At 40.6% G+C, this 72,089-nt stretch overlaps 1 protein-coding gene and 1 pseudogene across 1 annotated transcript; one reads left to right on the forward strand and one right to left on the reverse strand.

Annotated features, from left to right (window-relative positions):
- Positions 1-5,880: 5,880 nt before the first annotated feature.
- Positions 5,881-25,928, reverse strand: LOC149288604 (peroxisome proliferator-activated receptor gamma coactivator-related protein 1-like). Its single transcript, XM_089491341.1, has 13 exons — positions 25,782-25,928; positions 21,431-21,580; positions 21,012-21,164; positions 20,565-20,651; positions 16,979-20,180; positions 16,717-16,774; positions 16,315-16,382; positions 9,604-10,438; positions 7,498-7,653; positions 7,357-7,408; positions 6,515-6,636; positions 6,274-6,425; positions 5,881-5,984 (listed from the first exon to the last, which is right to left on the reverse strand). The coding sequence occupies exons 1-13, from the start codon at positions 25,926-25,928 to the stop codon at positions 5,881-5,883; spliced, it is 5,286 nt and encodes a 1,761-aa protein (XP_089347467.1).
- A 1,891-nt stretch (positions 25,929-27,819) lies between these two features.
- On the forward strand, positions 27,820-28,460 carry LOC149288605 (large ribosomal subunit protein uL1 pseudogene; annotated as a pseudogene).
- The last annotated feature ends 43,629 nt before the right edge of the window (positions 28,461-72,089 follow it).

Genomic DNA, 72,089 nt, shown 5'->3' on the forward strand with positions numbered 1-72,089 from the left:
GTGAAAAAACCACTGCGGCCAGATGTTAGCTGTTCTTCAATAGGAAATCGCAGAATGCCATATCCACTTGGCGTTTTTCTGTTCGGCGTTTTTTCAGTCCTCTGGCGTTTTTCTGCTTTTTTGGGCTCTGTGGCAGTTTTTCAAAATCGCAGCACTTGTTGACACTTGACGTTTTTTGCAAGGAAATCTTGGCGTTTTTCTCCAATAGAAGTCCAATAGAAGTCTATGAAAAAGCCATGTGGGTTTTGCCTTGGCGTTTTTTTCCACAGTTACAATGCAGAGGATGGACCCAGTATCTGTGTGTCCTACGAGAAATAGGCCAAAAAAGCAATTTCCACAGAAAGGCTAAAACGCCAGAAAAAACTCCAGAAAAAACGCCAAAACGCAGGTAAATGCAGTGGCAGTTTTCTTGGCGTTTTTCCTGGCGTTTTTCATCAAGAAAATAACGCAGGAGAAAAACCCAAGTGGAAACCTAGCCTAATAGTTCAGAAATTAGTAAAGGGTTATATTATTGAGAAAAAAAAACAATTTAATTTATTCTTTAATTATTACAAAAAAAAAGCAAAATATCATTTTAAATTGAAATTTTCCTTAATTCTATATCGCTTAATTTAATTAAAAACCAAAACTGAACTCGTGATTTTTATTAGTTAAATATTATACATAGTAGACTCGTAGGGTCTTAAAACCCCTGCTTTATATCTCTAAGTTTTTTCTGTGACAGTCCAGACATTTTGTGACATAAGTACTAAAATGGATTTTTTTAAATAATTTTATAGAAACATAGAATTTGTCGGCAGATGAGAACCATTCGGCCCGTCTGGCCTGCCCATATCATAGAATAATAGGAAAAATATTTATTCACGGGGGCCCTTGATGTCCTTCACTATGCTGGCAGTTTCTACAAATGAAATTAAGTTTGATGTAGCTTTGAGGGCGACAGCTCCCTTTTAGTTTCTGCTGCCAAATCCTGTTATTCCGATCTTTAAACCCCCGGTACTCACAACAGGCACATATTTTTTTTGTAATTACACAGAGCACTGGTTGATATATTGGTTCTACTGAGCAAACATGCTATTGTTTCTATGGAGAGCGTTAGAGCTATAACCCCAATCATCCAGCGCTCAAAAAGCGTGAACCGTCAAAATTTATTCTTGAACAACTCAGTTTCTTGGAAAGAGCCACATTAAATTATTTCCATGCCTTTTCTAGTATTAGAGAGGGTTCCGCAATAAAAATTTGCCAGCGGTCCATGCGGTGTTCTGCCTTCAGACTATTGGTGATAGGATTTTACCTGTAAATGGCTAAATCACAAATATTTTGCTTCTAGAATGTTAGGTAACTGGAGAACATGTCTCAAGAATGATTAAAAAATAAAACATGCGAACATAAAGATTGATTCACAGACAAAAAAACCGCAACTATTAGAAAAATATTCAATGGACCCATCTAGTGGTCACTGGAGGTAATTTATTTTTAAGAGACTTTAAAAATAAATACACCAGGCAGGACTCGTCTTTCTTCCGCTTTCTTACTTTCTTTGTTCTTGTTTCTACCTCTGGTCGGAAAACACGGAACTAGGAAGCAAATATGCCTCGCTGCGGAATGTTATCTGTCCAGCCAAAAGTCTATATTTTGTTGTGTACCAATAGAATTAAGTATTATAAACATAATACAGGAGGGTAGAGACAGGTGACATAGAGGAGTTGGCGTGGGAACGTTGAACTCTTGAAAGGGAGGAGCGCGAGGCGGATGAACGTGAATCCCAGCTGCCTCGGACGATAGATTATTCCACTTCACAATAATAGCACCTTCTGTAGGTCGGGGCAAATCTAGCAGGGCAGAAATTTCACAAACTGGCTTGTAGCCAAGGTGGCTCCATGTGCCGCGTTTAAAGTCGCAGAGATCTTGGGCACGACACGTTCTGCTGCCAATGTTTGTCTATGGAGATGGCCGCCTGTGTGATTGATTTTATACACCTGTTAGAAATGGGTGAAACTCTTAAACTGAATAATTGGGAGAGGCGTCCACATACTTTTGGTCATATAGCATATGTTTTATTCAGTTACTACTGCCACTTGATGTTATTGCATACAGAGCGATGCACAAAATGTGAAAGGTGTTTGCATGGCTCATGTACGTCGCCTCTCACCATTCAAACTAAAAGTTTCTTCTAATTTAGTTTTTATACTGCTATACAGCACATACATACATATACCCTCTGCTCCAACTAATTTCCCCCACACCACACTGAATCTGATATATGGTGCTACACGTTCACAGATATACCTATACATTGTACAGGGCCAGTTCTTCCTCAAGTGTAAACTCACCAGGACTGTTCCATCCCGACGCAGTCACTATTAACACATAAACAGCTGGTACCCGCATGCTTCTAGCCCATGACCCGAGATAATGTGGTGTAAGGAAGCACAGCGGCTCCAAACCCAAAGCAGAACGTTATCGAGATTCTCATCGCATCTTAAAAACAAGTTTGGCTTCTCTGACATTCCATAAAGAGGTTCTTACGAGAGCCTGCATCTCTCCCGAGCACGTTGTACGCCACAGGCTGTGGTGACAGAGTGACATTTGTGCTCTTATACGAGGTGTGTTGGGACCCAGGGTGTTACAGTTCCTGCCCTGTAAAGCGGAAATGTACAGCCCCATGGAGAGTATAGTATAGGCTTTATTCTGGGGTGGAGTATCTGGAAGATGCAGTCCATATTTTCCCAGTACTGGGACTTGCGTAGATAGATTGGGGCTACCTGTGGCCTATTACGGGCTATAAAGAGCCAGGAGGAATCATCTGTGAGCAGTGAATTAAAATATCTGCATTTATTTAAGCTGGTAAAAGACAAGCTGCCCAAGGGTAGTAAGCAAAACGCCGATGCAAAGCGACTGCCCAGAACAGCAAGGATTTGTTTGTTGTTTTGGTAGCCCTGCCAAGGAGCGTGTAAATAAAGCAGGCATCTGCTTATTAACCCAGACGTGGAGTCCTTCCTACCCTAGAAGACACCGTGGTTATATCAGAATCCCAGACCTCGGTCAAACTGTATACAGGCAGCTTTCTGCATAAGGTATTGTACGTATATAATTAACGTGGCTGCTTTAACGAGCTTCAACATTTAGCGGAGAAGGAATTATTCGGTGCTGCCAGATAGGACTGGAGGTCGATATTCCTAACAGAACCCACCCCGTGGATACACTCTAAATTAGCCATTTTATAATGATTTCAGTCCCCAAAGGACCGAACGGACTGCAGGCCACCCTGATGCAAGCAACAGAAGCATGTAAGAGGTCTTTATCTGCTAACCCATAAGAATAAAACTGACAGAACCAGGAGGAAGCAGGGACCTTACAATTCCTCTCTATACAAGACAAGGATTTTGGACAAGGGCAGAGGAGCTTTAACTTGCTTTCAAATGGTGTCACTACCAGAATATATGAAATGCTAGTGGTCTTCAGCATCACCTACAGTAGCGTATTTATATTCATGTGTATGTGCCCAGCTTTAAGAGGACAAGCAGTTGTGACTTTTTTCCTTTCTACCAACTTTTTAAACTTGTTTGAAAGTAACTAGGCGAGTCAACGCCACCAGACATAGAGGGGCGCAGTACAAACCTAAGGACAGGGCCCTCTGACCGCCCTGTGCTCCCCCTGCTGTGCCCTCACAATGGGGCCATCTGGGTTCCAAAGCATGCCAGGGTCCAGTGCCAGCTGGTGGGTGGTTAAAAGAACAACTTGGGCAAAGCTTAACCAAGACTCTTTCAATATCCTTTAACCTCACAAAGTCATTTTAGACAATTTTATTAATGTAATTTTATAAAGCCGCTGCCGTTTCTACACACATTATGGTGACTTTTGGAAATGTAGATACTCACACCCAGCAAACATCCTGAACTCCTACAAAAAAATATTTAAAGAGGCCATGGACTCTATATAATCTATATCATTAAACTGCTCCCCTAGGTTAAAAAGGTGTTAGAATGCCATTCTTTACAAAAATGCCCACCACAGAAATAGTAACGGGTGTACACGACACTCTTTTCTCTGTAGAACTTGCTGTGGCGGTGATCACTGATCTTGTTGACCTGCCCAAAATGAAGGGAGCGTGACATGTGTTCCTACAGACCTCTTTCAGTGCTCCCTCGCTGGTTGCGCTGGCATATGCCACCATATCCTACCACTCAGCACGAGGGAGCACTAAAACCTCACACGCTCCTTTAGTGATGTAAATTCAGTCTGCCTCTGGATGGTACCAGTAAAGTAACGGAAAACAAACTGTTTTCAAACACCTTGCTGACATCTGAATTAGGGCCCGAAGGAGGGACTGTCCTTTCTAAACAGGGATATTTGGGGGGTATGCAAGATGACAGTCTATAGCGGTGATGAATAAGAGTTTATATTGCTGCTGAATGACAGCTCATTCCTACCAGTAGAAGCCGAAGTGAACGTGCAGTGACGATAGGCAAGCAGAGTTCTGCCTGATGTTAAGGAACAGCAGGGGTATTACGCAGCAACACTTCCATCTAATGTGCGCTACGGGGACAGCTCTCCTGCGGTGGGGCTAGAGATAGAAAAAAAAAAAAAAAAAAAAAAAGAAAAATTGGGAAAAACTGTTTTCCCCTTTTTTCCCCAAAGCCATTTGTTCAAAATTGAATAAATGGTGTGGAATAGCTTTTACAATGTTAAATAATATGTTTATGACATGGCATATAAAGTATATTACATGAAGCCCTTTATGAAATATGCGCAAGTTACCTAACATTTTCATTTGCAATTGGTGCTAAGGTGCAGATCAGATTGGGTGATTGTGATCGACCCCCCCCCCCCCCTTGTCCAATCCAGGTGGGAGGATTAGAGGAGACCTTGTTTTTTTGTGTTCATGGTTTCTTCTTTTTTGTTGAATTTAAAGGAAAGATGGGGGTTACCTGTTCTCATGTATAGTTTACATGTTCTTAACATACACAGACCTTGTTCCACTTGCAACAAAAAACAAAGATAATTTAGTTTATTATTTACTGAATAAGCTGTACTTTTTTTTTTCCACTCGTGATACTTTTATATACACTATTTCATGTTCTCAGTGTTAAAATAATTTTACATTTGTAAAACTACTCCACTCTGCATTTTCGTTTACATTTTTCTTAAAATTTCCATTTTTTCTAGAGAAAAAAGAAACCCTGTTTTTTTCCATGGCCTCAAAATGTCTGGAAATTTTACATATCAAGGTGAGGCAGTTCTGCAATCCCTTTACCCGTCAGCGGTTCCTGATGAAGGGCAGCTGCTAGCTCCCTTCTCTGCTCCGATTGGCTACATGTGCCACAACTACCCTCATGACTTCATAATTTGTGATGAATACGATGACTTAACTCTTACTTTGAGTTCTCAGATTCACTTTGCTTGCTCAAAGTTTTACGTTACTACATTAGGCAAACTACGGAACACAATCTTGCATTAAGTTTTAGAGGGAAAAAAAATGTACACCAGACACGTTTCATTTAGTATTTTTTTTACTGATTTTCTGCATAGCACTTTTTCATCATATACTATTCCATACAATTTCAGAATCCATATTAAGCACTTGTTAAATAGGTTAGAAAAACAAATGACATTAAAAAAAATCTAGTTGTCTTTTAAACCTTTTTTATAATTTTTGTTTTATTAAAAAAAAAATAAAATCCATAATTTCCCCCATTAAGGGGAACTTCATGCTTTCGTTTAGTGAATGGCCATCTCCAGTGTTCTGAGGTAAATTTGGTTATATATATATATATATATATATATATATATATATATATATATATATATATATATATATATATATATATATAGATAGATATGATCTCCTGATTGCTTGCAAGGTTCTTGGGCGTAATGTTACCTCCGAATATTTTTCTGTGCCAATTTCAACAATGTATCGAAGTCAACAGCTTCTGATTTACCCTTGGTGGGCGCAGGATCAAAATTATCACAATTTGAATCTGAAAAATATTAAAAAGGTAAGATGTCATCTTCTCGACACACAAACTTGATTTGTTACTTATTAGTAAAGAGTGAATTTTTTTATACCAATTTTAATATTTTTTTAATTTTGTTAATTTATGACAAACCCTCCGTGAAATCTATACAGTTACTAGAGATCTTTAGGACTTTCAGATGATTATCCGTGGCACGTTTTCAGAACGGTGAACTCCACAATGCCCCCCTACTAGATCCTGCTTAACTACAAGAATAATAAGTCAAGAAAACCAAGCACCCCCAAAAACTCACCTAGATCAGCATAATTACTTTTACAGAACTGCCTTCTCCCCCCAAAGCAGAGGTCGAAGGGGAGCTCATCGGGTAGACGCAGCTTGTGGCCGTTCTCTATAGCATCAAACGCCTCTTTGGTGTGACGGTACGTTACAAAGCCGTAATTATCGCTGCCGGTGAAATAGCAAAACGAATTAAGCTTTCAAACGACGGAGGCGGTTATCGGGTCACACAATTTAAGACTTCTGTAAATCCTCACCCATGCTCCCTGAAGTGAATAGTACACTCCTCGATTACTCCAAACACAGAAAAGCGCTCTTTCAGCTCCGATCTGGTCATTCGGTTGTTGATTTTACCGATATACACGACTCTCCTCTCCTCCTGTAAATTCACAATTTGCCAGGGTTAAAAATCAGACAGATGCAAATATATCCATAGGGGGTCCTAAACAAGACAGGACTGCAAACAGATACACAGAACTCCAAGATAAGGTTCGGGCCCCTCTACACTGCCTATCTTTCCCGATTTAAATACAAATCAATGAAAGCATTCTGAATAAGCCAATCACAGAACAAAAAAAAAATACATAATGGAAAGAAATGTTAGAATGGGTTTGCAATGCTCGATTTCCAAAGACGATGACACGACTAAGTCATATAAGGAAGCATTATTTCCTTCCACAAAGCATTCTGCTACTGTATGTTTAGAAAGGAGACGGACGAGATTCTGTAAAGGAGATTAATGCCTAAAGTAACATACGCCATGTGTCTGAAGACGTCCGAGGTCCCGGAAGTGATTGAGAACGTATTGTGATTAACAGCATTGGAAAGGCACGTTTCACGCGGCTGCTAAACATTCTTAGTTTTTAACCAACTTCAGCGCAACGGCCACGACAGGCTCGCTTTAAACATACAGGTTTGAGAATAATCTCTAAACAAAATGTGATTGTGAGATCCAGAAGACCAGGACCTTCCCCTCCGGTACTTATAAGTCTTAACTTGTCTTCCCCATTGTAACCCGCTGGTGCTCTAATATATAGAACATATTCTGGCTGTTCTGTTTACATCGACTGTTCTTGGCATCGTGTTTCACGGTACTTACTATGGCGCGCTCCTTGTGAAGGATTCTCTGTCTGTTACCACTTTCCCGTGATCTGTTAAAGCAAAGAAACGATTAACACACGACTACATCAAATATGAAAGAGAACCCCAAAAAGGAAAGCGTAAATACGGGGGTTCTTACCTTATACTTCTGTACCTCTTCCGACATCGAGATCCAGACCTCGCCCGCGACCGAGACCGGCTGGAGCACGGAGAGCATGAACGGGACGAACAGGAAGAGGATCTAGAGGTGCTACTTGTACTAGAACTAGATCTTGAAGACGAACTTGATCTACTACTTCTAGAACTGTACCTGGGGGGGGGGAGAAAGTAAATTAAAAACTAGTAACGTTAAACGCAACTTTCATTAATGACATGGTGGGAAATAAACATTTCTTGAATGAATATTGATGAGAGAAATTAACAGCTTTATGGTGACCTAACAAAACCTCTGCTCACCTTTAGGCAGGTAGCCGACAGTGTCATAAAGCGGTGCTAATATCCAGGTACACCACATGGTGGCGCCAATGTTTCATGTAACTTATTCCAGCATCACATTTTATATTATATGTATATGGCAGAGAACATGCTTTATTTTATAATTGTGCACCCCCATTCACCACTTTTATAAAAAGGTGGGTTCCTACACATGGCACAATAAACAAAGCCAGACCAACAGGTAGAACACAGCGACCTTTACACAGAACCTTACACAGGGGATTTAAAATCCTAAGAACACGTTCTTCAACAGGAGCGGTAATGTAATACGCTAACAATCTATGGAAATCAGTACAGAGTTTAAAGTTCTCAAACTCCCACAATGTATTGATAGCGTCTCGCATGACATCGCAGGGGTGTCATCTAGGCCAAGTAACCTGGAGAACCAGACATTAGACCTGCTTTAGAATGCACCAAAAACTATAATCATCCAACGGTTACATTTTTTGCTGTTGTGTTTAACAAACGGCTTTAACTTGGAAACAATCCTTTCATCCAAAATAATAAAAAAAAAGTAGTTTGCGCACTGTGTTAAAAGCCAATACATCAGCGACAAGCAGCAATGTTTATACTGTAGAGAGCTGCAGCACACAATGCTGCTCTATAAATCAATAAATGATACTAAAAAGTAATCTGGGTTATCAAACAGTTAAAACCCCACATGGCAAAGAATCTGAAGGAAGACCACAAACCAAGGAATAACGCAGCCTGTCTCAACACCCAACCTGGACTCTTTGAAAACAGCTTTTGTGGTGGATCTCAGTAGAAACACGTTATTTCTTTGACATACCAAAACACATATGCTTAACCTATGTTTAAAAAGTCCTGCTGATTGGAGCATTCTATTGGTTGCTATGGGGCCTATAGCACAAGAGTCACTTTTTTTAATATAACAATTTAAAAACGTGGCCCAATTAGCAATAATGCCACTCGCTCATATCCCACAAAAATAAAATAAGTTGATGCTCGTAGATGAGCAGTAAGAAATACTAGAAACACAGAAAAATTGGGTCAGGAGAGCCATCAAAGCACAACACATGCCGGAATTAAGAATACTTTTGATACATGAGATTAAGAGCCCACTATGAATCAACTCTAAAAAGAACAGCACAAGTGTTGAGTACAGAAAGACCAGCGTTAGACCTTAGAATTCAGCAGACGCAGCAAACTTTCTCGTATTCCGCGCGGCCAGACAATAGTTTACAGAAACAGCCGGACATGGGCTCCCTTTCCAGAACCTGGACTCCGTTCATTAAACACCAATCTAGAGCCAACTGATGTTCCAACATGCCCCATATGGTACTCGAGTTATAATTGTCAGGGCACCTCTAAGGAACATAGGTAGACAGTCAAACCCGTAAAAGAGCTGAGAGTAAAATGGGATGGGGGGGGGATGGGTATTTGTTGATTTTTTTTCTGCTTTATTTCTTCATTCATTTCTGTTCAAACTTTGAAAGTTTATGGTCTATAAATAAGAGCATTTTAGTTCTAGATTTTGTATTTTTTGATGGAAGACAAAAAAAAAATAATAATTCAGTAAATGGATCAGCGCAAAATCAGGTGCAACAACTAAAATGTTCCAAGGAAGTCAAATTAATACCTTGAACATTTCATGTTTAAACATGTTGCAACCACAGATCAAGGAAGAATAACAGATTTGTTTAGGAGCGAGCAAAAAAGAAAAGAAAAAAAAAAAAACACAAGCCTTTATGTTCTCACGTTGGCAAGATCTGGATAACATCCTACTTACTTTCTTCTCCTCTTTGATGGAGGTGATCTTGAACGGGACCTGGAGGAAGACAATGATGATGATCTTGAGCTACATGAATGACTAACACTGGACTTCCTCCCTCTAGTCGTCTCTGGGCTTGGAGAACTCTTGTACTTCCTATAGCAGCGCAGGGACCTAAACGAAACAGAGGATTTCTCCTTCTGAACCTCAGCCGCTGTGTTCCCGCTTTCACTTTGACAAGGTGATGAGTCGGGAGACATTAACACTGAAACAGAGTGTCTTTCAGCCTCCAGCACATCATTAGTCCTATGATCTAGAGGACGCCCAAGATCATTTGTGACAGTAGTACATGGTAGAGTGGACCTGGCAGCACTGCAGTAGATGCTTTGGCTCGGTATATTTGACGGCTGTGTTGACCCTGGTGGCTTCTGGCACACTTTGTTGAGAGGCCTCTTGTTGAAGGCTACGATTGGCTTTATCAAAATATTTTGATGGTGTTTAACGTTCCAGCGAGAGCCTTCTTCACACCGAGAAGGTAGAACACAGGTTTCTGTTTTTGGCTGAGCCACGTTGGAACAGTTGTCAGGCTGCGACGCAGACAGAATGCAATAATCATGGTCACCAGAAGCCACGTGGACAGGCGGTGACTCATTGATGGGAGCAGCCACAACATTCTTGTTTCGCAGCTTGCTCTGTGGCAAAGGCTTTGCTTCAATAAGCTTTGTCGTCTTGATTGGGGAAGCACATGTTTTGTCCTGTGGGTTCCCATGCAGTGGTTTTGGTTTTCCACATAAAGGACCAGCATTAATTGGTTTCCATAGTTGGTGAGGTGGGGTTGCTGGTGGAGTCAGACCTGAAATAGAAGGCAAGGAATTTGTTACAGCCATAAAAGTGGTGGGATTGCTCATGTCTGCCTAAAGACAGGTTAAAACCCGTTAAAGACGCACATAAAAGCAAATGAACATCAGAAAGAAAAGAAAACCCCAACTAATAAAATATTTGACTCAATGTACCCATTTACCCTAGTATTTCACATGGCATGCACAAGGTTCTGTATAGGTATAGGGTATTAAAGAAAAAGACTGTTACAGAATGCAACGTTTAAGTCTGGCATCCTATACAGTGCCACTAATTAAAACATGATAAATGTATATTTAACGGAACGCTTACCACCATACGCCTTAAAATGTATACGATGCCTACACTATATGACCAAATGTATGTGGGACATTCCCAATTATTGACTTTAGATGTTTTAGCCACAACCATTCTAACAGGTGTATAAATCCAAACACAGAGGCCGCCATCTCCTTAGACATTGGTAGTATAATGAGTACCGCAGAGCACAGAGACTTTAACCCCTTCGTGACAAAGGCTGATTTTACTTTTTGTACCCTTCGTGACAATGGCATTTCTGCGCTGCTCGTGTTTAGCTGTAATTTTCTTTTTTCCCCGTTTACTGAACCCACACACATTAGATATTGTTTTTTTCAGGACAAGAAGGGCTTTCTTTAGATGACATTGTTTTGATTGTATCATATTATTTACTATTAAAAAAGTATAAAATATGGTGAAAAATTTTGAAAAAAATGACTGTTCCTAACTTTTAGTTGAAAAATCTTTTACTCATCTATAAAAGGTAATAAAAAAAACCTGCTAAATAGATTCTACTATTTGTCCTGAGTTTAGAAATACCCAATGTTTTTATGTTTTTTTGCTTTTTTCTGCACGTTATGGAGCAATAAGTACAGGTAGCGTTTTGCTATTTCAAAGCCATTTTTTCCAAATCTGGTAATTATTCCCCCCCATGTGCCATTTCGGGTATCTTTGAAGCCGGCCAATGCAATTTACCCCATCAAGTCATATATTTTTGAAAACTAGACAGCCCAAGGTATTCCAAATGCTGGTATTTTAACCCTTTCCAAGCACTTATTCTACCATCAGCCTTTGTCAAACTTTATGGTAGTAATTTTTTTGCATTTGTTTTTTCACACACATTTTACTTTAGGTATGAATAAACAGGTTCTGGTATATGTCAGTATCATAAAACACCCCAATATGTGTTAAGCAACATCTCCTGAGTACAGCGATACCTCACATGAATGATTTCGCCTGGCTGTTTGGGGGCAAAAAGGGCCACATTTGGGGCATGCACATTTTTCAATGTTGAACTTTGGCATTTGGGGATCCACTGCCCATGCCCTATTTGGTACATCTTTGAGCCGGGCCATTTCAGTGTGCCCAATAAAGCTATATATTTTTGAAAACTAGACACCCCAGGGTATTTCAAATGCTAGTATTTCAACTCTTCCCATGCACCATATCTACCACCAGTCTTTGTCAAACTTTGTGGTAGTCATTTTTTTGCATTTGTTTTGTCACACACATTTTACTTCAGGTATGAATTAAAAAGTTCTCGTATATTTTAAATGCTGGTATTTTAACTCTTTGCATGCACACATTTTACCACCAGCATTTTTTCAAAGTTTGCAGTAGTATTTTTGTGTGTGTATTTTTCCCACACACACCTATTTTATGTATGAATTTACAGCTCCTGGTATATGCCGCTGTCACACGACACCCCAATATGTGTTCAGCAACATCTCCTGAGTACAGTGATACCCCACATGCATGGGTTTGTCATTTTTGGGGGGAACTAAAAGGCCACATTTGGTATGTGTGCATTTTTCTAATTGGAAATTAGATGTGTGGCCATCCGTCCCCCCCCCCCCCCCGTGTTAATTGGGACCTTGTTGAACCCGGCCAATTCAATTAAAAAAAAAAAATGTATGATTTGATGGGGTAAAGTAGACACCCCATGGGCATTTAATATGCCAGTATTTTAACTCTTTCCATGCGAGAATTGTTTTAAGCTAATATGCTAATTTTAGGACTTGCTCACAAAAATATATTTTTTATATATATATTTTTTTTTTTGCCTTTTTTTAATTTTTTTAACATTTTTTTCAACTTGAAGGTTCCCCTGATAGTGACATCCGTGGGAAATTTTTACATTTTACTGTTTTTTTACTATTTTTTTTCTAATTATTAAATTTTATTTTTAATTTATGTTTTCTAATCACACTGATTAGAAAGCTGAGCTCCATTGACTTGCATAGTTGAATGCAGTACCTATATTCAACCTGCAAGTGGAGCCAGAGTTCTCTAGAGGGTCTGGAGACCGTCTAGCAAACTTTTTAGACTTTATTGGTTTTTTTTCCCGGGCCGCCGCCATCTTGCTGATGGCGAAGATCACCTCCTAAACGCTTTTAAAACGGGCGTCCGCCGCCATACAAAGTATGGCGGATGTTGACGCCCCGGGGAGGGGCCAGAGATGGCCCCTTTGTGCCGATAATGGCGTTGCTGAATGCCTCGAGGTCGAGGCATTACAGCAACGCCGTTTCGGTGCAGAAAGCGAAAATAGATCACTTTCTGCACCCGTTTAACCCCTTCAGGACCGGGATTTTGATACTAAGGTGTCGCTAAAGGACCGGAGCCGTTTTTGTGTTTTTGCCATGTCTTTCTTCAATTGTAATTTCTCTCTTATCTATTGGTGCACCCACACAAATCATATATTGTTTTTTTCAGCACAAGTAGGGCTTTCATTTGAAACCATAGTAAGCTGGGTAGTACATTGTTTTGTTTGAAAAAAACTGGAAAAAGTGGGGAAAAAATGAAAAAACGCATTTTTTTTTACAGTTTTGTATACATACAAATTGTACACACATTAAACCAATGGGAAAAAATTATCCCAAATATATTCATTAACTTGTCCTGATTTGGAAACCACCCAACATGGCCAGGATTTTTATCTATTTTGACCAGTATAGGGCAAATATTGCAAGGCATGCATCACGTTTTTGAAATGTAATTTTTTTCAAATTTGGCATGGCAGTCTAATAACTGCAATAGTTGTCACAGATACTGATTACCCCCCCAAAATTATATGTTTATGAACAGTAGATAAGTCAAGGTGTACAACTAGTGTCATTTTGACACTTTTCAAAGAGGGATTTTATCGCCAATTGCTGCCAAATTTTGAGGTATTTTTATATTTTTTGGGGTTTTTTTGCATATGTTGCAATGTTGCTTTAGATTTTATATTATATTTTGTATAGAATATGTGCAACTGCAGAACAAAACACCAAATTGTGTTCACCAACATCCCCCGGTTCCAACAAGGCCTCACATGCATGGTTCATGCATTTTTTGAGGAAGCTATGAGGGCAAAACTGGAACATGCGCATTTTCGTTTTCACATTTGGAATTTTCAGAAATTGGTTTCCTGGGCCCATATCCCATTTGGGACATTTTGGAAGCCCCCTGCTGTAAATTACCCCATAAAAGTATATATTTATGAACAGTAGACAAGTCAAGGTGTTCAACTAGGGTAGTTTTGACAGTTTTCAGCTAGCCTTTTCTTCACTGATGTCTGCCAAAGTTCACGGAAAATTTATTTTATTGCGTTTTTAACAAATACATTTCAATGTTAAAATTTATTTCTTGCACAGCATATGTGCAACAGTGGAAGAAAGCACCACATTTTGTTCACCAACACCCCCACTGGTTCCAACAAGGCCTCACATGCATGGTTCATGTTTTTTTGAGGAAGCTATGAGGGCAAAACTGGAACATGTGCATTTACATTTTTTTTTATATTTTTTTTCATCAGATTACTTGTAAGTGACAGGTTTAGGCCGCTGACATCAATCAGGGAGACCGATCAATAATCAGCGACTTAAAATGTCACCGACAAGTGATCAGGTAATAATTATGATTTTTTCATTTTATTAATAATTTGTGTTTTTTCATAATTACCCTAGATGACCCCTCTCTCTTTGTAGAGCAGGGTCATCCGTGGGCTGCCATAATGATCCGATCACTCCTATTGGCCAGGGGCGATCTGATCAGCCCAGCATTTGACCTGGAAGCACCCTGGACTTTCAGGTCAGTGCTGTTATTTTTTTTTTTTAATTATTATTATTTTATTAATTTTTTTTAATTTTTTTTTTTTTTTTAATTATTATTATTTTTTACATTATTTTTTTTTAACTCTTTCAATGCTGATGCGCCATTGAAGCACAGCATTGATTGATATTTAGTCCCCACAAGCTTGTGGGGACTAATATTAACCCCTGCAATGCTGCGATGGGGGTCATACACAATCGCAGCATTGAAGAGGTTAATTGAGGAAGAGGGGGGTAGGGGTTAACTGAGGAAGGGTGGGGGTGGGGGGGTCTGGTCTCCACACTCATGTGGAGACCAAAGAACCCTGTCTCCCTGTCCCTGAAGCTGCCTCTGGCAGCTGGGACACAATCTCCAATAGACTGGAGATTGTAGGGGAGGAGTCTCTCTGATCAGTCCTACAGGACTGATCAGAGGACTTCTGGGGGCTCGTTCTTGCTGTTGCTGGTCTGCCTGGGCTTCCAGGCAGACCACCAGCAGCAGAACCCCCTAAAAAACGGGAATTAACCCCTTCAATGCCGCGATCGCGGCATTGAAGGGGTTAACGCTGCACTGACGCTCTCATGGAGCGATCAGGCAGCAGGGGGGTGTTGGATCAGGTCCCCACACTTGTGTGGGGACCCATTCAATACCCCCCCCTTCCCTGAAGCTGCCTGTGGCAGCTGAAACAGCGATTGCAGATTTTTCGGCAATCGCTGTTTCTGCCTACAAAATCACTCCGTGGGAGTGATCGTGGGCTTGGGGGCGGGCTTAGACAGGCTGTGCTGTCTGCCCAGGAGTCCTGGGCAGACAGCAGCAGCAGCGCCCCCACGATCACCGCGATTGTGGTGATGTGGGGGCGTTTTTTGGAGGAGACGTACCTGGTACGTCCCGGTCTACCGGTGACTGTTAACCAGGAAGTACCAGGTACGTCCCGGTACTGAAGGGGTTAAAGACATGCCGGTCCTGGCACGTCATTTGTCGTTTTCGACTTGAATTTCCGTGACGTGCCCGGACCGGCAATTGTCATCAAGGAGTTAAACGTTACGGTGTCATGGGATGCCCCGCTAGCCCTAGTCCACTGTAAGGACTATTATTGTGAACTAGAAGTGTCAGTAGTAGATCACGCACACCCAGAGCGGGGCCAACTTGTGCTGAAGAGCCGCTGCAAACAAGTCAAAGATCAATATGTGCAACACTGAGTGTTGGCTGGAGTGGTGTAAAGCCACCACAACTGGACTCTGGAGCAGAAACGTGTTCTCTGGAGTGATTAATCACAAATCACTACCTGGAAGTCTGACGGATGAATCTGAGTTTGGCAGATGCCAGGAGGACCCTACCTAGCAGAACGTAAAGTGCCTACTGTAAGTTTTGGTGGAGGAGGGATAGTGGCCTGGGGATGTTTATCAAGGTTCCAGTGAAGGATAATGTTAAATACAAAAAAATACATTTTAAACAATGCTATGCTTCCAACTTTGTGTTCTAGCATGACTGTGAGCACAAAGCCAGGTACATAAAGACATGGTTGGATGAGTTTGGTGTGGAAGAACTTGATCAGCCGCACATAGCCCTGACCTCAACCCCAACGAACACCTTTGGGATGAACTAAAACGGAGAAGAGTAGAAGCTGTTATAGCCACAAAAGGTCATATGTTTGACAGCGGCCTACATACCTTTAGTCATATAGTGAGTGACTAAGGGTGCGAGATCCTACATACAAAATCATGCGTTATTTAAAAGGGAAAAAAAAACTTCTAGCTGGGGCACAACAGGCCCAACACTTACCAGCAGTATTAAGTAATTCAGGAGCCAGGAGCCGGTCATGGATTTTCTTCTCTGATGGCTTCTCAGAACTGTCAAAAAAAAATCCAACAAATTTAGGTTAAACCCACAGATACCAGATTTAATTGGGCATTATGCAGGGTCAGCCAATTACGTCTTCCAGAGGAAGCTCAGAGAGGTTGGCCCTTTATAAAGGCACAGCAAGTCTGAATTGAAACTGCAACTCTATTGCAAACTCGCAATCCAGGACAAACCCTAAGAGAATAAGTCCAAAAAGCTATATGCAAGAGAAACACGAAACCCATGGGGAAACCCCAGGGAAGGAAGACCCAGTTTGCAGCATTCATACACCAGGACCTACTGTGTGCATTGGTATATAGCTGTAGGTAACTCTCTCATACTTACCCAGAGTTTCCTACAGCCAACTTTAAGTTTGGATTTTGTGCCATACGTTCATCTTTAGCTGCAAAGAATTAAATACGTTAAACTACTGGAATGGTACAAGGCGTGATGCTGTAACAGCAAAGTGTACATTTCAGCACAGCTACTTCATACAAAAAAATCATTAATACAGTTCCGACAACAGTTGCACATCCAAAGAGTTTTTTTTTTTTTTTTTTTTTTATTCAGCCCTGTTCATACACAAAAGGATGATGCAGATCCTTACCCTCTGACTCTTCAAACTGCTCTAGCAGGCTGGTTAGGTCTGTTGCCTCAATCCCTATTCGGAAATTAAAGAAAACAATAAGAGACCCACAATGGAAACCATCATTACTATTAAACATGAAAAACCACTTGCCTTTGTCACAAGCAAAATCCTCCACGGTTCCTTTAGGGTATCCCTCTTCCACCGGAGTAAGCAGCATGCAGTCCTCTGCAATGCCTTGAGCAGCCGGCACAAGTATAGACATTTTTATTTGTTTCTCGTGCTCCGTGTGGAGGACCTGTGTCGTGGAAGGCTTCTCTACTGCCACCTGCGCTCTAGATTTTGATTCCGTGGCAGGAACTGGAGTAGCACGTAGGATTTCAGGAGCTGAAGGTTTAAGCTCCATGAGTGATGTTGCCGTTACCAACCGCCTAGATTTCTCGACAGGCGCAGGCTCCGGTGTCACAGAACTAATAGATTTTTGACATTGTGCAGGAGCATCTTGAGCAGATCCAGTAGAAGGCGACATCACCTGAACACCTCTTCTTTGCGCCTTCTTTAAAAGTTCCATTATTTTAAACACCACCTGATTGGCAGATGTTAAGTCCGGAACAGGCATTGTTTTCTTTGTAACTGTCGGTACTTTTGGCAAGTTGTTTTCTGTTTGTTTAACCGGGGATGGGTGATTCGGCTTTTGGACCTCATAGGCAGGTGGTACTGCCGCTTTTTTCTCCTGGTGTTTAATTGTATTCTGCTTCAGACTTTCAATGTAAGGCTTATGAATCTCTATTTTCTCCTTTGATCCAGAAAATGCACGACCAGGTTCATTAACTGGGGACCTGTTCATTTGACTAGGAGGCTGGGCACTCTGATTTTTGCATATCGGAGGAGCTCCGTGAGCATCTGGAGACACTCTGACATCGGGATGCACGTGGCTATACGCTGAATTGAATGTAACCTGAGAAGCAGCAGCAATACTTTCAGGAAAGGGTTGTACGGGCATTACTTCAGGAACACTCGGCGGAACTGAAGGAGGCTGCCAGTAAGGTGGATGAAACATGGGAGGCCAAACAGACGGATCAGGAGTAACCGTCCCCACAGCAATCGGCGGTGGCGGAAAAGGAGGCCAAGCCATAACCGGTGGCTGAAGTGGCATGGGGTGTAAAGGATCATGTGGAATACAGTTTGGAAACAGAGGAGGTACCGGTAAAGCAGGAACAGCCGGATAATAAGTTGGAGGTGAGGGCCCTGGCCATGCAGGTGGGTAAAAAGGAGGTGGTATATTTGGGTGCACAGGAAAAGCGTTAGTATCAGCTGCAGTAGGGCACTTAATCTCCATCTGATTTAAAGGTACAGTCTCCTGAACGGTAACAGGAGGTAAGGCCACTGCTGGTGGAGCAGAACCCAAGTTATTTGAAACATCTAAACTTGTTTTTTCAGGCACGGTTGGAGGACATGGCAATTCCTCTACCAAAGCAGCTTTCTTAGGTGTCTTCGAGGCCACCGCATCTTTTCCAGGTACGACCAAGCAAGGGATTTCCGCCAGCTCAGTCGGCGGCTCAGGTATGGAGGGCCACTTACTTCCCGATGCATTTTCATTCTCTTTCTCTTCAGCATTTGGTTTACGGTGCTGTAACCGTTTTCTGTATTCACTTAAACTGAGCGACTTGGGCTTCGCCTCCTTGGTAAGCTGGTTTGATTCCTCTACTTTTTGTTCTTCCACATTGGGGTTCTTTTCTTCCACGTTAGAACAATCTTCTACCTGCATGTCACAAGTAGCTGAAGTCGAGACTTGATCGTGAGCAGTGCTTTCTTTTCGAGCACTGTCATCTTCGGGGACCGTTTTGTCTTGGGACTGATCAGATATAACTTCACACCCTTCTTTTAAGTTTGGGTGAGATGTGCCAATTTCAACATCCACATTTTCTAATGCAGACTGCAATTCTTTTCCTGTAGAAGTTTTCTCAGCCTTTTTAACGTTTTCGTTGAGTAGTTTCTTCTCCAAAAAGAGTGAGTTTTCTAATCCTCCTCTGCTTCTTAATCTAGTTTTCATGGTTTTGGATGACCGAAGCTCCATCTGAGAATCTTTAACCTGGTCCAATTGTTTTGTTAAGAAATCAGACTCCTGCAAACAATTATTGCTTGGGCGCCTTGACTGTGGTGGGGCGGCCTTCTGTAGCGTCTTTTCAGCTACGGCGTGCTCCTTGTCTTCATTAGCATTTTTAGTCTTTACTTTTGATTTAGAGGTCACACTTTGCCCATCTTTCTTCTCTCTCTTCCTCTTAACAGAGACATCTTGGGCACATGAATTTTGTTCGCTGTTCTCTGGCTCCTTACACTTTTCAAAAGACAGCTTCTCTAGTTTCTGATCAAAGTTCTTTGCCATGTTTCCATTACTGACTGTTGGTGTAGCGAAGTCATCAAGTTCAGGTAGGTCCTTTGTTTCCTTTTCCAAAACTTCAACTTCTTGCAAGGATTCCAGGCTGGACTTCTCCCTATCGGGTTCTACGGACGGCAGTGTCAAATTTTCATTTTCCTGATTTGGTGGTTTTTCCAGCGATTCTACCTCACCTGGTAATATACCAAAAGGTTCACCAAAGCTAATTTTGTGTACGGGTACACATTTTTCTTCTTGAAACTCATCTGTTACAGTGCTCGGAATTTTCACTTCAGAATCAAGTAGCTCTACGGGATGTAGAGCAGAAAGATTGTCCTCTGAAGACTCCATAGAAAAAACGTCCCCTGGATGTTGCATCCTCACCGGGAGTTTTATACAATCTCCTCCTTCCGACACAATCTCAAGAAAAACAGCATTTTCTAAATCTTCATCCATCTCAACCGCCTCTGGGTCAAGGCATACGGATATTGCTGGAAGGCAATAAGGATGCATATATTTCACCAAATCATTAAGAGTGACATTTTCTGGGTTGATGACACACGGAGTATTCTGACTCAAAGCCATTTCCTGTTCAAATTCATTCTTTTGGGTTGAAGAGTCCATTGAAAAGTCATCAACCAAATGTGCCAAATCCTGGACCACATCGGGTTTCTTTTCTGGGCTGTTGACTTCCTCTTCTTCTCCGTCACTCCGCGGCTGGGTTGCTTCCTTTCTTGTCCTACGTGGCATGCATCCTCTTACAACTTTATGACGGCTGTTTCTTTTTGGTGTGGAACTAATACATTCTGGAAATTGTTCCCAATTTAGGGCTGAAGATCGATCCACCTTTAAACAAACAAGAAAAAAAATAATTCAGCGGAATCACAAAATACACTATGAGCTGTAACTTTGTTACTATAGCCCAATTTGTATTACCATAGTCCATCACTGACACATTATTAAAGGATGTTACTAAACTATTGAAGACACTCATTGCGCAGAATTATCTTGGACCTTCACAGAGCCAAAGCTGACTCGCAGCGTGACAAATTAGTTTTCACGGAAAACTGCTGCACCCCAAATAACCTTTTCTATGACAGCTGTAGGTAATAGTGCAAGCCTAAAGATATATATCCAATCTAAAGTTACTAAAAGTAGCGGACTCTGGTACACCAAGTCATTACAACTATAACTAAACTGCTAGGAGAAATAACCGGAGGAATTCCTCACCTTGCCAGAATTAGCTCTGCGCTGATCATCCATTAATGCCATTTCCCGTTCAGGTGGCGTACGAGAAAAGCTGAGGAGTTTCTGCAACTGGAGAGTTGAAAAAAATAAATCTAATCAAAACAGGGAAATATAATTAAGCCCGATACATGCCCTCTGATTTTAAGTAAAAGTAGGACAATCTAAAGCTATTTTGCTTACTGAAAAAAGTAGTGCAGGCAATTGCTGCTTATGCCAACACAACACATACTACAGAATTCTGAAATACCAGTTCATGTTTTGATTGAGTTATAGAACACTATTTACGGAGACTTCAGCTTCATCCCCATTTCACCTTTAACCCTGTACCCGGTGTCTTCTATACACACACTATACAGTCCCAGCAAGTCCATGAGTCCCACCATGCCATCAAGGGCATGAATCTGCTTACCAACAGAGTAATAGACTTACTGCAGAATTGTCACGATCTTTTGGCGAAACCAGAAGTTCCGTGTCTGGAATGGTGTCAAACGGAGACATGTTTTCATCATCTGCATTGTCCAATATTTCAGTGAGGGCAGTCAGAAGCGATAACTCATTATCTTCATCAAAATGACCTTTATTCTGCCAAAAGAAGCCCTTTGTTCTATAAACTGAGCATGTGTTCTTTTTGAAGATTTTATACATTTAAGTTTCAAGACATTTTCGGAGATACTTAATGCCCTGAGTTTGCCATGTTTAAGATGCATGTAACTGAGCACGGGACAAAAAAAACAAAAAAAACTGTAAACGTGTTAAACTCAAAATAACACATCTTCAAAAAGCGTGGCAGGGTATAGCTTGACGGACTAGTATACAATCAATGCACGCGTATCGATGTGGGATCATACCTGAGCCTGTGCACCAGGATCATCAATGATAGAAATGATGGAGTGATCAATATAACCCTGGAAAGTTCCCAGGATTCCGCCAGCATCCAGGGACGACAGCGAAAGGTCAGAGAGTCCAGTACAAGCCTCATCATCTTCAAAGGCCTGGCACTGAAAATAAGTGATATATATTAACCCAATAATTGCTATTGAACAGGTAAAAGATTTATCCCAGCGTTCTTCATAAGCACATCTCAGCAGCTCCTATAATGCCTTAAGATAGACAGCCATGAGCTAGAGAAGTACTTTTAAATAAAATCCAGCGCCGCAAACGAACAGCTTCCTAAATCTTACATTTCATAACCAACCTGGGTAATCCAAGGCTCCTTCATGAACTATGGATTTTATTGAATAGCATTTGTTATGTTTTGAAATATACACTTTTCGAGTTATGACAAGCATAATAAACAGCCAAAAGTAAGTTTGTAGGAAAAAAACAACTCAACACAATTGAAGCCAATGCTTTACCCGGCGTCATGAAAGGCTTTACTAGAAAGGAGTGACTTCAATTTTATGACCTGAGCTTAATTCCAAATGTTTGCGTAAAAAAGGCATTCTTACAATAAGATATCCAGGGCAGCACGATATGCCAATGTATACTTATACTAATGTGTATATTCTTAAACACTCATCTACAGACACCAGACAAGCCAGAAGGCTTGTTTTTCCCCTCTGAGTAGTGATCTGGTTACTGCATCTCTTCCCGAGTTTTGTCTAAAGGCTGTCCTGTACAGCGGGCAATTACTTTCAAGGGATCCGTGTATAAAGTGGATATAAAGTGGACATAGAGGCAAAAGGTGATAATTGTTAACCTTATTTGCATGTGCCTACCCAGAATCCCTTCTGGCTTGTCTGGTGTCTGTAGATGAGTGTTTAATAATTTTCCATCACCTTCACCCACCATACCTTATGTAATGGTATTAAATGTTTACAAACACTCCTCATTGTATAAGTACACAGTGGTATCGCGCAGGTACATTTTTGTAACGTTATGGGTCATTTCAATTAACGACCACAATTGAAAAAGCCAGAGATACGAAGGAGGGGTGGTATTTAACATAATTAAATGCATTTACTTCTTTGTTCTCCGATAAAAACAGGTTGCGTGCTTTCGAGCTGCTAGTTCTGGGATCAGCACATTTCTACTGGAACAGATATATACAATGCTGAGGGCAGGCGGAAATCGCTTACAAACGGGTCGAGCGGAAAGGTTTTTAACGGGACGGGGGCCGTAGGTTTTTACGCGACTCATCCTAGTGCCAAGATAAAGGCATCTACCCGTTGTACAGCACTACGGAATTTGATGGCGCTATATAAAATCAAAATTTCCCTTTTAAACTATATGTGACACTATGAGCAGATGTACAATTAAACCTTTCTATAAATACATTAAAGTGAGTCAATATTAAAATGTAGCACTAAAAGGCCAGCGGAACCTGCGGCAAAGAGCTCAATGCATCTTATGTGATACGGGAGCACAAACTGGTTTAGGTGACAGAAACACAAACTCTGCTGTTTAATTACCTTTTTGTAATTTGTTTTACTAAATAAAAAGCATTACCCTCAATACCCGTGTCCCTAAATGCACTATTAGACAAAGACAATGCAAAAGCAGCCAGGGAGTAGCGGGGGTCTTACGATCGTCCCGACGCATTTCTAACGATACCTGCACTCCAGCCTCGCTGCCGGTAACACCTGGAGTACTCTCGCTACCACTCGCTGCGCGCTGGAGGTTATTAGATTATTAGGCGCCGGAATGAATGCATTCTTTATTTAAAGATTGGAAAGATATCGAAAACCAACATTCTACTGCACTGGTGTGGAATAGCCTCCATATTCTGTAAAATAGCCTAAAACGCATGAAAATGGGCATCTCCCGCCTTCTAAAACCAGAACGTACCCGTTATTAAACCTACTTACGCTGTACATTATTCTCTTTATCAATAACTAAGCAATGTAATGTATTCTTGTTGCTAAACACAAACTCCTCGTTCTACATCTCAGCAGAGTACGAAGGCGCTGCAGAAGTGAATACACACTAATAGCGATGGAGCTGCATATACCATGGAGTCCCCGAATCCAACAGGTACACGATAGATTTATATGTATATATTTTTAATACATTGTAATTTTAAGGCTCACAGCCATTAGGAAAAGATACACAAAAAAAGTGACGCATGTTTTATTTCTTGACATTTTAATTCCTGATAAGTTGAAATTTACGCTTTTAGACATTCATTTGAAACACCTTTATTACTGGAATAACTTTGTAAGCACTTAAATGAACCAAAAGGGTAATTACAATTTTTTTTTTTTTTACACATTTGATGGAGGGTAACATACAGTAACGTAGGTCAGCACCGAACAAAAGTGGTTTTATTTCAATTTGTACGGAGGCCGCCGCCGTGGGCAGTCGTGTGATGTTTGGGTAACATTCCCTACGCGAGCCGCAGGTGGACAGTTATTAATTAAATCTCTATTTATGAAATCCTACAAATCTAGTTATATCCTCTATACGTGTTCGTTAGAGTCCTTGCTGGGCAGTATGAGAAGGACTTTGCAAAGTTATCATAGCTGCCAAAGCATTGGGTCTCCGGGAACCATCATTGTTTTTGAAAATGACATCATAAGCATCAGGCAGATTTGCCAAACATTCTCTAAAAATGGATACAAACCTTCCATCCAAAGCCAAGGAGGTGGTGATAGGGGATCCGTAACACAGTAACACACTCACTTTAATCAACTACATGACAGTTTAGTAACAGTTACAAATAAACGGAAAGTTTAATCACAAACAAAATATTCGTGAAACTCGCCTCTTTCTAAAAGCTTCCTTGAGAAACGTCCAACAAGGTAAGTAAGGAAGCTGAACACACGGCATTCAGTATACAGGATCCCGGCCGATGCACGAAGCCGCTTTACACGCTTACAAGAGATATGCTAACGATAAAAAGAGATATGCTACGAAACACACGCATTCCAGCTGTAGTAGACCCAATTAACCTAAATATAATCGTAATGACACGGCGTACACAACACCAGACTCATTCATTGATTTCAAACTTAGCTTGGCCCACAACAGCAGCACCACCACATAGAACGATTCTTTATACGGGTGTGCGATAAATGTATAGATCATCTGTAATAAGACTCATTCCAGCTGATAAATGTATTAAATCAGCGTGATTTACAGTATTCCAAATAAATTACACCCCAGCGTGTACAGACATCCGTCCTGAACACCTTGACATTTATACTCACGTTAATATACGTGTGTAATTATATATAATTATTATTATGGAGAAATTCAGTTTATGCCAAAAAAAAAAAAGCCCTATTTTGAATATTTGATTTCTAAACTGGGGAAATGGTCAGCCTAAGTGAAAGTGTCTGTTCCTTATTCTGCACGCTCATGCAGCACACACATGCAGTAGCGCAGCACACACATGCAGTAGCGCAGCACAGAGCCCAGCGCATGCAGCCGGCTAAAGCGTGCAGACAAGCAGGGAACACGTGGGTCTCGCTACCAGCGCCGCCCAGACACGGCTCATCCCGGAGGAAGCATATGGAAAAGTACTCGCGCTGCCCGATCGCTTCGCAATTTGAAACAATTGCTCCCGAAGTTAAAAGCGAATCGCAGACGCCCGATCCGGTGTCCGCCTCACGACTCAACTTTCATGCCGTTAACGAATGCGATTGCACTTTAATTTCCCGTTTGCTGTCTACGGGGGAAGTAAATGTAAAAGAAACACGTGGCTTGTGCGTCCAGAGATTCCCATTAGACCGAGAACGTCTCCGCGAAACTTAAAAGTCACAACGTAAAGGAAGCCAACTATTTAACAACAACGCCCTGCCGAGAGGCCATTTTAAAAGTCCCAGGAGTTTTCAAACAGCATTAAGTGAATAAAAGAGACGCTGTAACTGCCCCTGACAGGGGTAAATCTGCACAGTATGAAAGGGTTAACAAGCAGTGATTTGGTTAACAATAGAGTGTGTGGCAGCCGGTACAGCCGCCCGTAGACAGTCCCGGCATCGGGCACAACTCCACGTGCCAGCCGTGCCACACCACCCCAAAGTCCCCAGGTGCCCACACCCCGGAACGGATAAGTAATATGTGGGGATGAAGGTCCCGTACACCCATTTCTGCCCCCGCAGTGCCTGCGGCGGCCTTGCTCGGGCGGCTCCAGTACACACGCATGGCTCTGCATCCACGTGTCACCGGCAGCGGGAGTATACAGGGCACCATAGCCGCTGCAGCACCCGCGACCGGGCCAGTCCAACGCAGCAAGATATCGGGGGTGACCTATTGTACCTGGAGGGGGCCGCCGGTGGTGAAGAGCTCCATTCCTCCGATGGTTAACGTCTCTTCTCCTGCTCCCCACCGGGCCGCCATCTTGGCCCCGCAAACTCCAAGGCTTTGCCGGCACAGTCGACCAATAACACGTGGTACTTGCCGCATGGGAGGGGGCGGGGCCAGTCATCACCAGGAATAGAATGCACGCAAGAGCAGTAAGGGTGACGCCATCTTGGATGTGGCAGTAATTGTGGCTCATCAGTTACAGTCTAGTTGCTGGAATAATCATGAGCATTCCATAACAGTAACGTTTTCCAGCATATACATAGTTACAACGAAATAAACAATGTATCTGTGCATTATTCTGGGTACGCTGAGTTCTTGTTTCAATTCATACACATTAATATATGAAATTATTAGACTAAACAATAATACGAGTGCTTTGAATAGGTATAGTTTGTGCGATGCTCAACAGGGTGCAAAACAATAACCATTTGCTACGGGTTTATGGCCTTGGTTATAAACAATGCTGCAAGTGACATTAAATGATGTGCCCAAGTATAGGCCAGGAGTATAGTAAATAGCCAGAAAAAACCCTCCACTAAGTTACAAAATGTAATGCCAATGACATTATATGCTCTGAAACTATGGATTTATGTATATTGGCTGACTAGATTGTAAGCTTGCAGGATCAGGGCCCTCCTCACCTTTTGTACCGGTTTCTTATTGTGTGACTGCTGGCGCTATATAAATAAATATAATATTGAATGTTATAAGTGATTCCAAGAACTGTGGAAAAATAAACGTGCATTACAATATTTGTGTGTTTCACCATGAAAAAGTCTAATGCGGGTCATTACGGAACGCGGAGGTTGGTGGGATGGACGCTGTTTTGGAGGAATCACCCAGGAGGGTCATGTTTTTCCGTGGCTGACAGGTAAGCCTCGGCTAAGCAAGGTTCTGCAGCCTTTGCGTTTTCTCTGGACCCCCAGTAAGTTATTATTAACCCTTTACATTCCAATTAAATCCCGGTACGTTATTAGGTGGTTATTTGGCCGACGTCTCGTTTTATGTTGGGTAATATCGTCCTCGGCAGTTTTTGGAATGAATTCCATGAAAGCACATTACTGCTCCAACTCCTCCGCGATACACTGAGAGCAGCTATTTGCAAGTTTTTAGAAAAAAGTTCTAGTTGCCCCTGTCAAAAAAATCCCCTCCCCCCTGCTGTTTGAAGGAGGGGGGGTGGTTGATTGACAGGTACAATGGCTTGGAGAACAACGCCAAGTTAGTGAGAGAGTCAAAGAAGTTAACTTGGTTAAAAGTGGCAATGTTACCTTGCACCCCAAATTATTTTCTGCAAAATCTCAGCTATCCCGTTTCTGCAGCTCGGAGGAAAGGAGAGAGGATATGTTAAATCCCTTAACTATCTAAATGTTTGGAACAACTACAGGAGGGAAATTTATGGAGAAAAAAACAGCCTCCCAGCATAAGTGGTAGAGGTTAATACAGTGGGGTAATTTAAACATGCATGAGATGGGGAGATGGCTCTTGAATCTCTAAGACTTAAGGACTGGTTAAGGTTTGAGTCTCTACAGCAGGAAAAGCGAGCAGACTAGCCGGCCTGAATCAGTCTTATCTTCCATCAAAGTCTATGTTTCAATGTTACAAGACTTTGAAAATTGTACTTGTATCAAATTGAATCAGGATGGATAACATTGAAGGAATGCGCCTTCAATATGGAGTGCTGCTTTTGGTTCATCTGTACCAGGTTTCCAAGTAAGATCATTCCCAATTAATGAGTTCTGTACTGGGATGCCACAGGTAGCCACATCAGGTAGCCCCATCAACCAACTGTCTGTGATAGATACAGACACAAAAGAGGAAAGAATTAAACCTCTTCACGTAGATGGCATGTTTTAACCCCTTCACAACAAATTATGTACCAGGCATTTCATGAGAAAACACCTCTAAAAGACCAGTGACGTATCTGGTACATCGTAGGTAAAAAAATGTTCCACTGACTTTTCTTTTACGTGTCGTACGCCTCTTTGAAGCGATGAGCAACGTTTCTCACGGAACTCTCTATGAAGCAGTTAGGGAATTGCTTCAGGGCTCAAAGCAAAAGAGGAGAAAATTCATTGAGAGTGTTGAGTTTCAGATCAGCTAGAAAAACTATGACCCCCAAAATAACAAGCGTTTCTCTGGCGCAGTCAGGCTGAAGTCAACCCCACGCCCCAAATTCTGTGTGTGTGTGTAGGGGGATCAGCAGCATTGTGATGAAGCAAAGGCTGTGGATTTACCTCATATGGATATTGAGGCTCTGAAGAAGCTTAACAAGAACAAAAAGCTGGTGAAAAATCTAGCCAAAAAGTATGATGAGTTCCTGGCATCTGAATCTCTTATTAAGCAGATTCCTCGTATTTTGGGACCTGGACTGAACAAAGCTGGGAAGTTCCCTTAGCTTCTGACCCACAATGAGAGCATGGTGGCCAAGGTTGATGAGGTGAAGTCAACTATTAAGTTCCAAATGAAAAAGGTTCTGTGTCTGGCCGTCATGTTTAAATGACAGAGGAAGAACTGGTTTATAACATACACTTGTCAATCAACTTCTTGGTATCTCTTCTGAATTAAAACTGGCAGTACGTGAGAGCACTCTACATCAAGAGTTCCATGAGGAAACCACAGCGCCTGTACTAATCCATTCATAAATAAAGCTGGTATGACATTAAAATGTTCCACTGTCGCTACAGTTGTAGCGATCGTGAAGGCACTGCTGCTGCTATATGCCCGGAAATCCTGGTAGACCAGCAACTGCAATATCGAAGCTCCCAAACCTTTCATCGCTCTTAAAGGAGCAATCGTGCAAGCTCAGCCCTGGGATCGCCAGTTTATGGGAGATTGTGTCCTGGCTACCAGAAAGAGCTTCAGGGAATATCCATTAATGCAGAAAACCAGGAAATTCCAAAGGGTTCATTTACTTTTTCTTGAAACTATATAGTTTATAGGGGTTATTTTTATGTTTAGGGGGCTGACAAACCGGAGGATTCGGGTCTTGACTCTGAGAACCAGTGCTTCACCCGGCAATCTCTGGGTCAGACCCGGAGGGTTTCCAGGTATGGTCACGGCATTTAATGCAATTTACTATCATTCTGCAAGAACTGGATCCCCAAACAGCAGAGGATTGTGGGTAGGGGAGCACTTTCTGTGAAACACCAAAATAAATGGGTAACTTTGTTGTTTCATACAAGGCAGAGCAGTACCGAAAGGTCTTAGTTATTATAGGGTGTGAGTAATGCGGTCGGGTAACCCTGTGGGTGCCAGATAAATCTCAATGACTTTAAGAAACGTGTATTAACAGAAACGCAAGTCGAAGCAACTGTAGTTCGAGCCCCTAACCCACTAACGGTGCCTGACCTGTCTACTAAAGGGTTAAAGTGGTCACCTGTGCTAAATTATTCTGTTGCTGATGAATACGCGCAGAGAGCGAGATACAAAAACACAAGAAAAGTTTGCATTTACTCATCTCCATGACAACGTTTTTTAAACAATATGCATTAACAGTGTTCTCATTGGTGATGCTGATAGTGTTATATGATAGCCCCAGCAGCAGGTAGTGGTAATGTGTAAAGGTGGTGTTGTGACATCAGCAGCTATTTTATACACTAACTTTGTTATGGCACCAAAAAACCCTTAACACCAGGGTGACCGCATCATTACTATCACTGTTGCTTAAAAAAGGATTCCCCTTTGAGAATCTGTCACACTCGTGTGGCTAGCGCTGTGATGTCATGGGGTGGTCTGCCATCAGGGCACCCTCCGCTCTTCTCCCCTTTCGGCATAGACAGTTACCAGTCTGCTTGCAGTCCCAGTGGTTCAGCATAGGACTGTCATTTCAGCCATTTTTTCCCAGGCCAGCTCTAATCATATCACTGATCATCACCGATAAAGCGCTCCCATGCACCGTAATGCAAAACATTTAATTTTATTTCCAAAACAAGGAAATTCATAAGTGATCCAAAACTTTTGAACACGTGTATGTGTATATGTACATATGCGTACGTCTAGGCTATAGCTATATGTCTGGTTTATATGCATCTTCAAATTAAGGTTAAGACAGTAATTCAGTTTCACAGCGAGGATACTCTTGTATACAACGTGCACATTATACAATTTGTGGAATAAAGAGGCATTTTACAAAGAACTTCACGTTGGTTATATGGCTAAATCCATATATAGGTCTATTTAACAGATATCGTGAAGTTCTTTTAAAGGAACACATGTACTTTTATTCTGCATTAAAACATTGTGGTCCCTATAGCAACAAGAAAGCGGCAAGGACTTTCATTTGTTTTCCTAACGGAATGTTCTTTTAATAAATTCGGAGATTGTATGTGTAGGTTGCTCTATGTTTACTTGTGTTGACTTTCTAAGTAATTGGATGAGGCTGTACCAAAAATAAAAAAATGGAATAATCTGGAAATTATTAATAAGTGTGTCTTTTCTGCACTGTACAGAGGCTGGGGCTTCTAATTGTTGGGCTAGTTATATCAGTAATTATATTTACAAAGCCTTAGAATATATCTGGGAGATGCAGAACATGAGCGTCCTTTATTACTGTTTCAGCAAATAGACTCTCTGCGATATGACTTCATGTCAAGGTATTAAGGACCTCACAGTACTGTAAATATATAACTAAATACAGGGCGGCCACCAGGGGGCGACGTGCACATAAAACCGAGGACAATAAAGGAATTCTCATTATTATTATTATTATTAATGGTTTATTTATATAGTGCCAACAATTTACGCAGCGCTTCATACAATACATATAGTCAAGGGGTCTGACACAACGACACAACTAGAATTGACAGACTAAGACAAACCGATACATTAGGGGGAGAGAGCCCGGCTCGCAAGCTTACAATCTTGAGTGGGATGAATGGGTTTATATTACTTTATTATTTAACAGGTATTTATAAGATAATTGAACTCTGCTCCCTCTTCCAATTTGGGACGTCTGTTGCCGCTGGCCATTTGCCATCTGGCTTGTGGTAATGGTAATGGTAATGACCGGGTGCTACAAAAACTAACAAAAAAGACTTAAATTCTCCATTTCTTCAAAAATATATTAAAATAAAATGAATATAGAAAGTGGTGGGAAATTGAATTGTCCCTGTTGTGGGCTATAATCAGACCAAGGGGGAAAGACCACAAACCTCAGCCAAAAATGTGTAATTCCAAAATGAAGTCCCCTAGCGTATCAGCTACAGAGTACAGATGTAAAATTAGATGAAAGTATGGGACCTTAGAGGTCTCTTCTTCAACTAGAATGGCAATTGCGTTTGAGCTCCATAAAGCTCATGTAATTTTTCTTTCATGTTTGCCCGATTAAAGTTATCAACTTCGACTGGAGACTGCTATCTCCTCTTTGGCTATATCCGTGTTTTGTGTTCTTTATATTGGAATCAACCAAATTATATTCAGATTTAGAAGATGCTTTAAACACCAGAATCTCCCAAGCTGCAGTTTTTATGGAAAGTAAATCTATCTGGCCTGTGTCTCGGCTTCTGCAACTGTGGACAATTGATCCTTTTTCCTGATCAAATATCTCTGACAGGTATTGAATAAAACAAACACTAATTTATCTGATCAATACTGGCGATGTCATTCATCTGAAGGCAACTTTCTGCATATTTGGTGGAAATGCTCTAAAATGAAACCAATTGATGGCAATATAGAACAATTTCCCGAATTTGCCCTGTTCTACTTTAATATGCAGAGAATATCCCTTTTCTTAGAGATATTTAGAGTTCATATTTGGCTAGCTACAATAATAGCTGGTTGCCCTTCGGTAAATACAAATTTGACGGATTAAAGTGGAATAAGGCCAATTTTATCGAGCAAAGATGTCTTAAAAGACTCTAGACTGTAGTTGGTTTACTTTTAGAATACCTGAGCAAACCTTATACTTTCTGAATTTATTTTTATGTTATGTGTTTTGTTAGAAAATATGCGTAATGCAATATCTATATTTTTGTGTGTAATGTTTTAAATGGGAGAAAAAAATTGAATAAAGAATACTTAAAGAAAAAAATATCTCCGACAATGAATTGCTAGGAGCAACAACACTGAGAAATTGCAGTAGCTCAGAAATTTCACATCCATTAGGCATTCAATGCGTGTCTGCTGAGAACCGAGCAAACCTAGGAGAAACACTATAATAATATATATTTCCAAGGGCTAGGTTAGGTAATAAATAATTCTTTATAAATAATAGTAGAATGAAAATGTATTATGCAACTTTACTGAACGAAGGCCGTTGGTCTTCGGGGTTTATACTATATTCTATAGTGCTGTATAAATCAATATATAATATTAGCATGTGTTTCCTTGTATTTGAAATTTATACATTATTCTATATATTGAGTCTGTGTATTGTCAACATTAATGTCATTGTTAAATATGTTTACTGTCCCCCATTGTAACAGCGCTACTAAGTCTGCTGGGGCTCTATACATAAAGGTAACGTAATATTTGCATCACAAAAGGTTTGCTGTGGGGTTTGACCAGTGTTTGTGTTATTTATAGTACGGATGTCATTATAGATGATGACCAGTAGATGTCAGTGTGGTAGTTGGACATTTCCAGTATATATAACCTCATGGTAGCAAATCTAAACCATACCCTATTATGTGAATACCTACAATATCCCTGAGTTTAAAAATCAAAATAGCTATTTAGTGTTATGAGGGCAGCTGTAGAGCTAAAATACCCATACGCTTCCTACAACATATGTATCTACATGGTTTCTTATTCTAAACAACCACACAATTCATGTGTTTGAAATACATTGTGGCAAGTTGTGAACCAAAAGTGTAAAACAGACCTAATACCAAATACCTTACTTTGTTTGCTTGTGGCATGTTATGTAGTTATCTAAACCCAAATTATAGGATTAACCATGTATATAGAATTTGACAGCAGAGCACCATTCAGCCCATCTAGTCTGCCCATTTTTACCCAGTGTTTGGTCAGGTCAAATAGTAAGGAAAGCTTTAGGTCTATCCCATGCCTGTTTTAATTCCCTTACTGTATTAGCCTCCACCACTTCTGCTTGGAGACTGTTCAATTTATCTACTACCCTCTGAGTAATGTAAAACGTCCTTACGTTACGTCTATGCCTCTGACTCTCTAGTTTTAGACCATGACCTCTTGTTCTAACATTGCTCCTCCTTTCACATGAGCTTCACTCCTGTACTTTGTAAAACCCCTTTAAGTATTTAAATGTGTCTATTGCATCCCCCCTCTCTTTTCTTTATCCCAAGCGATGCATATTAAGATCCTTTAACCTTTTAAGATGCTTCTCCTTATATGTCCTCCAACCCCGGTTAAAAAAAGTTGCTATGTATATATTTACGGGACACTAAAGAGTTAAAGATTTTTTTTTTTTTAAAAGAATGCAAATGTCAAAATCTTATTATTTTAACTGAAAACCGTGTTCAACAATGAACTTTTCATAACTGTTGCGTTCCATGTTATTCATTAACGAATCCATACAGCATGTATTTATCTTTGAAAATTCTGTACACATTCTGAGTTCTATAAATAGGAAAAAAATGAGGACAAATGTCAACGTAATCACAACGCTTTCGTGTGTGTTATACATTAATAACAGCTTCAGTATTCCAGGAAGTAATAAAACATTCCTGCCATTTCACATGCCAAAGGTACGGGTTATGTGCGAGAAAGGTTTTTATTAAAAAAGAGACAGATTGTGTATATCCTGGCAAGGTGAGGGCAACGTAGCCTGGAAAAATTAATGACAAAGAAAGGAAATATTGAAATAATAATAATGCTGTTTTGCTTCTATTAATATAACTATCTAGCTTTGGATGCCCAGGGGCAGGTATAACCTGTAGATACACCTCTCTGGTTCCTTTGTTTTCCTATAGAGCTTGAGAATACTTGAGAATTCACAGACCTTTTAGTACAAGCCCAGCTGTGTACTTTGGCCTTAGATGACTAGGCCAAGGGCGGCAAGTCTGGGGGTTGGGGTGCAGTTCTTGGATTGCCCAGACAGTTATTTACAATATGGAGAGCCTAGCTGGCACAGCCTCCGCAGCATGGTGTCCTAGACACAGTGCGTTCCTTATTGATGAAGCATTAAGCTATGACGTAATATCCTGGTGTTAACCAGTAACGGTATTGACGCAGCCGGAGAAGTTGGTCTACAGCAGATTGCAAGATCTGCATACTGTAAACTCCTCTAAGGTTTCCTCTTACTGGTGCGACTACACTCAACACTCCTGTTTACTAAACCTGGAAGAGCGACACCCCCCCTCAAAAAAAATACGTAATATCTGTGGCAGATGTGGTGTGGGGTAGCATGTGATGCATGTGGCTAACTGTGGGTTATATGGTAAGTGTGGTCTGTGTGGCTAACTGTGGTGTGTATGGTAAGTGTGTACAATATGGCTGACTGGTGTGTATGGTGAGTGTAATCGGTGTGGCTGACTGGTGTGTATGGTGAGTGTGATCGGTGTGGCTGACTGGTGTGTGTATGGTCAGTGTGATTGGTGTGGCTGATTGGGTGTGTATGGTGAGTGTGATCGGTGTGGCTGACCGTGGTGCGTATGGTGAGTGTGATCGGTGTGGCTGACTGGTGCATATGGTGAGTGTGATCAGTGTGGCTGACTGTGGTGCGCATGGTGAGTGTGATCGGTGTGGCTGACTGGTGCATATGGTGAGTGTGATCGGTGTGTCTGACTGTGGTGCAAATGGTGAGTGTGATCGGTGTTGCCAAGAGTAAGTCTATTGCGATGTCTGAAAATTGGTTTTAGAACCACAGCAACCCTGCTGGTTGGGTCATTCCAGTGGTTGCTATGGTGATAAGACCACTTTTGAGAATTAATTAGAATCTTTTTTTATACATAACCACATTGACCTTATCTGCTAAATACAACCAACGTTAGCTCAAGGAACACCATGTTAATTTATTTACAGAAGAATTTGTTTGGTCCTTTCAAGCTGAAAAGCTAGAGTCTTGTGTAACCGTATATATCTCTACTATTCCGCTGTAGTCTTTTGGGCTTTAATTCCACGGAGACTAAATAGCAGTTCACACACAGCCTTCCAGTGGGACGAGATTTACTGTTTACCAGATTATCCACAGGGAATAGTCCTCTGCGGCTTTGGCCTGTGTTTTATCCATGTCTTATCAAGGACTTTTCTTGATCTTGATAAGGTAATCAGCTCTTAAACTTACTTAAAGTAGGTTTTGTTGTAAACATTACGTTTTGAATATACCGGCATATTAAGCAAAGAGTCAGTAACTCTGTTTTATGTATTTTATATGCACCTTGGATCCTAGCTGTACGGTTTACAATAATGTACTAAATGCGCTAGTAGAAGCCCCTCCTTTAAATTCCCTTAAAAAAAATATGATATACTGCGAGTCAGCCCACTTTTGATTGGCTCTGCAGCAGTTGAACGGCAGCAGAGCCTTAACTAACTGACCTGGAAGCACTTTCGACTTTTGAAAAACCCCTTTTAAGGCTGGTCATCCATAGGAACCCCACATTGGTTGTGATTTGGTCCCCACAAGCTTTTGGGGGCTGAAGATTAACCCCTAAAATGTTGTGATTGCATTATAGATGGGGGTTAACACTGAATAATCACTCACATTGAGCGAATGCACAGCAGGGGAGGGTTGGAGCTTGTGTGGGGACTGAAGAAACCAAGGGCTTTGTCCCTGAAGCTGCCTACACTGATCACCGTAGTTTAAAAGCTCTGGGGGACTTTTTGTTTACTGTTGCTGGTGATGAGGGAGCATTTTTTAACAAAGACGTGCCAGGTACGTCATTGGTCCTCTAGGGACATTTTCTCATGACGTACTTGATGGTTTAAACAGATAAATTTGATAATGAGAGCAAATTGAAAATGAAAAGTTGGGGAATCTCAGGTGCCTGCCTTTTTGGCCATTTTTTTTGGTTTGCATGGTCTCTTTGTTATGTCACGTGCTATATTATCTTTATTAAAGTGCATTTGAATAATTATATCTGAATAATTATATCGGCGTGGCTCCAGTGCTTTTTGGTGTGCAGATAATGGGAAAAAAAAAAAAACTAAGATTTTTTTTAACATGAAGCTATATTTGAGGAATCATTATAAAACAAAACAATAAAATGATTGTGATAGATAAAACTTAGATAAAACGTTATGTCTTAGTTGATCATGGCAAAGCACCTAAGTTTGTGCCAGGTTACTGTTTTCAAATTCATTTTCTGGTTAACGTGAAAAGGCACAGTAGTTAAAATCCCCTCCAAAAGATATTTCCGACAAATAAAATTACAGTAATTCAAACACTGGGAATCCCATACAATGTGTATTCTAATGACTGTAGTCTTTAGCTCTATTATCTGTTTTTTTTTCTGCCAAGCTCACAAATGTAAGCATATTTCCGTTATATGAAAATATTGATTCCAAATTAAGGGGCTTAATATGAGCAAATGAAATGGAAAGAGCTGATATGCGAGATCACGCCGATTAGCTTGTGGGCAAAACTTCAACAAGGCAGCTGGGAGCAGTTCTGTGGTATAATTATACAACTCACTTCCATACGATAAATCAAATATCTTGCCTGTAGGCTGTCAGCACGGATTATGTCCAGGAGGTAAAGGTGCCATCAACCCCAGGTACTTGCTTTTTGATTTATAAGTGCAAATGTATTTAAAAGGACTTTGTTTTTTAATCAATAGGATCTGTGAGCAGACATCCGTCATATAAGTTTTTTTGGTCAAGTATTCCAGGGCTCGTGGTTACAGCGGCCGGTGCTGTATGTTCTCTTTTTTTTTGTGCGTTAGCGAGTGACAGTAGTTTTTCGTGGCTAGCGTATACCTACCAACCTTTGGATTTCCTTCCCTGGGATGGTAAACAGAGTGGCATCACACACCAGGTGTGTAACAATTGTTATCATATCTCAGCTTGCTCCACACACCTTTGCGCATGCCCAACTTTGGCATTGCATGTGCACAGTTCCCAGCACTCAGTGGAGCCAAGATATTACCTGACTGTTGGGACTGTCTCAGCATGTATGATTCTGTTAGCAGCTATGATATAGGGGCACCCAAGATATAATATGGCTTTTAACATTACATTATCAATTGAGTTATCAATTTGTGGCTACATTTTCCATACCAATGACTCATTGGGACTTTTGCCTAAACAATGAGAAATAGTCAAATGCATTAAAGGGAACAAAAATTGTGCAGCGCGACCTGGGTCCGACGCGACCTAGATCATCGCTCTAAAAAGCTATTCATTTTCCTAACTGGTTCCTGGAGAACACGGTAGTTATTACCTGCTCTGTGCAGGAACAGGCAGCAGCTCAGAAGTCCCGATATTGATATTAATTCATCAAGTCTACCTGCAGCACCTATTACAGGAATCTTGCACTTTATTAGCAAAGAGAAACGTTTATTGGTTTACACTTTTAGTCGGTACGGTTCCTAGTAATGAGAGCTGTGTAGGTAGGTGTTAGGTGAAGCCGTGTGCTGGGATACTTACCTGATGTTTTCCATTAATGTCCTTAATTCCCGGTTTCCTCCGTACGCATGGTCTGCCTTCACAGCTCTCATCGCCTCTCCCTGCCCTTTTCAGTTCGGATGAAATTCGGAGGGCTATTTCTTTTCGGAAATGAAATACGCTGTTACTCAGTCTCACTAACACTCTGTCATTCTCTCTCACACTCACTCAGACTCTCATTCACTCTCTCTCGGGCTCTCTCCCAATGTCTCCCAGCCATCTCAGCTGACCACTTCTGAGTGTGAGAATTCATAAGACAGACAAAAAAAGCAACAAATCTCTGCTTCGTTTTTGTTTGTTTTGTTGTTTCGTTTTCAGATATTTGTTAAATTAATACATATAATACAGCTATATAAGTACGATGGTCAACTATATTTGCGCTTTGTGCTTAGTTTTGGGGTTTTATTATACATAAAATACAGTACGTGTCACGTTCAAGGTCTTACAGGTGTCTTTTGCGAAAGCAAGATTCGTAGTAAACAAAATTGAGCGACATGTTCTAGGTCTTGCAGATGTCCATTTGTAGTAAACAACTTTGAGTGACATTGTCAAGGTCATGCCGCGTGAAGATGCCAACTTTTACCCAAGACAATGGATATATAAGATAGTGAAATTGCGAGTTGGGGGATACTGCGGTTATTATCTTTATCGGCAAGCATTATACTTATTTTCATGTACTTTATTAATTATTTTTTAGATTAACTTTAATCACTGTTTATATAAAATATATGTTCAATAAACATATAACAATAGAGGGATCTTACCATTTATATATATATATATATTTTTTTTTTATGGTACCTGTATGATGAGCTCTGCTAAATCGCGAGAGATAAGACATTAAAAATGGGAATAAAATGTATGGACCACATTATCACAGTACAAATCCGAACGCACAAGTCTACTTGGTATGGTCAGACTGTGAAGTCAGACGCCCCATATGTGAAGCAGCGTAGTGCCGAAAATCTGCATTAGGCGTCCTTTGCGGCATTATTATTTACACAATTACATACAATGCACACTTTGTCATGCATGTAGTAATTTAGTTTAGTGTTCCAGTCTCCAGGAGGCTTCCATGTCACAGTTAAATAAATATTATAGGAGGGAATCCCCCTTTAAGCTACTACATTTGAGGATTTAACTGCACCTTCATGGAGCGGGGAGAACAAAGGCCAGGGAAAAAGTTGGTAACATTGGGGATTATTTGTAAATGATGAGATTTGGAAGGAAGGGTTAATGTGGCTGCTTCCAGGTATGCATAGTACATAGTGGGTTGCTAATACACATGTCATGCTTTCATTTGTGTACACCATGGGTTAATTTAATGTACTTTGCTGTGTAATGCAATAATGTAGAACACCTATGGCTAGTTATAGAAATATTTTTGAGCGCTATGAAGTATTGTTAATGAAGTCTATGTTTAAATAACCCCATGCGCTTGCATACACTGTATATTCCGAGTAAGTCAGAAATAGTTGATTAACAAGTGAAATATTCTAACTGTATAGCTGATTAATTGGACCACATTTAGCAACTTGTAATTATGAAATAATAATGTTGATTACACTTTGTAAGCTGTGAGTGTTTCTCGGTGTCAATTATTCATATTTTAAATGATGTAGGAGGGTTGAGGGAAATAAATATTTCTCAGGAGCAAGAGGGGAAAGTATACACGAGTGTAAGGATGGGAGAATTGTGCCGGGATCGCTGGAAGAAGGGGGAGGATGAGATTGGGAAATACTGGGAGGCAGATAATAGTGAAGAAACAAGGAGGTTTCTGGGCAATGCTGGGGTCAACTTTAAAACAGCTTCCCCGTGCAGAGAGCTTCAAGAGGAGCTGTATTAAGTCTGGCCCTGCCATCAGCCATTGGCTTTAATAATAAAGTAGTTTGGGGTATATTGCCAGACAAATTATATATACACTCACTGGCCACTTTATTGGGTAAACCTGTTCAATTGCTTGTTGACACAAATAGCTAATCAGCCAATCACATGGCAGCAGCCAATCACATGGCATGCATTTGGTTGTTGGTGCCGGACGGGCTGGTATGAGTATTTTAGAAACTGCTGATCTACTGGGATTTTCTTGGGAACCAAAAGTGATGTGTCGGCCCCTTTTGTATAAGAGTGTCACGAACCGAGGACACAGGTTGATAAGGAGCCCAGGTGCAGGGGATACGAGGGGCTCTGTCTGTACCCCACGATGATTTATGGTCTGGGGTTGTTACAGACAGGCGCAGGAATAAACCACAGACAACAGATCTGGATCAAGAGTTGTATTGAATGAGGTGGTACAACAATATATATATAAAGAGTCACGCGACTTGGCAGGAAGCCCACTTGCGGGGCACACGGCAGATAAGCCCACTTGCGGGGCACACGGCAGATAAGTCCTCTTACGGGGCACACGGCAGATAAGCCCACTTGCGGGGCACACGGCAGATAAGCCCACTTGCGGGGCACACGGCAGATAAGCCCACTTGCGGGGCACACGGCAGATAAGCCCACTTGCGGGGCACACGGCAGATAAGCCCACTTGCGGGGCACACGGCAGATAAGCCCACTTGCGGGGCACACGGCAGATAAGCCCACTTGCGGGGCACATGACTTGAAGCCCTCTTCCGGGGCACACGGCAGGTTGCCCACTTGCAGGGCACACGGCAGGTTGCCCACTTGCAGGGCACTCAACCAGGGTCGTCCGCTAGTGGGCAGTCATCCTGGGAGTCGCGATGCAGGGCACTCCTCTTGGGAGTCCACTTAGTGGGGCGCAGGCCACAACTCAGGAACACGGCAGGTAATGGAACAAGGCAGGTACTGGAACAAGGCACATGGCAGATAAGCCCACTTGCGGGGCACACGGCTTGTAGCCCTCTTCCAGGGCACTCGGCAGGTTGCCCACTTGCAGGGCACACGGCAGGTTGCCCACTTGCAGGGCACTCAACCAGGGTAGTCCGCTAGTGGGCAGTCATCCTGGGAGTCGCGATGCAGGGCACTCCTATTGGGAGTCCACTTAGTGGGGCGCTGGCCGCAACTCAGGAACACGGCAGGTTCTGGAACACGGCAGGTTCTGGAACACGGCAGGTTCTGGAACACGGCAGGTTCTGGAACACGGCAGGTTCTGGAACACGGCAGGTTCTGGAACACGGCAGGTTCTGGAACACGGCAGGTTCTGGAACACGGCAGGTTCTGGAACAAGGCAGGTTCTGGAACAAGGCAGGTTCTGGAACAAGGCAGGTTCTGGAACAAGGCAGGTACTGGAACAAGGCAGGTACTGGAACAAGGCAGGTACTGGAACAAGGCAGGTACTGGAACAAGGCAGGTACTGGAACAAGGCAGGTACTGGAACAAGGCAGGAACCAAACAGGTAGTCCTCCAACTTCAATGTCAAGGCCCAGACTGCAGGGCTGGGCAGGTTTATCAAGGCTGACTTGATCAGGTAAGCCACTGCAGCTGGACCTGATAATCAGTCTGAGATGTCCTGATTGGCTAGGGCGGCCACTAGTGGCAGGAAACGTGAAATGAAAATGGAAAGTTTGAACAAGTCCAGCTAGCGCATGGTGAAACGTGACAAAGAGGCACATTTGCCTGTTCTTCTCTTCTTGGTTGCACAATGAGAATATTGTATGTTTTTTTATGGAGGTAAAAAAGAAATGGACTTGTTCAACTACAGGTGCAGCTCTGAACAGAGTAGTGGAGTGAATGCATTAGTGGAAAGATGCTTATTGTCTCTTATTTTGGGGTATTTCTCTGCTAGGTACACTCTTTTACTTAAGCTTTAATTTTAGATATGAGCATCTGCCACAACACCTTGTAAGTCATGTCTGCCAGATGTGAACTTCTCTGTAATCTTCCCACAAGGAGACTCCTGCATGCCCTCCATACCTTTACTCCTCCGTCTCATATTGGGGACAATAAGAGAACATGTGTAGGATATGGGGTAAACATTTTGGTGGTAGACAAGGTAAAGAAAAGCATGAAGACAATTAAAGCTGTTTTTAAAACAAATGGTAATTATACAAAGAAACAAGAATGTGAAGAAAGCAACCACAACAGAATATAAAGGATATTGATGAACATCTACATTTATTAAGCATGCTTTTAAAAGTAGAAGTGTTCGTGATCCACTTAATTAACTGTTTTGACCTTACTCTGTTAATTAAAGTGGTCCCATGGTATCTGGCATCTGCACAGTTTTCATGCTCCTTATTAACTACAGCCTTCTCACCTCACCTCTGACTCCCAAATGTGATATTGTCCCTGATGCTTCCTCCCTCTTGGGTATCTGGGGATCTATGTATGTTCTTCAATCAGTACAAGGAAACAACAAAAAAAAACAAGAATTTATTATGAAGAAGGGTTGCATATTTCTCTTATTTACAATCATGCCACATGCAAGCTCATGAACTTTGATAATGTAAGAATGTGCCATGGGATCATGCAATATGGTAGTATTCCAAGATGCTGGAGAACCATGTTAGGTCCAGTACCATAACCCAACATTTTAAGTGGACCAGGTGCAGAGTCATCCATCTTTCTTATCTGTCCAGCCACCTCATGATGTACTGAAGGAGAATGCTTGGGTAATGGCATCATGACATCACTGCAGCCACATGGGAGATGTGAATGATGCTTGTGCTGCAAAAGCTCGATTTCACAGCTATTAGCACGTTGTTGTTGGATATTATTCTTATTGGGTGGTATCAGCTTTTTTGGCACTTACAGTTGTGTGGGAAAGAAGGTACGAGCTCTTTGAATTTTATGTCTTTACATATCAGGACTTAAAACAATCACCGGTTCCATAACAGGTCTAAAAATGAGGTAAATACAACCTCAGATGAACATCACATGACATAATGCGCAGTGTCATGATTTATTCAACAAAAATAAAGCCAAAATGCAGAAGCCATGTGTGAAAAATTAAGTAGCAGGCAGGTGCTGCTAATCAAATGCCCTTGATTAATTGATCATCAGTAAGTGTGACCAGCTCTATGAAAGCTAAAGTTTTAGCAGTTTGCTGGTCTGGAGCATTCAGGTGTGTGCTGCCAAGGATGAAAGACATCAGCAATGTTTTTAGAGAAGCAATTGTTGCCATCAATCTGGGAAGGGTTATAAAGCCATTTCCAAACAACTTAAAGTCCATCATTCTACAGTAAAAAAAGATTATTCAAAAGTGAAAACATTTCAGACAGTTGCCAATCTGTAGCCAATTGTTATATGTTACAAGATGAAAGGCAGAGGTTGTTATTTTTGGTTACATTTGATAATGATGTTTTTTTTTTTGTTGTTTGTCTGTTTTTAGCCTGGTGAAGATGTCGGACAGGAGAGGGTATTTTCTGTGTATTAACACTGGTACACACCTGTTCAGCCATAGTACTGGACCTTAATTGTTTCCTTAAAGGCGCAGTTCCATTCAGACAAAACATTTATTGCACTCTCTAGTATGTTCATGCTAAATAAACTTTAGCAGGTCTGTCATTTTAATCTCTTAAAAACTTTTAAGATGCTTTTATAGTTTCCATGGCAACAACATGTAAGTGTTTTGTCACGTGACAATTTACTTTCCAGCAACAATGATGAATGAGGCAAAGTTTTATTTTATTAAATATTTATTTCTGAGAAGCATTAAGAATGATAGTTTAATGTCACATCTAGCTAGAAAAGGTGTTGAATTTGACAACTTTAAAGAGAACAGTCACATCAGAGTTTGGGTAGGGCTTACAATTGACCCAAGATTAAATTTTGGACACTATTACATTCCTATAATATATGCAACATTGTATCCTACCACCTGGAACTCAATGCGGTAATATGACATTAATTTGATTTTGTTTTATGAATCATAAGAAATGGCTTCACACTATAGACCTATTAATAAGAAAACATTCTAGGGGTGCTTTTAAACATGTCTGCTAACCCAAAAAAGAGAGAGGGTCATGCAGACGGTCCATTGTTTTACAGTGTTTTTGGATTTCGGTCTAGTTTCCGTATCGGGGTTGCATGGAAATCTCCCTTATAAAAGTGATAAAGCTTTTCCACTGGTGAAAATGCACGCTTAATGTATTTCAACAGTGATGCGAAATGTTGCCATTCCCGTTGAGTATTTGTGCCTCCCGTTGGCTCCTGATAAATGACCCCCTACTATGTGTTTTACCTGCAGTCCCTTCTTTTCTCAGCATCACAGTCTCCATGGTTACGGGGAGCTGATACCCTTGAGTCTTTTTCTGTAATTATTAACACTTCCCATACTGGAGGGCTTTGTGTGCTTTTCATGTCTCTCAAACAACACCATTACATCTCTGTCTTATTAAAGCAAAGGGAATCCGGGCCGCCAGCCCAGTTAATAGGTCACCCATTAAAACAGCAGCATTGTAGGTCTCTTGTTTGTATAAAGCAACATGTAACAAATTAAATATTTTGGTACACTTCATGAAAAAAGATAATTCATATGATTTTCAGTAATACACTGTTCTAGTATTTCAAGGGTACAAGAGGTGAAGGATAAATGGGTTGACAAGAACATTAAGGTAATGCAATTATATCTTTGGTGTATTAATTGTTTAGTGCAGCAAATGCAAGTATCAAACCTGCAACTACATCCATGTACTATAGTGTTAGGAGGAGACATATGGAAATTTACTCTCTCTGATGCCCAGATTTGAGCAATCAGGGCACCAGGACCTTCTGGTATCTCTTTTACTTGCAATTGTCTATGTAGCCACCAGGGTGTCTAGAATGTTAGGCAGTATTTACATTTGGACTGGACCCATTATGTGGTTCATTTTGTAGGCTAGAGTGGATTATATGCATTGAGCATACAGTCAAATATGTTTAGGTTGTATATTCCTGGACTATTTTTTGGGTTTACCCCTATGTTGACATTTCTATATGTCCAACCTGCAATGTGCATAACATGTTTCAGAATAACACTGACATATAATCATTTTATCAGGTTACCCATTAATATTCATGTATTCGAAATTTGTAAATATACTTATAGCATCTGTTTGTTTATTACATGTTCGCTAAACTACAAACTTTACTTTGTTCGATTTTTTTAAACTCAAGCTGGTTTCTTAGACAATCTGTTTTCTTATCTCGCATTTTTGTTCTAAATTCTTATTCCACCCCGGTAGAAAGATTTCTGCCTAGCTGCTGGAAGCAGGCTGCACTTTAGTTGGGTCAAGAATTTCTCAACCTGCGGTACATGCATCACAGGCGGTAATAAATGCCATACCATGAAGTTACTTTAAGGCTTGTTTCAGACCAATGTATGTTAGAAAAACACATGTACTTAACAAGGTAGAGACGGCGGCGGGATTCAGCAGGGTCATCTAACGTTTTATTATGTGACTCCACGATAGTAGTATTGAGGCATGGTTAAGTGATGTGTGTGTAAGTGCAAGTGTCTGGGTGTATATGTGGTAATGAGAGTGTGTGTAAGCGTAATGGTCAGTGTCTGGGTGTGTGCAAGTATGTGTCACTTGTCTGTCCTAACTTTCACTAGTCTGTCTCTTTCCGTCTCTTCTTTTCACTCATCCCACCTTCTCCCCTCTTTTTTCTCTTCTTCTTTTTCCTTTCTTGTCTCTCTTCCATCTCCTCTCATTCCTTCTTTCTATTACCTCCCTCTTTTCTCTTGTCCCTTTTCTCTCTCTATCTCTTTTCTCTCTCCTTTCTCACTCTCTTTCTATTTTATTGTCTTTGTTTTCTTTGTCTCCCTCTCTCCTCTCGCTCATCATTCATTTTCTTCTTTCTCTCTAATGAAATAAAATGAGATTTTTTTTGCTCTAAATTATAAAGCCAAACCTCTGACCACCCCCCCCCCCCGAGCAATTCTTTAAAGATTTTCCCGAAAATGGCTTGGTAAAAGGTGGCAAACCTATATAAATCAATAAATAATAGCTTTCTCTCAAATATGTTTTGGGCTTCTGTGGTAGCTCTAGTTGCTGCTGTTCTGGTTGCTATGGTGATAAGAGCACTTTTCAAACTTTGCATCAGAACCTCTTTTAATGCATATATGATTGTCTGTGAAACGCGCTGCCCAACGGTCAATCCTGGAGACTCCGATGGAAGTATCCAGACACGTGGCTCGCTATCAGGATGATGGGCAGAGGAAACAAAGGTAAATCAAATAGCGTAATAAAATATTAAAGTCTACTCCATAAAACAGTGATTGTTTCTTTGTGACGAGGCTGTATTTGGCAAGAAATGCTATTTTTGACCCTTTCAATGCCAGGGTTTTGTATATTACCTTGTGAGTAGCTCACCACGCTTGCACAATTTGTAAACCTGTTGGGTGCCTTAGACGTGAAGGAGCTTTTTGTTTTTATCGTTAGATGTAGTGTTCAGATGATACGCACGCAGGCAGCAACTCACTGACTTAATGGAGCAAAAAGTGTGAATTAAAAGAAAGTGTGTGCTTTTTTCTCTCCGTCTTACTTGGTTGTAACATTGAATCATGATGAAGTAGGGCTCCCAAGGAAGCAGCAGTGGCCCTGAGCATAGACTTCACTACGTGCCATTCTGAGACTCAAGAAGTTAATTATCTGCAAAATATTGACAGCCGCCCGGCCATATTATTGCAGAATTGCATTCTTTGCCTTTCTTTGTATGTCTTTCTGATCTGTTCCTGTGCTGTGTTTCTGGATCTGTACCCGTACACGGGGCTTGTTGTAAGCCAGTTAAAACAGGTCACTGGACACGGATTTGCTCTAATTTACTGACGTGTCTTTAACTCTTTGATTGCTTAAGGGGCTGTCACCGTCTATTTCGGAATAAGCCAATATAACAGGCTTCTTTTGGGAGCAAAATAATAACCTCTTAAGTGCTGTGCAAGATATTTGTACAGATTATTTGCGTAGTAAGAATAGGGGCACATAGGGAATCGTCACGGCCCTAACACTCTGATAAGCACCCTAAGCTTATTGGCTGCTTAACATACTTCTCATTGCTGCTGTGTTCCAAAAACAAGGGGGTGAAAGTTGTGCAATCAGCAGGAACATTCCATTGGTTGCTATGGTGATTGCACCACTTTTCCAGCACCAGATTTGCTCTTTGTAGATAGACTCCATTCAATTATCGAATAGTCTATGCATTATTATTGCCATCGTATTAGTATTGCTATTATAAATCCGGATCCCATATTGCAATCTAATGGGCGAATGAAGGTGATTCTCAAGATACCATGACTGATTTCTTGAATAAAAATAAGTAAAAAATAATAATGAAGGAATACTTCAACGCGGGTTTATTTATTTTTTCACGGTCCCTCTTTAGAGTACCGTCCACGTATTGCTAATCGACATGATTTAGATGTCAGCTATTTTTATGCTGTTGCACAGTCTAACGCATCAAGCTCTGTTTCCATGTTTTTACCGCCATGTCCGATGACAAGGGAAGGCTGTATACTTCCCGAGCTTGTAGACGGATACATTTAGCTGGCTGCGTTTTTTCTGTTGTTTCTTTAATTGCTGTCATGAGAGAAAGGAGGGGAAAACTGTTCCACGGAAAGATGCCATTGGCTTCAATGCACAATCCTCACCTCTAAGCTGTTCCTTCTGTCGAAGAGAAACAGGGGGGGTAGAGACTGAAAATGATTAGCCCTTCCTTTCCCAATGAGACACAAGGCAGAAGGGGGCCTTTAGGGATTTACCGAGGTGGCGTAGTTAAAGCAAAGCTTCGGCAAAATCCAGCCGTCCTTTTTACAGTCAGTCTTTATATAGTTAGTGCTGGAATGTAATGTTTTAAACAGCTCTCTTTCTCGTAGCCAGAGCTGCAAAAATATGTAGCCATAGGGGAGTCGGATTTCATGAGTTCAGAAGAAATGGGAAGTCCGAGTAAAGATATGACTCATTTTTCTGAACAGAAAAAAAAAAGAAGTACTTGGGTCGATAGGACTATGATCTCCGAGGTCCGTAAACATTGCTGTTCTAGTCCATAACTGCTTTCTGATGTTGACGCTCAACATGGAATTTACAGGGCGAGCCAGCTGGGCCTGTCTGATATAAAACGCCAGCTTCGGGGTCCCTGGACAACATTTGTCTCTTCGAGGCTCTTTTGTAAAGGAGATTTTGTTTTTCGAGAAATATTTGAATTATCATGGCTAGATAAGTTACGTTTGTAAGCCTAGAATACTTCTTCCTTATTTAGAGTTCATTATGCACAAGTAGTAAAGAACACGTTCTTTTTCATCAAGAGTTGTATGACCAAAGATGCCTGTTTCCTATAGGTTTTATAGGGTCAAGGTTCAAATGCAGTTACGTGTATAAGGTACGGAATGCCCATTATCTGTGTTCTGGGGATGTCCTATGATATTAACAACTTCATAGTTCTGTTTCAAAGCATCTACCACCCCTGGTGTCATCTCTGGGGGCTTTTGGTGTGTGGGGTAAACACTGAAGCAGTTGGACAAGATATCAGGAAATAACAGGATCCATACACTTTGGATATAACACAAAATATTTTCGACTCTGACCGTGTGTCACGCTCAATAATGCATTCTCTCTCTGTGACTGGCATTCATTGACCCTATTCTAACAAGCAACATCAACATTTGGAAATGGTACATGATTCGACAGGGACCTATCTCCATCCAGCCTATCATATGGGGATATTTTGTTACGTTCACAATCATAGATGCAATAGTTTTCATATATCGAACGTTTGTGTCTCCTTCTGAAACACTCAGCTCAATGGATTCATCCAGGTTGACCTTATTCATGTGATTGTCCTCAAGCCTATTCATATATTTCAGACGTGATTAGTTGAAGTTGATTTGTCCAAAAGGTGTGCGACGAAAGAGGTTCATGACCTCAGAAAAGGTGCAGGATCTGATATATAAAATCCAAAGCTCAGCCAAGCTATGGTAAGTAAGTCCTTAATGCTATTTTATAAAAGACATTTTAAAATAAATTCACCAAATTAAATATATGCGCTGAAGGAGAGTCAAGCACCTTTGGTATTTGGTCAGAAGAGCAGCATGGGACATGGAATCTAGAGAAGTTGTGATGTCAGAAGTTACCTAACTTTGTTCATTCACTTAGTCTGTTTACAAGAACAGTTTTTGTGGAATACATCTGTTCTTGGAATTACGTTTCTATATCATTCACTTTGGAAATGTATCAACATCCACGCTACATTCTGATACAATATTTTCCACTTGGCACTTCCAGGAAAGAATTACGGATTCCAGTGTTCCAAGTAATGAAAGTAAGTTCATGAAACTGTAATAAAACATAATCTCATTTGTCAGATGTGTCAATCATTGGGGTAAAGCGTTATATGGGTCATTTTATGTAAGATAAATAAATACAAATATTAAAAAAATAAAAGGGGTCATTTTAAAAGTTTGTGGCACTCATGATTTAGCATTGAATGGAGAAATATCTTAGTGTCTCTAAAAATCAGAAATGAGCTTTGTTAAATATCCTTAATGTCTCAACTATTGGGCTTAGCTTTTGGGTGTGGTATCTAAAAAGTTTTGCTTTGGAATCTTTATAAAAAAATTATTAGTTTTAAAGGGTTAATAAGATATTATTATTATTATTATCCTTTATTTATATAGCGCCAACAGTTTACGCAGCGCTTAATACAATACATAAATTCAAGGGGTCTGACAAGACGTGAATTGACAGACTAAGACAAACCGATACATTTGGTGGAGAGAGCCCTGCTTGCAAGCTTACAATCTAGAGGGAAATGGGGTGACAAACATAAGGCATAGAGAAAGGGTGAGAGGTAGTGTGGTGGTTGTATCGATGACAAGGAAGTTCTAGCAGCTAAGATGGTCCGGCTTCTCTGAAGAAGTGGGTTTTTAGATGTTTCTTGAATGTCGGGAGGGTGAATGCTGAAGGTTCCTTGGGAGTAGATCCCAGAGATATGGGGCAGCTCGAGTGAAATCTTGTATGCATATTAATTATGAAAAACAGTGCCCAGGCTGCATTTATTACCCTTTGACTTTTGGCTAAAATTTTTATCTAGTTAATGTTTGGTGGGCTTTACCACTAACCTTCTGAACTTTTCAGGGGCTTTGCCGCTAACCTTCTGAACTTGAGGGGCTGAACATGTACAGAACTCAGCAAACAGGGTTGATAAATGAAAACCAAGCACTGTTTTTGTATACGTTAGGCTATAGAAACTTAGTTGTAAGGTCATCATCATGTACTAGCCAATGTTTTCATAGGCATGGTTCTTGGGTGGACCTCCCGAGCAACATATATTTATTATTATTTATTATAATATATAAGTATTTTCAGTTGGCTATTAACATGATGAAGGCTCACTCCTTTTCATGGGCTTGAAACTATGGTATGGGTGTGAATGAAGGCAGTTTGACAAATTATTTGTTTGATTAATTGCTCAGAATCCCTGCCACCCTGAGCTGACATTTAACCTCGGTTTGGAGTTAAGGTTCCAATGGAACTCTGAAGAACCTGGCATTGTCAATTTTTTCAGGGGTGATTCCTTTAGCTTTCTGAAAATACTCATTTTGGCAGGAACAGAATTTGAGGCTACAGCTGAGCTCACGTTTTTAAATACCACAATGACAAGTATAGATTTTCCATTTGGGCCTAAGAGAGTAGACCCTTCTTTTGAGACATGGAGATCTGGGAAGAATATATCATCGCCACTATATAATAAAAAATATATTTAACGTAGACCATATTTGTAGCACTCCCGAGTACCCCATCCCATCTTATCTGAAGAAGCTTCTCCTGAGGTCTTGAGATCTTACTTGTCCGTAAAACTTGTTCCCAAAAATACCTACACAAAATTTCACTCAAGCGAAGAAAATAACATTGCTTCTGTCAGAGGATTGACCCCCTTCCACACCGAACCATTGTTCAAAGTGTCTAAGCAGGGATTTTAATATGTGCTGCACTGAAAAGATTAAGATGATAGACATTAGCGTTCTATCATCCAGAAGATGATGAGATGGGCTGATGTGAACATAACTGCAATTAAAATGAAATATATGAAAACATTTACAGCATGAAACTTCAACAACATTCAAGACGCTCCCAAAATGCTTATTTGTGGCAAGGTCCACTTGGATTCCGAGGACAGCTTAAAAAAAAACCTCTTCTGTGATCCCAAACCTGGCATGTATGTTACTCATGTACACGCAGACAGAGTCTATCCATGCTTTGAACCTGTTTATAAACCACTTGCAAATGAATGGCACCCCTACCATCATCAATATGTTGCTTTTCACTAATCATGGCTGTGTTCACCTGAGGATCGGTTGTCTTTGTTTGTGACAAATGCAGAATTTCTTCCCTTTTTTTTTAGTGGCGTGCTTCTTGCCTCTAATAGAGCAAGCTTTTTTCCCACCCCCGTGTGCGCTCGCTGTCTCGGTCCCTGTCTGTCGGTCTATGTTAGAGCACAGTATGGAGCGATGAAGATCAGTCTAATGCGGTATGCCTGGTCTCGGTGCAGGACACACACACTTCTCCCTTCTTTCCCCCTCTCCTCTCTTCTATTGTTTTCTCAAATCAAACATGCCACGGTTATCAAAGGGACAACCAGCGTGCCAGAAGATATCAGCTTTTCTTTTCTTGTTTTTATTCTTCTGTATTATATATTTATATGCGTATATATATATCTGCGTCACATGCTTGTTGTTCATTGCACCCTTTCTCGTCACTCTATTCCCTTTCTCTCCTTCTCTCTCTCTCTCTCTCTTTTTTTTCACTCAGGTCACTTTGACAAGCTTTCTCTCCTCCCACTAGCAATGCAATTAGCATATTAATAAACCACAGTACTGCCAGCAGAGAGGCAGAGAGAGAGAGCGAGAGCGAGAGACACACACGCGCGCACGCACACTCATACACAGACAGAATAAAATTCCTTCTGCCTGCTTCCTCTGAGGCCCAATTTCTGCCTTTTAGGGGGGCTTGTTTTTCAACTGTGAGATTTTACAAGGGCATTTTATGCCAGGAGCCTTTGCTGTGGACACAAAGTACCTGCTCTGTTACAGATCAGGCATGTGAAGATGTCAGTGGGTTGCGCATGCCCTGGTAAGTGTTTCTTTTTTTCCCCCTCTTAATTAACTTGATTATCAATTAGCTAAAGATACACGTCGGGGTTTGGCGCAGGGTTCCGGGCCTTTGTGTGTTTTTGACATATGGGGGATTTTATTATTATTTTTGTTATCATCTTGCTGATTCGGATTGTATCAAAACAAAGTGCCTACTGCTTTACCTACAGAGAATACAAGGGGTGGGGGGGGGGGGAGTCCAAAAATTCCCAGAGTTCCTAAATGGGAGCCAATCAGAAGTGTCTCTGGACTTTTGACCTTAGGTCATGGACAATGGTCATTGGCTGAACATTATTCCCTTAACTATCATTATCAAATTATTGATAAAAACAGAGCTTCGTCCTACTTCGCTCTTGACCGTCGACCTACGCATTGTTTGTTCTCTCGGTCTGTTGTTGATTATTGCTTTGTTTATACTTCGTGTTAAACGGCTTTGCAGATGTGTCCCGTGGACCCCCTCACCCACCCCAACTCAATGATTGTGTTCCAGTTTCTGGGGGTTACTAAAGGTTGTTGCTATTTCTGCAGCCCGTGAAAGACTCATTTTGAATCGGGCTTCAATGGCATGCTTGTGCGTATCTTGATAACTCATGTTTCTGGTTAACACTTTCATGCTTAGACTGGCGAGGAACCCCACAATACTAGCCAGGTAGCCGACAGCCTGTTGCTTGCAAACCGCTACCGTAGCAGAAAAGATATGAGCGTATTCACCATATCCCAGGGTTACTATGATCACAATGCTCTGTGAAATGAAATATGTTTTAATCTTTGAAGTGCTAGAGGGTCGAATGCGTTTTCTCAGCTCCTTGACCCTTAACTGGTTAAGACGTGGATAATTTGCGTTTGAGTTTTTGAGTACGGCGGCAGTGTACTTTATATATTAGTGTGTATATGCGTGAGTGTATATGTGTATGAGCATAAATGTAACATTGTATATAAAATATATGTAACCTTATTATCCTTGCGCAAGAAGGTGCTACGCACTATTCTTATTCCTGCAGGGACTCATTATCATTGACACTAAAGAGCAACAATAAAAAACACATTTTCAAGCCTGTTAACTCTGTAGTGTGCTGGAGGGAATTAAAAAGAGCTCTGGGTATGACTGCTTTTATTCCCAGTACGTTTTTTTTTTCTTCTTGGTTTTTTTTTTTTTTGAGTTTTTTGTTGGGTCTGGAGATCACTTTAGATCGATGAAATTATAGGACTGTCACCATTAAAATATAAATGTAAAATATAAATGTAGGCATAGTAGTTATCTCATATCTATGTAGATGTAGTTTAAAATATAATGCGAAGACCAGTTTTTTGGTGTTTTTAACGTTCTTGCCTTAGAAGATGACCCTTGAGCTGATCAAGAGCCAAGACATTGTAAAATTAGGTTTATGACACACTGGGTAGAATGTAACCATTGAAATGCCAGAGAGGATCGGAGCTAGTTAGTCTCCAGGCGTTTCAAGCACATTTGAAGTCTCATTTAATAATAAAGCCTCATGTCATAATAAATTGTCAGATTCATTAATTAACACCTCGTTTGCTGGCACTGTGACACTCCAGCGCCCCATTCAGTAATACCAACAACTTTAATAAGCATTCTTTACTGGAAAGAAAAAGAAAAATTAATAGTATATACGTTTAGAAAAAGCTGTACCTCTCCACCCCCTAAATTGTCTGATTTTCACTTCGGTTTTGGCTGCTCGAAACAACGAATCACTGGCAAGAAAGCCAATGGGAGAGCTTTTAGCGCATGAGCGCAGGAGGTCTTGTTAGACCTCCCGGAGCTCTCATGCAAGCTGGAATTGGTGGTTAGTACAGCGTGCATGCGCACTGGTAAGCAGCAGATGTGTTCGGACGAACGCATCTCCTGTAAGCCGAGGATCTGCGGCCTTGGAAAGAGGACAAATGCATATGAGGACCATATGAGGGCAAAATGTTTAAATATAGGGGCACTCGGCTATCTTAAAAGTGTGTATGAATGGAGCATGCCTTTAAAAGCCTAATTTGCTATTAAATACCGCAATCCCAGAGTGCATTGCTTTATCAATCAAAGGCTTGAGGACACCAGGCCCTCAGTGGGTTAATTGTGGTTCTCAGCCTTCAAAATGTTTGTTCCTTTCTATAATCATTCTAACACGGAGTTTCCCATCCTTTCGAATCTAAAATGATAAAATCCTTGCTGATGATGAATGTATTTTCAACTCACCAAATTGCATCTGTCCAATAACAAAGGAATGGGATGTCATCGATATACTGCGCTACATTTTACTCAAGGAATCTGTCACAACTTATGTTCTCCTTTCATCTGCATGTGTGCTAGAAGAGTCTTTGTACCAAAAGAAACCTTTTCGGTTATACCTGGCATTAACCCATTGAGTACCAAATGACTCAGTTAACACTTTGAGTGTTTAATTTGCTAGCAGTTTGTTGTTATGTTTTATATGTGCGTTTATGTTGTGTATATATGTGTAGCATGGCATTTAAAATGTAAACATTTTCCTTACTACTCTTTTGAGAAGATCATGTTGGGACTCTGGGACAGAAGCCCAAACTCTTAGGGACTCTCCCTAGAGATTTTGGACATTTGGCGCATATGAATGTGCTTCATACATAAACCATGAAGAAATTATAACTGTCAAGTGGGATTTCTATGAAGACAGCTGAGTTAAAGTTATGTAAAAAAAAATTTTATCCAAAGTGTTGCTTTGGATATGAGTCTGAAAACCTAGACATTTTGACGTCCTGGTTCCATTTGGAATTTCCGCGGGACCTACAAAAGAATTTTATATATATGTTGCTAATCTTACGAGAAGGCTGTTATACTTCTGCTTTCCCTTCGTTGTGTCGCTTCTGCATTCTTGTCTGTGCTGCACTTGCACTTTTGCCGGAAGCTTTATGGATTGTACTCTCGCTTGTGCGTACAATGACATTGTTCAAGGATGTTTAAGATTAAGTACTTAAAAAAAAAAATGTGTCAAAGCCTTAGTCAGATCCCTTCAGCAAATGTTAAATAGTCCAGTCAATATTTTATATCTAACCGCTGTCATATTGTCATATGCATATATTGCAGTAGTCGAAGGACATTATATATTTACTTAGACCTAACGTAGATTGCAATCGTGGGAAATTTACTGTCAAGACTGTCACCACTTCCAAGTCATATTCATAAGTTTTTATGACATAATTTGTTACCCGCGTAGTATTTTTTACAGTCCCACAATGCAGAACATTTATCACATGGTGAATATCATTTATTTACAAGGCATCAAACAATGCAATAGGACAACAGAGGGAAAGAAGACATAGGATAGAAATCTCTTAAAGGCACCCTGTTGGTAAATAGCCACCAAACAGTTTTTTTTTTTTAGGTGGGATATATGTTTGTTTTTAAAATGTGAGAAAATAAATCCGTGTTTATTTAATGGCTGCGTGTCAATAGAGCATCGTGTTTCGCTGAAACAGTTTGAGCCCATTGACAATCGAGTTACTTAAATCTTCAAAGGGTTACATTTTTATTATTACTAGTATCAGATAAAAGATATTTTTCACAAATATTGAGCTGTTTTCTTTTAAAACAGTTATAGTTTTTGCAGAATGTAATATTTCCAGGCAGCTACATAGTACCCCTTTGTATGAGTTCTTGCTCTGTTATTTTAGCCCAATCTCCAAGACAAACATCCTGTCTCCTTATTATACTGCCTGTAGTAAACAATAGAATGGCTCAGTGTTAATCACCCTGTGGGATCTTCTGGGCAATGAAAGTCTATGGAGCAACAGACTTCATTAGCGTTGCCATAAAGAATCAGCTCAGTGTGGTGTCGGAGCAGGGAAAGTCACCCAAAATATCCCATGACCGACAACAATGGCCGCCTCCAGGTCTGCAGATAAAGGAAGTTTATTGGATCAAAATCAGATAAAACCAGGTTTTTGTCAATATTAACGTATGTTACTGTATACAGCACTGGAGAAAATATTTTTTCCCATGGGAATTCCTCTGTAATAAACACCTCACAAATTGGGCGAAATTGTGTGCTGACAGAGGCCAAAATGCTCTCAAAGAAGCCTTGTGGCCCTAAAGAGTTTCCATCATTTCAAGGGTATAGCTGGCCCTTCAGACTCTTTAGCGAATACCCCAGATGAAACTGCTCAGCAGCTTTACACTTAGTAAACAGACATCTTGATAGGTAAACAATTAGTTAAAAAAAAAGTTAAAATAAGCAGCTGTTTGTTATACTTAAGTAAAAAAATAAGTAATTTCTTGAACCTCCGAAACGTTCTGATCAAAGTGCGTGAAGGTCCTGAAAATGCTTCCTAGACATGATGGGGTTAAGTTTCCCGTCTTATGTCCCGAGCGGTAGGGATGGGAAGACCTCTATGAGAACAGTGAGGGGGAGAAATTAACGTTTGCCAATTTAGGACCAAATATCCTTCTGTACAAACAAGCTGACTGTGTAGAATTCCATGGAAATAGCGTGCTAATCATTCCCACAGGACCAAACATTAAAAGGGCCTTGTTTCAGGAGGAATTTTTTTTTATTTAAATAAAATATTTCTTTTAATCACGTCCTTTTTTTTTTTCCCCAGTTCCTGACAAAGCAAAACACGGGGAATGTTATGAATTTTCAATCTCAAGAGATGTTTTCATTTTGGAGAATAATTTTAGCTATTAATATGAGAGCTGAATGTGGCGTCTGGCTACCGCGCCTGTTGGGTATCTCGGAATGACTTGTTCTACTGAGAATAGATCCCTCATTCCACCTCCGCAACCCGAGACTAGCTGACTATGCGGCTTTCATGCTAAATCGTCCCAAGACATCTGCTCCGATACCAAGTTAGTTCTGTTGCGTTAAATTATATCTATGGAACTGCGTCATTAAAGGGCCGGTATCACATAAAAAGTTACTTTTTTATCAGCGCATACAGATCTTGTGCCCTAGCAAAAGATTTTGGTTACTGCCGCATCATACTCTTCTGCTTTTTTGATGGCTGATCATAAAGTCACGTTTATTGTTAAAAAGCTCAATTAAAATGCTTAGCCCAAGTTTCTAATTGCAGAAAGTTTATGCAGCTTTGATTATATTAAAAAAATATTATTAGCTTGGAGGAGAGAAGAGAGAGGATGTGATAGGAAAAAAAATAAATACATAAAGCAATTTAACTAGAGGGTCAGAAGCCTAGATGTAATGCAAGGAACTTTTACTTCATTGAAAGGGTGGTAGATAAGGGGAACATTTTCCCAACAGAGGTGGTAGAGGTTAATACAGTAAAGGAGTTTAAACATGCATGGCTCCTAAAGACTCCTATGGCTCCTAAATGGCTCCTAAAGATGAGACCGATGACTGGTTAAGGTTTAAAAATGGGAAGACTAGAGAGGATGAATGGTTGTTATCTGCCGTCATGGGCTGTGTTAGATTTTTGTTACATGGTAGCTAAGCTAGAATGGAACATAGTCTTTAAAAAGTTGTTATTTAGGTGAATTCTCCACTTTAACCCAACACAAGCCGTATAACGTACCTCTTAAGATTTTGATTTGCTAATTAGAAATAGCAAAAGCTTTCTGGGATCTAAACGTATCGGTTCAGCAGATAATGTGTTGGGAGCGAAAAAGTATCTCATTCAGATTTTCATTCCCTCCTTAGCAGTGTTTTAGGTAAAACTTTATCTTATAGTTAAGAATGAACAGGATGGGCATTCGACCAAAGACAAGGCTGAGAACATGACTTTCATAGTTTTTTTCTATACCTTCAAATATATTTAGATCAGTCTTGACAACTGGGTTCCATTCAAGCCGGTGTCTATGTTATTGGTGCTGCCAGCAGCTTCATACTCGTAATGCCCAAACTGAGCACGTGAGAATAGAGTGTGCTTTGTGGGAGGAATGGTCCATGATGTCACGGTGCTGCCCAAAGAACCTTGGGGAAGTGTGATATGACATCACAGTGCCCCACACATGTCAAATTACACATCTAGAAACCTGGCTTCTACTTACATTTGTCAAGCCGTGTACAAAGTGCATATCCGCCATTAAATATTGTATACAAATATGCAACTGGTATGTTTTATGCAGAAAATCCGTTATTCATTATTCTTATAGTATTAGCATGTGTCATGGGAAGTAAGTATTATGGGAAAACACTCTTTTGTCCTGTGGTTCCATACCAGTATTGACTGGTCGTCCATATATCTGAAAGGCAAAGAGGCTTCCTTTTGTGGCAGTTAAGCATCTGTGGATTTAATTTTCCAGGAAGGGTGTAATGCAGAGCCCCGCGGAGCAAAGGATACCCAGGTCCAAGGAGGCCCCCAAGGCTTCTTGGCGCACGAGTGAATGCTTTGAAGCTTCTACTTATAACATCTGCTGCTAATAACCTCTTTAATTATTTATTGCCAAATTTCACCTGAAATGTTGTGGGTGGGGGTAAGCAAGGGGGACATTATTTTTTGTTACACCATTGCTGATCACATTCCTAATATTATATGTTGGGATTTCCATTAAAAAAAGTAACGTGAAACTCATCTATTCATGTGATTACTATTTTGAGAGACTGTCCTCCCCTCTTTTTTTCGAATGCAAGCGAGCGCGTGGGTGAATCAAGTTATTTTGAGATCTGTGCTGTTTGTGTTAATGATACCTGCATCATGAGTGTTTACAGCAAAACCACCAAACACGGTGTTAATTCAATACATGGATCGCCTTGGATCCGTACATGTTCTCTATTTTTGTTTTTATGTAAAATGTTCCTAGACGAGACCAAAATATTGCCGTCGGTATAACTCACATGTTGGATTAATATCGTGTGAATTGTGCCAGATATTCCGAGTATATCCACAATGTGAAAACACAGTTAGGCTTTTCTAAGCATACTTCATTCACTATACCGGATCGCATCTATCTGAAGTTAGAGGCGCTGCGTGTCATCTCAAGTCGAGCTAAAGGGGATTATCAAATTCTGCTTCCTATGCCAGTTTTCACAACCCTTTCATCTGCTTGAAACAAAGCCAGCAGGTCTAAGGTGGTTAAAAATAATGTTTCGAGTTTGATCTTCATCAAGGTGTACTTCTGGAACTGAGATGGAGATTCCCCACTGAGCACAAATGTCATTTCTACAAAGCCCTATCTTCCAATTCTATTCATTCTCCATATAAGAATCAATGACAGGATCACGTTGTACTCCAGCTGTTATACACTCTCTGTATTATATCCGTCACCTATATAAGTTTCTTGGTACCTTTTAAAGAGACTGCGCTCCTCTGAGGATAACCAGAAGCCCTAAACTGTTACACGATCCCAATTATAAGAGGGAAGCACCTATGCCGGCTTTACAGAACCATCCTGTATCTTTCTGCGCTGGGATTTAGGTTAAGATTCCGTGATGCTCTTTATGAGTAAATATAGGTGTTGGCTGCCTGTTTAACGCGTAACTAATACGATAAGATTCTGAAATTATCGTTGGGGCGCTTTCTCTTCCATATTGAATGAAGGTATTTGTTGTGTGTTGTCTGTTGACGTGAAACACTGGAAGCTCACAATATTCAGAGATTTAAACGGACTGTCTAAGATTGTCTCTGATCACACTGTATCTTCCTGTCTACAATTCATTTGAAAAATAACCATTATAAGAAAATATTGCGGGATCTAAACTGGCATGTAGATAAACAGAAGATATTCGGTAATGGTGAGGGATTCGAGAAACCTACCAAATGTAGTAACTGCCGTAACTTCCAGCTTTGTGTATAGTTGCTTATTAAACCTGCTCGGTGTCCACATGGCACAAAGTCATGGTTTTAAGGGACGATGACGTGGTGGCTTTTAAACGGCGATACATCGGTCAGTACTTACGGTCAGTGTTTCTGGACTTTGCCCTCTAAGAAAGAGACTCCTTCTGTCGGTCTTGGAATACGGATAATTACCAAACACGTGAGCTGAACGTCTCAATTTACTAGCTTTATTATAAAACACTGACCCTTGTGAGATAGAGTGCCCGCGTCAGCCATGTTTTCCAGGCTTTCAATAGGCACTTACCTGCGTCCCAAGGAAATATGTAAGTGTTCACAGGTTGGATTCCAACAACTAACCGCAAGTGCTGTTATTTACATTAGTTGCACTTTAAATACCAACTTTAAGGTTGTAAAATAAGATGTTAATAATATACCTCCGATGTTGGAAGGTTAAAACAACATGGATTAGCCACTCAAGAAAGAAATGCGTAATCACAATATACTCAGATGTAGCAAGCTATGGGAAGGACATGTGAGATTTTCCCCTCACAGTACAATTAATGATTTGCCAAATGTATGACATCACTGCCAACAAGTTACATTATGTTACATAATAACATGAATATTCTTTGGCTCAGAAAGTCATATAAATACTGGGATATAATATATAAAGGTTAAGAGTAAGCTACCCCAGGAATTCTAGATGCTGTGTACTACAACTCCCATGATGCTGAATATATGCCCTAATTTATGGGAATCAAAATGGACTCCATTAAACAATCAAAAGGGAATCCTTAAAATATTTAGATATGTAGGGAATACAATAAATCTCTTACAAGGGGCTTACAACCTGTTAATACAATTCCTCCTACTTGCATATAATCAATAAATTTGGACAATAAATGGACAATTCTAAATCTCAACAGGAACCAGTAGCAAGGCTTTAGGAAGTTGTTGGTCTGAATATATTTGTCCCTTATGATTTAAAGGGAATAGGATTCAGAACAAAGAACCAGAATAAGAATTATTTATATATGTGACTGTCAATCATGCCTGTGGTTGGGATTGACTGCCATTGTGTTACAATCGATTAATGAACCTTGTAGCTAATCCCATTCTTTTCTAAAGCCAGGGTCTGAAATTCCTTTGACGTCAAATGGCAATGGCAAGTTTTTTTATAATATTTGTGATAATTTCCACCATGCTATAAGGACCAACAACACGCATCCCTTATTAATAACGGTATTCTCATGGTATTACATGCCTATTCTTGATCCGTTTACTGGAAACAATAATAAACATAAGAATTCATATCTTTGAGATAACCGTAGGAAAAAGCCAACAGGGCCACCTACAACTTGCACCCCTTGATGGAAGGGCTGGTAGTTTTTACCTACAGCCTCCCCAGTAGTAAAATTTCTGTATTTCCACCTCGTTGTGCCTTACGCTCTCTCTCTGCACTTCTACAGCTATCCTCCCGCAGGTCAGAGTAAATTCAATTTCTCTGCCGCTTCACTCAGCCTAGCTCCCTCCCCGAAGCTCCTGTCGCACTGAGTTATGTGCGGCCAAGCCTGAGCGGCGGATGAAGCACCAGGGACATCCAGCAGAGTCTGGACCGAGAGCAGTGATGACCTCACCTTAACCCATATTTGCCAACTCTCTCTGAATTTGAGCAGGACTGTATCCTATGTGATTATTGTCCTGCTATGCCTTTATCAGCCCCCCGCCCCGTTATGTCTGCCAAGCACCAGCCTTTACAGCAACGGGATGAATGCACACATTGGATGAAAGGTTTATATGTGCGATGGATACCGATGATTGTAATGCCTACCTGTCTCAAACTATACATGCTACTTCAGGGGCATGCGTGTGTATTTTGGGCCTATGGGTTGGAGCATTTGGAGAGTAGGGTGGGCCAGCTCTCCTTATTACATTACATTTATTAATAAAGCGCCAGCTGATTCCGTAGCGCTGTGAAAGTCACACAATAGCCAACTGTTACAAAAGGAGAAGAGGGCCCTGCTCGCGGGAGCTTACAATTTAGTCGCCATTCGATGTATTCATTGTTGCTCACATATGGCAGGAGTACCTAAACTAACCATAACCCTCAGCAAAGGTGTCTGGATTTGGACACCTGGATTTTTATAGCTCAGGTGGGCCAGCCCAGGGACAGCCTCTGATCTCTCTATCCAGCTCATGAGCAACACGCACTAATGATGGGACTTCAGGCACAAAGATCTTACAAATAAAATATTGTATAGACAGGCCAGGTTCTTTTAATAAAAGACAACCACATTTTACAATTAAATGGATATTTTTCAAATTTTTATACAATGCCGAAAAGGAGCAGAAAAATGTATCCCTAATAAAGGAAATGTAATCAATGTTTTGACTGAGATATAAGTAACAAATACATATTTTCCATCACATTCACTATCACCGATATTATTTTTCATTTAAGAGATCTGAATATGGAACACTTAGCATTAACTAATCAGTTCCTGGACTAGTCTTCACACTTTCAGCGGATGTCTGACCCTATCAGCAATAATCAGCAATTTAACTAAAGGGGAGAGATAACTTACTGTGGATAAAGAGCCATAGCGCATTCCCCATAGTATACACATATGGCGGAGGAGGGGGGTGTGTGTTAATCAATAACAACCATCATGTTGGTTTATTTAGCGTAGCGATAAATACAGGATTTGAGAAAAGTGACAGATCCGAATTATGAGAGTTTCAGGCTACAATATTGGGAAAGAACATAAGCTGGGAACAGAAGTCTCCCGAGGGGACTGTTCCCTGAAATCAGGCCACGTGGTCCCTCTGTCTTAATCATTTAGGTGTAATCTTAAACCATAACCAGACCGGTGATGTTGAATCAACCCTGGCACTTTAAGACCAGCGGCGCCTGATGACACAAATATGGCCGACAGCAGGATATGCACGGCAACGCACCATTTTATGCTAATGTAATATGACCGCATGCTTACATTGTTGAATTATATATTGTATGTGATATATGTACAGAAACATAGTACAGTACAGAATATTTTATATGTATAAAGTTTTAATGCTGTAATAAATCGATGTAATAGGTTTAAGGTTGAAAGTTGTTCTCATCCCCAAAACTATAAGCAAAAAAAAGCACCAAATGAAAATAGCAGCGTATTGATCGTAGAAATGAATCATTCTGAAAACTATTGCAGTTTTCCGTTAGAGCTTTTTTGCTCTTTGTAAACATTTCCCGTAATTCCAAATATGGCTCATTTTGCCTGCACTGTTTACTCAATTGTGCTTCGTGTGCAAGCAACTATTTGTTTTGATCCCCATTTTTACACCAAGGGGGGGTTAATATTTGTATTGTATAGAAGGCTTGTGATGTCCTAGCCTTTTTTTTTTTTAATCACAGTGCTACCTGTTCAAGTTTTTTTTTTTGTAGATAAGACAACTCGGTCTCATCTTAACGAATAATCTTCACAGACCGCCTTTCAACACCCTTTTATTCTTATCCCTTTTTACGGCAGCTTTGGAGCCTTTATTAGACTTTACAAAATCCAAAAAATAACTCCTGCCCTATAAAGGAGGCTTGATAGGACCTAAGTGTTTCATGGGTAGGCACCAGAGCCAGTATAGAACCCAGCAGCTCAAGTATATGTGTTTCTGAGAACACAGAACCCAGAAGGCGATTATCCTTTGATTATTTAGGGTTCCTTTGGTTATGTATTCCAGAAAGCAGGTCCTTTGTGGGTTCATTTACTGTGGAACTGTGAATAATTAGTTCTTGATGTACTATCACATCCTAATCCAGTCCACAACCGTTCAGAATTTCAGTTTGTCGCTACCAATTCTCATTTAAAACCACTCCTCGCATCCACCACGCCTTATATAAAAATATTTACTAACAATGGTCATGTTATTCACCGCCGCTGCATCTTTTTCCCCCCTAATATTGTTCGTTGATAAGTCAGAATCTTACAGTCCACTTGCATGCATAGAAAACCCATTTCCATTAGGTATTGCAGCCTTCGACAAATCTGTTTTCCTCCAGAAAGAGAGCATAAGAACTTTTAAAATGCATCTCTAATTCCCATAATCCCCACCGCACTTGGCCTCTTTGGCTGCGTACATGTGCTAACCCTTCCGTTTACCTGAGCCCCCACCGGCTACGAGTGCGGTATGCCGCTGACCCCAATACAAGACCACGGGGAATATTCTATTTGCTTTCCTTGCTGAACTTCTAGATTCCCACAACCAACCCTTCTTCGGAACATGCGTTCCTTACAAGGCTCTCAGAAGCAAGGCTATGATTCCATATCCCTAACACTTTTTTTTCCCCTTTCATTTTCCCCCTTCGTTCTGTTCTGCTCCCATTAAGCCGAAGCTACCCCTTCCCCCACCTTCCTCCTACTCCTTTCTCCCTCTGGAAGCTGCCAGCGCTCTGCTTCCTCAAGCAGAAAGTCACGTGGCTTCTCTCGTGAGCCAGGCCAAAAATTTAAAGCGCTAGCATCAGCCAAAGTAAAATGGCAAACACTGTTGTTTGTTTGTTATAAAAAGCACTCATTTTATCCTCCGCTTTTTGATGAGCAGAAGACAAATTTTGTGCAGAGGGCAAAAAAAAAAGAACATCTTAATTAGTTATTCTCTTAGCTTTTTACTGCTGAGATATTCCACTTTAGATTTTTTGTACATTCACCCCTAATTGATAAATAGTTTAAATAGCACATGCACTATTTTTTAGAGAGATGTCAGAGAGGTGTTGTTGAGGACGGTCTTTTACATTCTTTCTCTGTACTTCCCCCAAAATTAGTAGTTATAGATGATACAGAAAATACCAGCCTTTGGAGGCATTTAGTAGGCTTACCCTAAAAGATCATACTATAGGCATCGAGTATAGGAGAAATCCTAGGAAGTGATCAATTTTGAGGAGTCTGAACTTTGGGGAGAAAGCGTGACAATCCAACATTTAGCTCTTCAGCTCTTACAAAACACCAATGATGGTTGACCAGGCTTTGCATAACCAAAGGTATATTTGGTAGGGCGACCACATTGGCCATGTTTACTAGGACACATATGATTTTCACATGTGATTGCCAAGCACATGTAAAGTGCTGCACAGCCGTATGTAGGATGTGGGGCATAACCATACCTGGGAACTCTCTGGGTTTGACCCAGAGAACTCCAGGAGAAGCGCCGCTTCTCTTGTTCCTTGAGTTAACAACTGATTCCTCCAGGTCGCGGGAGCGGGGTCCTGACACGCCCCACTCCATGCCCATTTCCCCTTTAAATGGGGGTGTTTTCCGCAGAAAAGCCCACTGGCAGCACCAGTCCTGACCACATCCCGCAAGGGTAGGCTCTGAGTAGCCGGAGCCCACAAGCTCCCCGGTATGTGTCATGGAAAACATGGACTGAGAACACCAGAAGCATTGGTATGTACACGTCTTGCACATGCTCAGTAGCACTACCATTGTAGTCACTTAAGTCTGCTTCTACATTGATTTAGACGAGAGCTCAACTCTAATTGACTAAAATGGGAGCTCTACTGAGCATGTGCAAGAAGCATACTATAGTATGCACCCTGCTTTCATTAAAGGCAGCTTGGGGAGGAGTTAAATAACTCAATGTCTGCCCCAATTTGCAGGCAGTAAAGATGAACTGGATGCCATGCACAGATGTATTTAACATTAAAACAGGGGAGAATGTTGTGTTTAATTTACACAATTTAATTTTATATACATATTTTTTCTATTATTGTGACTCTTTGGACTGTCCCTTACGAAAAATTACTACAGTTTTTTCTGAAGTAATACTGCAGTTTTTTGGACATGAAAAAACTGCAATAGTGCACATTTACTGCACTTTTTTTTTTATTGCAAACTTACAGTTGTGCTTCAATGTATTGATTGCAGCTTTATTGCATTTGTACTTCCGTACAAAAATAACTGCAGTAAAACTGCAGTAAATGTGCAGTAATACTGCAGTAAAAGTGCAGTATTGCAGTTTTTTCATGTCCAAAAAACTGCAGTATTACTTCAGAAAAACTGCAGTAATTTTTTCGTAAGGGGTAGTACACTCATACCCAGAAAACATGCGGAGCTGCTAGAAAAGAGGGACTGACCCTCCTAAATGGTCACTTGGGATGTATACCTACATAAATGTATAGGCTTTATGGAATAATAGAGGAATATATAATGTTCTTCCCACCGAAGTGAATTCTTTATCACACCTCTGTACATTTACCCCCTGCTGTTCCAATGTTCTGTCATGTTCATGGCTCACAGTGTGAAGCTGACTCGGAAGTACACAAAGTTATTATTACCGAAAGTTAAAAAGAAAGGAAAAATGATACATCGTCTTCAATGATGACGTTCTGTCGGATGCGGAAACCTGCATTCTATCTCTGCATGTCAGGCCTGGATCTGCATAAAATCATCTGTAATATTGCTGCAGAATGGGTGCTGACCTGCTCGTTATCTTCCGTATAGCGAATTAATGTTTGCAACATTAACTCTTTGTATCCATTTTGTATATTTTTACAATCTTCTGCTTGTGACCTCACAACTGCTGTCACAGAAGTATTGGTATTTGAAGCAATGATTTATTTCCTCATACTACTACAGCTTCCATTCAACAAAATACTTTAACCATCTGATTGTCTTTGACCCCTCGGAAATGCCAGGGACGCCGCAGAATCAAACAGGGTCAGAGACCAGAGACATTGTATTGGTCTAGTAGATGGAAGCAGTAAGACCTGTAGACATTTTTCTTTGCTTCCATGCCAATCAGACCGTCAGCAGGACCTCATAGCAGCTGCCCTCAATCACTGCAACCTGTGAAGCCCTGGACTACAACTTGTTAGATGCTGCAGGAAATAAGGGGGTGTGGCTAAATGTTGGCTCCACCCATTTCCGTCACTACAAAAGCAGTTTTGACCACATTCCTTTTCTGCTCCATTTTTGGTCATGCTTGTGCCTAGGGAAGGTAAATTTAACCCTGTTTCAGCCAGTGAGGTTTACGTGTTGGGGAATAGGGCATTTTACTACACAACCCAATTTTCATAATCAGAAATCATTTAACGTGGTCATGTACTACCTAACCGCAGATTTCCCATACAGAAGGATAGGCGTATGTTTTTAAAGGGGAATCGCTCATTCCACATATGGCTACCTACCGTCACTCATTTACTACCTTTTTTTTTATTGGTGGTGACCCTATCATTTCCTATCCATGCCCCACCCACACCCTGCCCATTTCACTCATGCCACGTCCATTTCTACATATGCCCCTCCCACGCACCCTGTATTTTCATATATGTTTTTATAACGCAGAGTAGTCTTTGTGCCTGGAGGGACCCCATTTTTAAAAATGTTTTATCAAGGTTAATTTGTGAGGCCGTCTGAAAAAAGTAAATTTATGTAGACAAATCAATTTCACGGCCGATAAAAAAAAATGAAACTGAAAATGCAGCTCTGCTACATGCACATCAACCATATTTCTGAGGCCACCACTGAGAAAAAAAAAGTCTGGTAGAAAAATACCCCTCGGCAGTCATCTAAAACTCATTTAATTCGAGGGAACGCAATTTTTTATTACTTCCTCAACAGCTTTAAAAATCAGCAGGCATTTTAATAATAAGTGACTTATCACAATTATAGATTCCATAAGTAAAACAAAGAAGACTAATAATTATTGTGTGCACCTTAATAACTTCCTATTCCGTGCTGGGAAACTCTTACACGCGAGATACAGAGCAGGAGCGTGTTGTAAAGAACAGTAACGCTGCATATCGTATCACCTAAGGTGCTGTTCCATGAATTAATTAATAGTATTTGCATACGCTGCAGTATGTGCAGCACATAAACCTTAGTAAATCTTTTGCTGTCCTCTGAAGGTTTATTAATGTGAAAACCACACACAAACTTCAGTTTCTATGGCAACACCCTATCCGTGCAGGTTTTTGTATCATGTGACAATTATATGTTTCCGGCCAAAAATTATGAATATAGTAAATTATACGTGTTAAAGATTTTTGGGGGCCAATTTGGGACTTCAATCGGACCAGTAATGATGACTCTAACGCAGCATTTAGTTACAAAGAGTTAAATTCAGCAAATACAGTGGAAAGGCACCTTTAATGTGGCTAAGATGTGTTTTGGTGTGAATAATAATTGCAGATCTTTAATAATAGCTGCAGGGCAATTTTCTGATATGCAGATTTCATGCAAATATCTCGATCTATACATTTTGACATGACATTCTTAATGTACATTGGTCTTCTGTATATTAATAATAATAATTACGCCAATTGTATTTCTCCTTGATTGTAAATCGAATATATACGTCCCTTTGGTCATGTTCTACGACCCCAATGAATATTATTGGTTGCTAAAAAGACTCGGGAGCCCAGGGGTACAAACTAGATGTTCACTGTTGCTTAAACCCCACAGCTAATGAGCAATATATAAGATATGTCATTTTAATGCTTAAGGGTTTACATAGTCAAATAGATATTCCACCATGCTATGGCTCTTAAATATTGTTTAGACTGACGGAGAAAAAAATAACAATATTTTTAAAAGTCCATATGCAATGAAAAAATGCTTGCACTCCTCAGGGGGAGAAATTTGATCTACACTTTTTGGTAGCCTAGTGCTAGCCAACGTATTGAGGAAATTATGGTTTTATCTAAAGTTTAGCACATATCTGCAGGCCACCAGCATTCTGGTACAAGCTACTAACTTACCAGTAAATGAACTGTGTGGATAATCTGTCTTTTTGGTATGGAAATAATTTTACCTATACATATGCTAGCAAAGTGTATAGAAGGAGTTTATTCTCATTCCCCTTGGTGGCCAATGTGCCTGGCAAGTGGGGCTGGGTGGCAATTGCCGATTTTAAGATTTCGGGCCACTAACTGAAGCTTTTTCAACAGTAGCCACCTGAGTGTCTAGAACAGGGGTTCTCAAACTGCGGCCCTCCAGCTGCTGCAGGACTACATCTCCCATAATGCTCCTTCAGCTTAGGGGTTGGCTGAGGAGTATGGGAGATGTAGTCCTGCAGCAGCTGGAGGGCCGCAGTTTGAGAACCCCTGGTCTAGAATAAGAATGGATTTAGGTGGGCCTTCTATGACCACTAGATTTATTTGATACACCTTTTCTGGAGTATGTTCTCTGATTTTGGCTGCTTAATTACTGGGCTTTACTGGGCCACTTCTCATATACATTATATTTTTATCTTTACCTTTTGCTAAATTGCCTAAGAACCCCCCCCCTCGTAAAAAGCAAATTGGATTTATACACATTGGGGCATCACTTAGCTTGACATTGGCAGGGTTGGCATATGTCATAAACATTATGTCCTTTTACCACTATTAAAGGCTCATCGATTTGGAAGCATTATTCCCTATGCATGTACACAATAAAATGCGCTCCACTATAATCTAGTTTAAAGCGGACATTGTGGCTTTCAGGTAAGGTAACTAACACGAGACAATCCAATCCATTCTGCTCGAAACCATGGATTTCTATGTGTCCTATAACCGTTGAATAGTATCATAACGTTCCAAACTGTTACAGATATAGCATCTGTATCCTCGAGCAAATATTTAAATGAAATCTCTAAGCTCAGCAGTAGCAAATAACAGAGCAGCACTTCGAATTTCTTTCTAAGAAAATGAGGGCTCAGCATAGGAAAAATCATTACGTTTTCGCCAAACTAGACATGTATAGCCTCTTTAAAATTAGGAGTAAAGAGGCGAGAAACGGTAATCTCTCAACAGAGTACCATTTTTTTATGGTTTTATGGGAAATCCAGGTATTAGTAGATTGGTGAAGAAGCAGTGAATTTCCTCCCTATCGTTCATGGATATGCATAATTTGAGCAAAAAACGCTCCAGCTGCCAACACAATTTGGAGTATTTAGGTTAAATAGCTGTAATTGGGATTATATTTTTAGACCCGTGTTGGAAAAGGTCCCCAGCTCCAAATACATTACATTTCCCCAGACACAGAACATAAACATGATACAAAAAAATCAGCTCCAGATTCTGTGTTACCATGTGCTGCTATCTCACAAGCCACCAAATATAATTGTAGGACCTTGAATTAAAATTGAGTTAAAATAACTGGACTGTTGTGGGCAATCCGCAGGGGTTGCCATCATCTTGGCATTATCAGCCAGATCCTTCAACATATTAAACAGGAGTATAGAACATCTGTACTGAAGGCCATCAAAGTGTTCAGGAAGTCTGTGTTTCTCTGCTTGAGCACAGGTGAATCTTTCAAAATGTATTAAACTTCTGTAGTCCTCAATGTCTGCCATTAAGCAGAAGAGAACAACCTATGACAACCTATGACCCTCAACACCAATTCCAGGTCCATGCACTGCTGCCCCTATGCTTTAAATTATCAATGAGCAACAACTGATTTGACACGAGACCCAAGTGTCCCTTGCATTTGTTATTTCGCGTATGCCAGAGATAACGGGAATCTGTCCATCTTTCAGTGTGGCTAAATTAGGAAGGAATTCAACTGGATTACATGTTAAAAAGCAAGTACTAATAAACCACGCATTCAATTAACCCAAGTTAAATTCCCTGTGGCAGTCCGTACCCACAGAAAGAGCCAAATTATTATTATAATTACATATATTATTATTATTATTATTATTATACTCGTGTAATTTATATATACAAAATAAAAAAAAATATATAAAAAAAGCTAATGGTATATATTATTATAAAAATGATGTTTTATAAAATTGATTTGTATAGTGCAGTCACATTCTGCAGATTGCCCAAAATTTAAGACAAGACCAAATAAATTGAAAATAGTAATTTTACTACAGCCAGAAAATGGGCAGACATTGGCCAGATGATAATTATCTGCCAAACAGATACATGTACATACTGTATAAACATATATGTAAGCGTGTTCATGTTTTTACAGATGTTACTTAGATGCTGCTCAGCAGACTGGGTAAATCTATTTCCCTTTGTAATTACCCTCTTGAGCAGTAAATGAAGCATGCGGAGAACTATGCTCCTTGTGCTCATAGGAAAAAAACAGCATATTAATGATATAATACCTTATATTATGTCAACATATGGAACATTATACATCTTTTATATAACATTTTATAAGGGAGCCTTAATATCATATATTCTGCTTAATATAGTATTTTGGGGGTTCTGCTGCTTCATGCATCCAAGATGCAAAGAGGTCCCCAGTGACTGTCCAACTAACATGGATGAAGTGGCATGCTTGGATGTAAGGGATCTGAGATGGGGATAAATGGTAAAACTAGAGCAGAGGGGGGTTAAACTAATGGGGGTCTCCAATCAAATCTAATGGGGTCCCCAAGAATATCTTGCCTTGGGCCCGATTAACATTAATGGCCATGGCTTCTTCTCTACACTGCTTACTATGCTTGTCCAGAGGGCCCACCAACAACACAATCCCAAGTGTTTAAATTTAACTTCTTAAATGATGACATGCTTTTCAGTTGGAGAAGAGACGTCTGAGTTCCCAAAAGCTCAGATATCTCTACATTATTCCCTATGTTGGCCCAAAGAATGGTATCAACTACAACTAAGGTCCTCATCTTCTGGACAACAATATTAATTTCTGTATTAGAAAATGACTTTTTTAGTGACAGGGAAAATATAACATTCAATAACTCTGTTTCTGTTATTCATCAAAAGCTAACAATGGAAGGTGTAACCTCGGTAATCAGACTTATGATGGCCTTACAGTAAAAATTGCTTATTTTTGTCTTCTTCTGCAAATAAAAGAGTAATTTATTTTTTTTGCCAATAAACTAGTTTATCATATCTGTGCTTCAGGCTCAGTAATAAAAACAATTTGCATAGTGTTTGCCCTTAAGCGCTGATTAAGTGTTAAGTGATTTCAGTAATCATGTAACGTATCTGGACAAAAGCTGTACTTCTGTCAACAAAAGCAAACCCAAGAGGATTCTGGGTCAGAAAGACAAAAACAGATACTTATAATTCTGTCATCAGTCCTCTGTTATGCCACTAAAGTCCAGGTGATGAATGGAATTTGGGATGATTGATTGTTTTCAGCTGGAGGAAGAAAAAAAACGAACAACTCTAGTAGGGTCCATAAGGCAAAAGCGGCCATAGAGTATTAATTCTTATTTTATTTTTAAAAGAGTACATCTGTACATATAATTAACACAGGAAGAACAATTCTAAATTGGGGTTTCGTAACCCTTCAGACTGTATTCTGTTTGCATTTCAATGGGTCGATCGTAGAAGAACTCCTAGATTCCTTCTCAGGGACACTAGGCATGGATCTGCCATGTTGCCTAAATAAAGCGGCGTATTCTGGTTTAGGCTGAGTGGCCCAGGACTGCAAGTTGGCTGCCCCTCTGCAGCAAAAGTGGAAGCAGATTGCCTTATTGGTGGATCTGGGCTGGTTACCCCCCAGAATTCCTGTTTTTTATGCAATAGTCACAATTTCAGGACTGTCCTGCCTTTGCATGCAGTAGAGATCATGGACCAGTTGGGGAGATCCCCCGACTACCCCAGGGTGTAGTAAAAGCAATATATGTCTGTGCAGTTGCATCAGAGACCACCGTTACAGCTCTCACATGGCCACCTGGCAACGGCGTAAAGTGGCTGTTTGGGTAAGGCGGGTGCTCCTGCCTCCAAGCCCTTCCACACATCTTCCCACACACCCCAACACAGGTGTCCCACTTAGAACAATGGAAATGTTGAAATGTTGGGGGGTGTATGGGTTACAACGGAGATCTATGATGCACGGCCCTGCCTCTCTCCTCCTAGTAAACAAGGGTCTCCTGATTTGGACACCTGAAATGTTGGAGGGTTGCGGTGGGCTTCATTTTCATCTAGAATGACCACATCAATTATTTTTTTCCAGAACAAAGATACATGTCACATGTTGCCCCCTGAAGCAACACCGGTTACACATCTAACCCCCCCCCCCCCTTGTTGTGGAAGCAGCTACATTTAA

This window comes from Sceloporus occidentalis, unplaced genomic scaffold (assembly GCF_023333645.1).
Source record: "Sceloporus occidentalis isolate IW3139 unplaced genomic scaffold, rSceOcc1.0.p SCAF_50, whole genome shotgun sequence".
In the NCBI taxonomy this organism is placed as follows: domain Eukaryota; kingdom Metazoa; phylum Chordata; class Lepidosauria; order Squamata; family Phrynosomatidae; genus Sceloporus; species Sceloporus occidentalis.

Coding starts and splice junctions, on each gene's coding strand:
- LOC149288604 (XM_089491341.1), bottom strand. CDS start 25,928: ATGCGGCAAGTACCACGTGTTATTGGTCGACTGTGCCGGCAAAGCCTT. Junction 20,652..21,011: donor AAGATCGTGACAATTCTGCA/GTAAGTCTATTA, acceptor TCAACTCTCCAG/TTGCAGAAACTCCTCAGCTT. Junction 6,426..6,514: donor ATTCACTTCAGGGAGCATGG/GTGAGGATTTAC, acceptor TTTCACCGGCAG/CGATAATTACGGCTTTGTAA.